General features: G+C 49.8%; 1 protein-coding gene across 2 annotated transcripts; it reads right to left on the bottom strand.

Annotated features, from left to right (window-relative positions):
• Positions 1–8,203: 8,203 nt before the first annotated feature.
• On the bottom strand, positions 8,204–39,462 carry Prkcd (protein kinase C delta). 2 transcript variants are annotated; one of them, XM_042679907.1, is made up of 19 exons: positions 39,244–39,332; positions 35,873–35,989; positions 22,935–23,068; positions 21,790–21,989; positions 20,188–20,248; positions 19,860–20,022; positions 19,737–19,768; positions 18,593–18,678; positions 18,197–18,326; positions 16,969–17,069; positions 16,004–16,100; positions 15,687–15,787; positions 15,351–15,524; positions 15,043–15,134; positions 14,068–14,130; positions 12,763–12,901; positions 12,412–12,600; positions 11,729–11,857; positions 8,204–8,828 (listed from the first exon to the last, which is right to left on the bottom strand). In XM_042679907.1, exons 3-19 carry the CDS (start codon positions 23,047–23,049, stop codon positions 8,670–8,672), a joined length of 2,031 nt encoding a protein of 676 aa, XP_042535841.1. In that variant the 5' UTR covers positions 23,050–23,068; positions 35,873–35,989; positions 39,244–39,332; the 3' UTR covers positions 8,204–8,669. The 2 variants fall into 2 exon arrangements, with proteins under 2 accessions (XP_042535841.1, XP_042535842.1); XM_042679908.1 differs by lacking the exon at positions 35,873–35,989 and having other exon boundaries at positions 39,244–39,462.
• Positions 39,463–54,875: the final 15,413 nt, after the last annotated feature.

Below are 54,875 nucleotides of genomic sequence, written 5' to 3' on the forward strand. Positions count from 1 at the left end.
AGGCATTACTTGCTCTTTCTGCAAATGCTACTGCCATTTTCAGCAAAGTTCTGTGACAGTGGTAATTAGCACCCTTCATATCATGTTATTTTAACTTGTGCCAAGAACTGGGGCATTTGACATTCAAATTTTCTTTTTCATAATTTAAAGCCACATGAAACCCTCTTGCTATTTGTATCAACCTCAGGCACTTAGTTTCCTCCTGTTGAGCTGGCTGGTGGCAGAGAGGGAGTGAAGAATTCCACTTCAGGGCCTGGAACCCACTCCTGAGGTACAAGCCAGGACTCTTAACTCCATTCCCATGCTGGGAAAATTGTGCCTGCTTTTGGTAGGACTCCTGGGCTAAGCCTAGGAGCAGCCATGCATCCCATTTAAGCATTGTTACTGGGCCAAAAGAGCACAAGGAGCTATAAAATGCTCTTGGAGTTAAGAATTCTTCCATCTCTGCAGTAAGGATGAGTTCCAGGTCGCCATAAGAGCTTTCCACTCCTGGGCCACATAACTACCACCTACAGTAAAAGTACTTCTATGTGCACCCTGCAGATGAGGAAACTGAGGCTCAGGAGGTCCTTTTCCTACTGTGACAAAATGCCTGAGACAATCCACTTAAAAGGAAGAAAGAATTATTTGGGCTCAATGCTTTCAAGGCAGAGGTTATTAGTCAACTTGGGCCCTGTTACTTTAAGCCAGTGGTAACAGAATACCAGTATAAGGACACCTGTCCACTTTGCAGTGAAGAAGCCAAAAGACAGGGAGGACCCTAGTTCCAATGTCTCCTTCAAGGGTGTACCCCCAGTCCCCTCACTTTCTTCCATTAAACCCGCTTCATAAAGATTCCATCCCCTCCCTATAGGAGCATAGGCTGATGAGCAAATCTTTAACACAAGTATCTGGGTGAGGTGGTGCATACCTAGTCCCAACATTCAGGAGGATCTTAAGCTTGAGGCCAGCCTGGGCTACATAGTGAGATCATTGCTACTCTTCACTTCTTGGTAATTTGGGGCTGTGTCAACTCCAAGGACATGGGTGTTTGAAGAAGATTCAGGATCCAAACTATAACACCTAGGAACTAGCTCAAGGCCACTCAGTTGGGGCAGAAGGGTATAGATTCTACTCCAGATCCTACTCCAAGTCTGTGTCCTATCAACATTCTTGTCCATTAGCCCTGTTGGCACATGCCAGGTGGAGGTACATTGTGGGTCATCATGAACAGGAGTATTTGAGAGCGAGCTCCTGATGTACCTGAGACAGCTTTAGAAAAGTGTTTAGGCCAAGCACTGGTGGCTCCCAACTGTAATCCTAGCTGGTCAGAAGGCTGCAATCTGAGGATCAAGGTTGGAAACCAGCCTGGGCAGGAAAGACTTATTTCCAATTAACCACCTCAAAACTAGAAGTGGAGCTGTGGCTCAAAGTGGTAGAGCAAAAAAAAATCTCAGGGACAACACCCAGGCCCTGAGTTCAAGCCCCATGACTGACCAAAAAAAAAAAAATTATATATATATATATATATATATTACAATTATATATATATTTAGCTGGATGCCGGTGGCTCATGAGATCAGAGGATTGAAGTTCAAACCAGCCTGGGCAGGAAAAGTCCGTGAGACTCTTATCTCCAAAAAATCCACCAGAAAACCGGAAGTGGCACTGTGGCTCAAATGGTAGAGCACTAGCCTTGAGCTGAAGAGCTGAGGGACAGTGCCCAGGCCCAGAGTTCAGGCCCCACAACCAACAATAACAAAAAAAAAAAAAAAGGAAAGAAAGAAAACAAAAAGGAAAGAAAAGAAAAAGAAGGTGTGCTTAATTTTTTTTTTTTGGTTGGGGGGGGGGCTTGAACTCTGGATCTGCCCACTGTCCCTCAGGTCTTCAGCTCAAAGCTAGCACTCTACTACTTGAGCCATAGCGCCATTTCTGGCTTTGCTGCCTATGTGGTGCTGAGGAACCGAACTCAGGGCCTCACGCATGCAAGGCAAGCATTCTACCACTGAGCCAGCTCAAGCATATCTTATTTTCAAAAAGAGTATTCAAGAACAATTAAGCTAACAAGTTAGTTCAATGCAAGCATATTTTGTGAAGTGTTATTTTTAACTTATTACTGATGCAAAGGTCTCTAACAGGCTGAAATGATTCTGAATCCATGATTTAAAGCCCAGGAAGTAGCTTGGAAAGGCCTTGCAGTACTGTTGCCTGTGAGTTCCTAATGGACTGGGGCTTGTTTCAGATACCTTGCTCCTGAAATAGGGCCCAAGGCTTGGCTAGGGCAGTGGGTCTCTGCCACTCACCATCTGGAGGGCATCAACTGTGAGGGCACTGAGCTGTGGTCATCAACTGTTGTGAATGCCACAGGCAGGACTGATCATCAGCCCTGTTTTCTAAGTTCTTTATCTGGGCTTCCTCCCTGTATCAGATCAGGGGGAGAGAAGATAATGAGGGGCAAGATAGTAGAGGAAGAACTCAACACTTCTAGTTTACTCCATGACCTGTGGTCATTCAGCTGCATTTACTGACCACAGCTGGCTGCGAGCTGGCCTCACTGTGAGCCTGCAGAGGGCAGAAAGGAGTGGAGCCCCACTTCTGCCCTGTGGGAAGACCTCTGTGGGAGACCTATCTGCTGCTTGTTCCCTTTGAAAGTCTGCCTCCCTGTATTTCTGCAACTGCTTTACAGTGCAACCCTATTCCCCTCCCTGCCCCCCCCTTCACATCTGGCCTTAGTTACTCCCCACTGTGAATCCAGAGAGCTGCCCACTAGAGATTCATAATCTCCAAGGAACCTTCCAGCTCTAAGTCATCATGCCTGTGCTCCTTCTAGCTACCCTCTGCTCCCCTTACTGCTAGCCTGCTCACCTTTACTCTTCCTGAGGCCTTTGAGAACCAGGAGGGAGGGCATCACATTCTCGCTGACAGTTGCTGAACAAGCCCAAGAGATTATGAGACAGGGCACATTTCTTTAGAAAACATGACAAGGGAGCTGGGCTTAATGATGTGTTCCTGGACCGCAGCACTTAGGAGGCTTGAGATAGGAAAATTGAACGTTTAAGGACAGTTTGGGCTATATAGCAAAACCTTACCAAAGGAAAGAAGGAAGAGAAAGAGAAAGCAAGAGGAGGAGGGAAGAAAGAGGAAGGGAAAGTGGAAGAGGGAGAGGGGAGGAGAGAACAGGAAAAGAAAGAAGGGGAAGAAAAAAGAAATGACAGCCATGTAAGCCCAGTGCCAATGGCTCACACCTGTAATCCTAGCTACTCAGGAGACTGAGATCTGAGGATTATGGTTTGAAGCCAGCCAGGACAGGAAAGTCCATGAGACTCTTCAATTAACCACCAGAAAACCAGAAGTGGAGCTCAAAGTGGTAAAGCTCTAGCCTTGAGCAAAAAAGCTCAAGGACAGTGTCCAGACCCTGAGTTCAAGCCCCATAACTGCCAAAATAAAAGACAGACATGGGCACAGATCCACCTCACAGATGCTGAGGAAGGCCTCCAGACCTCAGCCATATGGCAAATTCCTTAACCTCCCAGAGCTTTCTCAGCATTGATAAAATAGGAAGTTTCCACACTGGGCTGTTGTGAGGGTTAATTACAGGCCACCATGCCGGGAAAGCATTAAGCACAATGCCATGCATAGAATACCACGCATCGAATACATGCATAGAATACGAGTGACAGCACTAAGACCAGTCAAAAACTCCTGGCACACAGCAGACACCTGTCCCACCAGGCAATATAAGCCTTCAGGAAGAGAGTTCAGCAAGCCTCCCCACAGCACACGTGCGCCTACCACCAGGTGACATCAGTAGACAGCTTAACTCCAACTCCACTCAGAGAAGGAAAATGGAAAGTACCTTCTCAAGGGACCTTGACCTTTGTACAGCATTTCCTGCAGGCAGAGCAGTAAATGTCAGGACCTTCAGAGAACGTATTTCCCAGCAGGCAGAGAAATAGGAGAAACGGGGCCTTCTAGGGCTACTTGTAAAACTTGAATTGAGCATTGATTGAGCTGAAGGTCTAGCTGTGGGGTGGTAAATTCACATGACAAGATCCAGCAAATTCCCCACCTGATTCAGGCCTGACTCCTCACTTGGGAAACCTTTGTCCTCATCCTCCTTTGCTTCTCTTTAGCCCTCTAAGGAAATAAAGGATCAGGGTGGGTGGTCAGAACTCAAGAAATCAACACCGGTTCTCTAGCCTCTGTGCCCTCATAGGACAGCCATCTGAGGTCACCTTGCTGCACACATGGTACAGGAGGGGGCAGAAGTTCCACCCAGGTTGGAGGGGCAGATGCATAGGGAAATGCAGGCCACAGCAACTAGCCTGGTAGAATTGCGTCCTAGAATCCTCCTACCCCTCCCACTCTGGTAAATGTGATATGTCCCTATTTTCTATGATTAGAACCCTTTGAAAACAGAAAAACCCCAACTCATGCCAGTTATTCACACGTTAATAAGGAATACATGGGAGAAAATGTGGCTGCCACATTGGAGTGGAGGCAGCCCAGAGAATTTGTGACCAGGAAAAGTGTTCTGTGTCTCTGAAAAATGGTTACCTATCATCTTCTCGTTGGTATATTTCCCCAGGGTCTAAGGAAGACCCCACATGGTCTCCATCTCAAAGCCAGTGCCCCTTTGGACAGGGTCATCTCCTTCAGTCTGCATCCTCCACAATGTTTATAAGCCAAGTGCCACCAGAGGGCGCTGTAGCCAAACTGGGTTGCAGCCTATGCACAAATGTTTCCCAGTTTAATCAGGAAGACAGGACAAAATGCAGTTCCCTGACTTCATCATCCAACTGTCTCTCCATCCTTGGGCCTCAAGAGAGCTTTCAAAATGATGATTCCTGAGCCTCCTCCAGAGAACACCAAGTAATTAGACCAAAGAACCTGGGTGTTGGGTTCCAGTGTGCAATCAGGGTTGAGTCTGCTGGTCAGAAATTGGCATGACAGACATGTGCCTTTATGTATCAAACACTGAATTTGAAAGCCACTTGGAGTATGGACAGCCTGGACATCCATCCATCCATCCATCCATCCATCCATCCATCCATCCACCCATCCATTCATCCATGTACTCACTCATTCATCTCTACAGTACTATCCTGTGATTCCATACCTTGAATGCCCTCAGAGGCTGATACATGGAATCACAGGGTGAATTCACACACTACCGTATTCTCTTGCTTGCTCTTCTTGCTGATCTTTCTCCATGCCAGGAAAGTATTTATCTCCAACTTCTGGGCCCTCTCCTTGCCTTTTGTGTTTTGTTAGTCATGGGGCTTTGAACTCTGGGCCTGGGCACTGTCCCTCAGCTCTTCAGCTCAAGGCAAGCACCTACCACTTGAACCACAGCGCCACTTCCGGTTCTGGTGGTTTATTGGAGATAAGAGTCTCAAGGACTTTCTTGCCCAGGCTGGCTTTGAACCGCTATCCTCAAGTCTCAGCCTCCTGAGTAGCTAGGATTACAGGCATGAGCCACCAGTGCTCGGCTTTTTGTTTGTTTTCCCAAGTAGTGGTGGCATCCTGGTGCCCCCCCCCCCCAGGGTGGCTCTGCCCAAAGGAGGATTGCTAGGTTTCAGAGTTGTGTGTTAGCTGCCCACCTGCAGACTAGCCCAGTGGGCTCCAGGAGTCCATTGTGGAGCAGACAGGCCCACTGTCTTGAACATCTTCATTTCAATGGGAGGATGGGGTCACAATGGCTTCTGTTGACTAAGCACCTACTGTGCTTGGCCCAGGCTATGTGGCATCATGATCACCCCCATTTTACAGCAGAGGATATGAGGTTCTGGAGGGTCATAAGAGACATGTGTGATTTGAACCCAGGAGTATCTGATGCCAGAGCTGTGTTCCTGTCTACATGCCCTGCTGTACCTGTTACTCTGCCCTGCATTGAGCGGGGACATTTGCTCCATCTGGCCCTTCATGGGGTCCACATGTGCTGCTTGTATACCCTCTTGGCAGGTTGGGGGAGACAGTCTGCTGGCTTCAAGGCCCCTAGATCTCAGTGAAAGTGTGGCTCAGGGCCCAGCCATGAGAAGCATTTCCTGGGGCTGCTGGGCCAGCGCTGGCACCCACCCAATGGCTGGGAAGGAGTCTGGAGTTGTGCAGCCTGCTAGCAGCTTAACTGTGTCCCAGTGAGCTGCTTCCCATGGGGAATCAAGCATGCTCTGTGAACCCCATAGGCCTTGTCCTGTGTTGTGCTGGCATCAGCATTGGCTCTAGTTCTGGATCCCCCAGAACTAGTGGTCCCATTTAGACACGAGGGGACTGAGGCCTGGTATGACATGGTGTGTGGGTAACAGAGTGGAACTTAAAACCCCAGGCTACAATTCCAGGCACCACATTTTTCTTAGGCACCACTTTCTGCCTCAGGCTGATAAGCCACTCATTCCCCCATTCTACCCAGGAGGAAATAGGGATCAGAATGCAGGACTCTGCCTGGGAGCCGCAGGATGGTAGGAGGCACCAAATGCAAACCCAGCTCAGTTTTCTGTTCTAAAGCCACTTTGAATGGACTGAAGGGGGTCCTTTCAGCCTGCACATGTTGTGGAAGAGGAAGGGGACAAAGAACCCTAGGCGCCTCCTTTGGTTGCCATAATCCTGGTATTTCCCAGTAGGAGCCATGCCCTGCTGCCTGTGAGCCCAAGCGGATAAGGTCCTCCGTGCTGCCCAGGATGGTCCAACACAGGCAGAGTCAGAGTCAGGAATGTTTCCTGGGTAGATACAGGGAAAACAGGGAGGGAAGTTTGACTTCTATCCCTGCAGCCCCCTCCCCTGGCCAATCCCAGTCCACCCTGCCCTCCCCAGCTGTGGAAATTTGTATCTCAACCCAGAAGAATGAACTGCAGGCAGTCAGCTGCTTGGCTGCCAGGATCAGCCAATAATCACCGCCCACTTCCGGAGCTGGGCCCCTGAGGAGGGACCAGAAGGGCTGAGGGAGGGCCCTGCTTAGTAGACCTATGCCCCAGATAAAAGGCAGGACCAGTAAGGGGGTGTGGGGGGGAGACAAAAGGCAAGAAATGGAAAGTGGATAGAGTGGGGGAATGGGTGTGGGGGGTCGGCGTGCAGAGCAGAAGGGCCCAGCACTGCCTGGGGGGAGGGGCGGGGGGGGGGGCTGGTTCACCCAATGGCCACTAACAGCGGTGTGCTTTGTTTCTTGATCCTCAGGTTCTTTAGTATAAAGGTGATATACAGAAGGGCTACAGTTGGATAAATCAGGTAGTGAGTACATTTCTCTTTGGACAATCTCACCCCTTCCTTTGTTCTCTCCCAGTTTCCTGAGCTCCTTTCACCCTACATTGTCTGCACATTAGCACCTGTCTCCCACCTCCCAGGTGCCCAGCATTTTCTCACCATAGTCTTCCTTGATGCCTACCTCCCCTTCCCTAGGTGGGGGCCAGGGCTCCTGAGAAATGATTGTAGAACTTAGACATAGACTCCTTTTGGCAAGAACAAATGTAAACAGTAATGAGAGGTGGAATTTCATCTGTCAGCTCCTCGCCTTGTTCCCATTCTGTGGTTAAGGACATAGAAGCTTAAGACAACTCACTGACATGTCTATGTCCAATGGCTACTCTGGAATTTTGAGTACAGATATGCTTGACAACTGAGTAACGTTTCCTTCCTCTCCACTGTCTTCCTATCTGGTCTGGGTTGCCTCTAAACTTTTTCAATTTATTTTATTTTTGTGCCAGTACTGGGACTTGAACTCAGGGGCTGGGTGCTGTCACTTAGCTTTTTTGCTTCAGTCTGGGGCTCTACCACTTGCCAGTGATGCCTAGCTTTATTGAATTTTTGAGGCAGAGTGACCCTCCTGCACCACTACACCCAACTAAAATGATTGAACTTGTGTGTGTGTAAGGTACTGTGGATGGAACTGAGGATCTCAGTGTGTCAGGCAAGTGCTCTACCACTGAGCCATACCCTTAACCCTAAGCCTTTGCTTATGCTGTCTAGCCTGGCCTTGCATCTCTCTGCACTTCCAAACTGGCCCTCCCATAACGAGAAATGCAGGACTCCTCCAGCCACTCAGAAAAGCCTCTCCTTTAGGCCTGGTAGCCCTGAGACGAGAGGAAATTCCTAAATACAAATACATTTGCGTGAAGACCCAGCAGTCTGGGTCTATAGATAACAGCGCTGTTAGCTCCCAGAACAGGGCTGCCAGAAGTGAGAAGAGTTGCCACCAGCATCCTGGGACAGAAATATCCTGTAGCCAGGTTGGTACCATTCAGTGTTTATTTGGACACACAAATCAAGGAGCCTGGTGGTTCAAACAGCATGCTTTTTCCTTTTGATCATGTAGGTACATATACATTTTTAAAAAGAACACATCACCAGCTTCTACATGTTTTGTCTCTACTGAGCAATATATACAGCCTATTATATATGTGCATATATAATATACATACATATATATATATATTTTCAATAGATAACTACATTCAAGTAATGACACACAGGATTTACAGTTTCCCACTGAGGGAAAGAGGGAACATAAATTCTCACACACAGTTCACAGAGGAAGTACCATGAGCCCAGGCAGCAGGAGCTGAGCTCTCTGGGGACCAGAGGACAGCAGCAGAAGTCACAACAATCACCCTGCTGCTTCTTGTGGGCAGTGCTGGGTGCAAATGTGGGTGGGCAGCTTGCTCTACCCCGAGGCTTGGAAGCCATGTCTGGGAGGAGGCTCACTTGTCCAGGACCTGCTCAAATACGGGATTCATGAAGGAGAAGCCAGCAAAGGCTGTCTGGTCCATGGAGTCAATGAGGTTCTTGTCGCTATAGGAGAGGCGTGGCTTCTCATTCAGGAACTCCTGGTCAAAGTTGCTATAGTCTCCCAGAGACTTCTGCGAGCAGAAGGCAGGGGTGAGTAAGCAGGACCCAAGGGGTAGCCCACCAAAGGGCTTCTGTGTTTCCCAGGACTGCCTTGAAATTTGTAGGACTGGGCCAGAGCAGCCTTTTTTCCTTTCTTTTAACTCAGGGCCTTATCCTTTCTAGGTAGTGCTCTACCACCTACTAAGCCATGCCCCTAGCCCTATGCTGTACATTTTTAGGGGATCTAGAATATTTGCCTAGAGCTGGCCTTGGATGAGGACTTTCTTATTTATGCCTCCCATCGCCCTCATAGCTGGGATTATAGGAAGATAATATCACACCCAGCGTGGTCTTTAGACCGGGTCTTGCTAACTATTTTTTCAGGAATGAGCCCGGAACTTGGGTCCTCTCTCTGCCTTCCAAGGAGCTGGAAAAACAGGCCACCATATCCAGCTGATAAATGCAGTCTTTCCTGAAAAGACTTTCCTTTCCAGTAAAGGAGCCTCTCCACAATCTTGAGAGCAGTCCTTTCAACAGGCAGCTAGCATTTGCCTCAGGGGATGAGGAAAGCTGAGCTTTCAACGTGAGCAAGGCTGGCAAAATACAACTCATGGGCTACATCTCACCTGCCACCTGTTTGTGTGGGGCCTTTAAGCTAAGACTGGCGTTTATATTTTCAAATGGCTAGGAAATATATTTTTAAAAATACTATTTGATGGCATATGAAAATGAAGTGATATTCAAATTGTGGTGCCCATAAATCAAGTTTTATGAGTGCACAATGGTGCCCATTAGCTGACACACTATAAATGCTCTGGGACACACTAGCCTGCAAAGCCCCAGATACTGACTTTTGGGCTATATATAGGAAAAGTTACCAATTTCTAGTTCCTGAAGACATTATATGATGATCTCTCCAGGCCAAACTGAGCAGGTACAATCCTTTGGGATTGTATAGTTTGTTTTTTTTTTCCGGTCGTGGGGCCTGAACTCTGGGCCTGGGCGCTGTCCCTCAGCTCTTCAGCTCAAGGCTAGCACTCTACCACTTGAGCCACAGCGCCACTTCCGGCTTTTTTCTTTTTGCTTATGTGGTGCTGGGGAATTGAACCTAGGGCCTCAGGCATGCAAGGCAAGTGCTCTACCACTGAGCCACCTTCCCAGCCCTGTATAGTTGGTTTTTTTCCAATTATTATTATACTTTTAATGGTGCTGGGGATGGAACCCAGGACTTCATGCATGCCAGACAAGCACCCTACCACTGAGTTACATCCCAGACCATAGTACTGTTTTGATGAATTTTGAGCCAACATTTTAAAACTGGACAATGCAACATAAAAATCTAGATTTCTGACTTCTTTTGAAAACAAGATGGAAGATTGGACTCACTTCCTTCTAATGTCTGATTTTGCTCCATGGTCCTGAGGTTTACATGACTACAAACCTAGCACTCCAAAGCTGAGGCAGGAGGCTTTCAAATTTGAGGCCAGCTTGGGTAGAGAGGGAGAGAGAGGGGGACGGGGGGAGAGAGAGAGAGAGAGAGAGAGAGAGAGAGAGAGAGAGGAGAGACTTTGTAGTTGGAAATAATAAGTTCTCCATTCAGGGCTGACCAGGGCAAAAGAGGAGGACAAACTAAAAGCTAAAGGACTAAAGGCAGCTTAAGTAGAATGCTTGCCTAGCAAGCACAAGACTCTTGAGTTCAATCCCAGTGTCAAATTGAAAGAAAGAAAGAAAGAAAGAAAGAAAGAAAGAAAGAAAGAAAGAAAGAAAGAAAGAAGAACGATAAAGATAAAGCAGCTGGGTCTCTGTGATCCCAGTTCCTCCTCTGACCTGACTCCCTTTTTCGTACTTCCCTTCCTGCACCAGGCCACACTGTTCCTACCGGGCGGCCCTGTACTGTACCCCATGTTTGTGCTCTGAGGCTGCAGAGCACTCTCCCCATCAGGGATCTTAAACCTGGAGGATTCTGAGCTGGTCCAGCGTCAGGGTAGCACACAGCCTGCGTTCAGACCCTTGCTCCTGAGAGACTGGTTTCTTTCTCCACACTAAGAAGCACAAGGCAGGTGTTATGTCAGTAGCACTGCCAGTATTGGTGGAAGGCCTGTATCAGAGCAGTTTAAAAGGGCTCTCAGCATCAAGAGTGGACCTGCTAGGAAGTGGGCCCAGGCTGGCTGTAGCTCAGTGGTAGAGAGCATTTACCTAGCATGCTGGAATCATCAGGTTTGATCTCTAGTAGTAGAGAAAAAAAATCTACAAATAAAGCCCTGGTTCTAGTCCTCCCCCACTGTACTCTCTGGCCAAGGTAGAGGGGATCTAATTTCTCTAAACCTCTGTTTCTTTATCTGCAAGGCAGTATCCTAATAGGGACCTAGCAATTCCAGTATTTACTTGAAAATGGACAGGATGGATGGATATAGGGAGGAAGAGAGAGAGAGAGGGAGAGACAGACAGACAAACAGACAGACAGACAGACAGACAGAAAGTGAGGCCTCAACTCTGGTGTCCCAGGCATAGTCCCCTGACACAGCCAATGCTAGGAAATATATGTTAGCTGACAGCTAAGCTAGGTATGGTGGTGCAGGCCTATAGTTCCAGCTACTCAGAAGACTGAGGGAGGTTTACTTGAGGCCAAGGGCAACACAGTGAGGCCTCTTCTCACATACATACATATGCGCACACACACACACACACACACACACACACACGCATAAATATATACATATATAAAAATGGCTAGATGTAGTTTCCAGTGTTGGTTGAATAAATGGATGAGGAATGAGAGGACAAGAATACAAGGACAGAGGCTGCCACATGAGACCAGGGAAGCTGGTTTGCTGAAAGGGAGATTAGGAGAGTATTTGAATGACTCAGGAGAGAGACAGGGCAAAGGAGGCAGGCCCATTACAGAAGGCAGTTCTGGGGTGGAATCACATACCACTTTGGGCCTGAAGGGTGGCTCCACTTTCCGTTTCTCCAGTAGAGTCCAATTGATGGTCTTGAAGAAGGAGTGCATTTTGATATTTCCTGTCATCCCCAGCCTCTTGACTGGGTCCCTTTCAAACAGCTGCAAACCAGCAGGGCTTTGGTTAATCCTCAAGGTCATAGGAAATTGGAGCTTCAACTAATTGCCAGCAGGCCCAGGGGCCTAGAGAATTCTGAGACTGGGATCTCTGGCCTCTAAGGTACTCCAGAAACCACAGCCCTGGCCTGGGACATCCGGGACTCCAGGGAGTAAAAGCAACACTACTGAGATTCACTCTGCCTGGCACAGGACCCCTAGCATCTTAGGTTTATGTGTACTTGTACCTACTCTGAGGCAGGTTCTCTCCACCCCAGTTTGCAGACAGAAAGGTAGACTCAGAATAGGAGGATAAGTGACTTACCCACAGCTACCGGCTGTGCAGGCAGAACCAGGACTTAGGCTCACATCTGTCTTCTGAGCCCTTAAGTCACCATTCAAGGCTAATTCCATGTCCCAGACCCAAACAGGAGTGCCCAGGGACACTGAGACAGGGCAAGACCCCTATTATGTGGGGACTGGGGCCTCAGTGAAGCTGCTGCTCCACAGTAAAGTAGCTGCTGCCCTCCTATGGTCCAACACCAGCCAGGGACCCCCACCTTCTCCATGATGTCCTTGGACTCCTTGGTGATCCATCGGGGATAATAGGGCGTGTCCACACGGATAGACTCGAAGAGTTCGTCCTCATCATCCCCATGGAAGGGGGACTGACCAATGAGCATCTCGTAGAGGAGAACCCCAAAGGACCACCAGTCCACAGAGAATGTATATTTCAGGCCCTGCAAGATCTGAGGGGTGGGGTGGGTAAGCAGTTGTTGCTGCTGATGGGACTATTCTGAGCATGAGCCACATCTGGGCCTCTTTACCTTGGTGGTGCTGTTTCTGTTTCTAGTTTCACACTATTGAGGCAAGGTGTCTGGTTAGGCTGGGGCTGGAGGGTTCTTGCTCACCTCAGGTGCAATGTAGTCAGGGGTGCCACAGAAGGTGCTGGCCTGGTTCTCCCCAAATATATTCTCCTTGCACATCCCAAAGTCAGCAATCTTGATGTGGCCATCTCGGTCCAGCATCACATTATCCAGCTTGAGGTCTCTGAGAAGAGAGTGAAGGACAAGAGCCGTCAGGGGCCAATTTTTCATCTCCCCAACCTGCCCTGAGTCCATTTTCAGCCCTAAATGCAGGACTTTCCCCAAGAGCACAAAGAAATGAAGTGTGTGTGTGTGTGTGTGTGTGTGTGTGTGTGTGTGTGTGTGTGAGGGAGTGTGTGTGTGAGGGGGTAAGCAAGAGGAAGAGAAAGAGATGTTACAAACTTGCTTCTTGCTACCTACTGATCCAAATGCCACCTACTGATCCAAATGCTGGACACACAACATCTTACTGCCCAAAACTCAAAATGAGGCTCACCAGAGATGATGTTATTTGCTCTGGACCACCTAGCTGATCAGCAGACAGAAGGGACTACTGGTTCAGGTGTATCTGACTTCACAAGGGAAGGACTATGTTATGTCCTGTGTCATAAGTTGTTTCAGTAGGTAATTCATACATATGGAAATAAGTAATGAGCAAACAGGGCAGCTTATCCACCACTAAGCTCTAACGCCAGACATTCCCCAGAGAGAACCAGCTGTGGGCAAACATATAGCAACATGCACTTTACCCCCACCTCTCAAAACCTGAATGCCAAGATTGATTCTCTACCTTCCTTTTTCCTTTTGAGACAGGGTCTCACTACACATAGCCCAGGTTGGCTTTGAAACTGAGATCCTGCCTCAGACTCTAGATGCTGCAATTATAGATGTGTGACACCACACCTGGCCCGTGAGTTGGTTTTTTACTTGTCAGCATGACATCATCTAACATCATTACAGAGTGTACCCTTTACCTTTCTGATAGATGTGTAGTTGGGCTGTGAGGTTGGGACCATAATTTACTGGATGAACATCCATGGAACCAGTCCCTATTGGTGGAAGCTTAATTGAAAACCTGGGGCTTCAGGGAAGGATCCTGTACCTGTTAGTGATACTCTTCCCCCTTGCCAATGGCACTTAGTGTGGGCAATAAGTTCCCAGGCCCTAGAGCTGCACAAACCTCAGGTGAGAGGCCACAAGAACTCACTCGAGTGAGGTGTAGGCAAATACCTAGCTACAGACTCCAAGGAGTGAAGGAGCCTGGCTGGCCAGGCCTCCTCAGACCCTGTCAGATGATAAGAAGGGGCTGGTGCTGGCCCTCCCGAGAGTCCTCTCCCCCAGCACTTGTACCTGTAAATGATCCCTTTGCTGTGTAGAAACTGCAACCCACAGATGATCTCAGCTGCATAAAACCTGGGCAAAAAAAAAAAAGACGGTGCTTTAGGATTTTTGCCCACCAATCCTTCCCTCCACCCCCAGGGGTAAGAAATACTGTAAATAATGCCACGGACAGCCTGGGCTCGACCAAGCACGTCTTGTATGAGGCAAGTGAGGGATGGCAGGGCAGGCAAAAAGTTTTAAGGCAAAGTATCAGATAAGCAAATTCTGTATCAGAAGAGTGTGTGACTCATATAGATGTAGGTATGATACATACACATATAGTCAGCCTGAAGGGCATGCAAATGGAGAAAATGGTAATCAAGGTAAACAAGGACCATTATTTTTGTTTTGTTTTGTTTTGGGTCCAGTCGTGGGGCCTGAACTCTGGGCCTGGGTGCCGTCCCTCAGCTCTTCAGCTCAAGGCTAGCACTCTACCACTTGAGCCACAGCGCCACTTCCGGCTTTTTTCTTTTTGCTTATGTGGTGCTGAGGAATCGAACCCAGGGCCTCAGGCACTCAAGGCAAGCGCTCTACCACTGAGCCACCTTCCCAGCCCAGGACCACTATTTTTTTGTGCTTAAAATTTTTTTTATTGTCTTTAAATGGCTGTACAAAGAAGTTCCCATTCTATAAAACTGTATATGAATACAAAGTGTCTGATAACATTGTCACCCATCATAGGCAGGACCACTATTTATGAGGCTGCTTTATGAGGCCCTAGGAGGGGACAGGAGCCAGCATGTCCGCTCTGTCCCCTCTATGAAAGCTCATTCATGACCCATAGCTTTTCACATAGCATGGACAGCCCAGGCCCCCCAAGTCTCCCCAGTTCCAGCTCTAGCCTAGCTTGGCTTTTCCAGAAAAGGGAAGAAGGAATATAGAGTAGACTGGCATTGTATCACCGCTCTGAGCCAATGCCCCTCCCCACACAGAGCCCTCACGTACGTGGCACGGTAGAGGTCGAAGCGGCCTTTGTCCTGGATGTGGTACATCAGGTCCCCCCCATTGAGGAACTCCATCACAAAGAACAGGTGATCCTGGATGGGGCAGAGTGGTGAGCAAAGGCAGAGAGTTAAGGCAGGAGGCTCCCTTGCTGGGAGCTATCAAGGCCCAACAGGAAGCAGAGGGGAAAGGCTTTGGGCTAAGGAGGACAGCTCTGCACTGGGAGATGTGGGTGGGGAAGACATGGCTCTGCTCAGGTAGGAAGACAGGGTTGTGGCATGTATTGGCTATAGCTGTGGGAGGCCAGAGACCTTAGTCTGGAAGGTGCAGATGAGATGCGTGAGAAAGGGATTCTCCCAGGCGAGTGCCAGCACCCGCTTCTCCACCATGGTGCACTCCACATCGTCATCGATCAGTACCACGTCCTTCTTGAGATACTTGATAGCATAGTACTGTCCTTTGCCCTTCAGCTCTGCAAGAAGCACCTGAGGAGGAGTAATGGGGTTGCTGGACAAAGGTCCCCGCCCCATCCACAGATGCCCAGCCTCTACCATCCAACCAGGAAAAAGCCAGAGTATGGTGGGAAGCAGGTGACCCCAGGATCTGAGCCCTGGTCCCTCCAGCTCAGGGCACACAGAGCCTCTCACCTTGCCAAAGCTGCCTTTGCCCAGGACCTTGTGGAAGGTGAAGTTCTCGATGCTACACTTGGTGCTGCCCTCCCAGATCTTGCCATAGGTCCCATTGTTGTCTGCCAGAGAGATGGTATCACGACTAAGGCCTCAGTTGGCATGGATCCCTCCCCATAAGGTCCAAGGCTGGGTTGGGATAAGGGATCTTGGGAGAGGAAAAAGGCTCACTGCCCACCTTTTTCCAAACTCACGCGATAGTGAGAAGGAGGCCAGGCCCTTTCCTGTGGCCTGGTAGGAACTGGGAGCTTTAATGGGCATATTATACCCAATTTCACCTGGGGTATCGTCCTCAGAGAGTCCTGGCTTCTTCTGGAAACCCTGATATATTCCAACATGCTCTGGCAACCCTGAATCCAGCTTTCGGGAGGATCTCTAGGGAAGGAGTAATGTAAGGAGCAGACAGATGGTCAGACCATTGAAGAACTCCCAGACCTGAGAAAGGACCTCTCAATTCTAACTCTCCCTTCAATACCAATGGGGACACCAGGAGCAGAGCTCAGGCCCCCCAGGTATGTATGCATCCCCAGCCATCTCCAATGCACAGGGACACTTCTGTAGTCTCAAGGGCATGAACTACAAACAAGCCTTGTAAACTGATCCCCATCTTCCTAAAAATTTACTCATTCAATTTTTGTGTCCTTCATTTCTGAGTGAATATAGATTTTTATTTTATTTTATTTTTTTGTCGGTCATGGGGCTGAACTCTGGGCCTGGGCACTGTTCCCTTTTTATTTTTGGTGGAGTAGGGATTGAACTCAGTGTCTCTAGTATGTGAAGCAAACAGTTCTACTATTTGAGCCAAACCCTCAGCCCTTTTGTTTGTATGGATCTTGACATAGGGTCTCACTGTTAGTTCCCTGAGTTGACTTTAAACTCATGATCTTCTTGCCTCTGCCTCCCAAGTAACTGAAATTATGGGTGTATGCCACTGCTGCTGACTTGACTCTCAAATTTTACCCTAAAGTTCTGCAACATTCCTAGAACTATGCATGTGGGCACATGCACATACACAGAAAACCTTACTTTGAAGTATCCTTCATGCTTGAATGATTCATATGAGAACAAACTCCCCTCCCTCTGTTGCCTAAAGGATTGTCCAATCAGATCTTCCAAAAGCAGGGTCTGTGTATATGTTCTTCCCAATAGGGCTCCCCAGTAGGAACCAGTAGGAAGTACTGTGTGCTCTGTATACCCTTTTGACCCCCTACCCTGTGTCCAGGATTCCATAGCACCTGCTCACCTGGGAGACTTGATTCAAGGCCTCAGCCAAGAGCTTCTGGTTGATGCCACAGAGGTTGGCCACCTTCTCTCGGCATTTGTGGTGTACATTCATGCCACAGTCTGGTATAAAGGAGAAGCAGGGTTCAACTCAGGGCAGGGGGGGGGGAATGGAAGAAAGGAGGACTTTGGTGGGGGCTTCTGGGTTTCCTGTCATTAGGGGAAAAAAACCTGAAGCCACCATTAGCATTTCACACCATTTATGATTAAAGACAACAAAAGTCAGGCACCAATGGCTCATGCCTATAATCCTAGCTACTCAGGAGAGACTGAGAGCTTAAGATTAAGGTTTGGAACAAGCCTGGCAGGAAAGTCGGTGCAACTCTTACACATCTAATAAGACAGCAAAATCTGGAAGTGGAGCTGTGGCTGAAGCAGTAGAGTGCCAGCCTTAAAGCAAAAAAGTTCAGAGACAGTGCCCAGGCGTTGAGTTCAAGCCCCAGTACTGACACAAAAACAACAAAAAATAATATATAAAGGAAACAAAGAAAAAAGATTTAAAAAGCAGTAGAGCTGGGCGCCAGGGCTCACAGCTACAATCCTAGCTACTCAGGAGACTGAGATCTGAGGATTGCGGTTCAAAGCCAGCTGGGGCAAGAAAGTCTGTGAGACTCTTATTCCAATAAATACTCAGAAAAAGCCAGAAGTGGTACTATGGCTCAAGTGGTAGAGCACTAGCCTTGAGCACAAAGAAGCTCAGAAACCCAGGGACAGAGTCCAGGCCCAGAGTTCAAGCCCCAGGACTGGCAAAAAAGTAGTCAGAAGATATGGAACAAATTATAAACACTAAAGATTGGGACACACGAGACAAGTGGCTTTTGTTCAGGGTTTCTAGTTTCTTTGTAAGTGAAACATGGGATAAAGGCAAGACAGAAGCAGCATATGCTGAGTGCCAGCTAGTACATGACAAGCCCTAGTTAAGTGGTTCTGCCCACTATGTACTTCACTTGACACTGAAGTACATAGTACAGAGAAGGGACACACAGCAGACAAATGAGAGTCAGTCAGGACAATGTGGAGCAGTCATTGAGGCCCCATCCACATGACATCCAGGAATGAGGTATAGTCAGATGAGATTCAGGCTAGAGTAAGCTAAGGGTGGGGATGGGGGGATGGGCGCTGAAGACAACAAGAGAGTTCTGGGGCTTATGGAGCTCAGGTGGACAGTCCAGGAGCTAGATGATACACACCTTCACACTTTAGCCCCTGCTTCACCAGCCCCCACAGCAAGCTGCCGCAGTGGTCACAGAAGGTAGGGCTCATGTAGTTGTAAACCTTGAACCGGTGCGGCATGTCAATGTTGAAGCGTTCTTTCTGGAACTGGAAGGAAGAGGTATCAAGTCAAAGGTCACATGCAAGCTCCAGCCCTTTCCTCAACCGCAACTCTCCCCGCATCCCACAAATTGCAACATGCCCAAGAGGACTCCACCAAGACTTAAAAAATATGGAGGCCTAAGGTGCCTAGGATGAAAGCAAAGAAAGATGAAGGAAAAGAGAAGTAAAAGTAAAGAGGGAATGAGGGACCAGATTCCTCCCACCCAGCCAAGCCCCCGGACCCCCCAGGCCCTGCCCTGGGCCTAGCTCACAATGGTGTCCCGGCTGTTGGCCGCCGTGCCGGTGCACCGGCCGATGATCTTGTCAATGCATTTCTTGTGGATGGCAGCGTTGCATTCTTGAAGAGGCAAAGACCCAGGAGCAGGAGGGGGTGGCATTGGGAAGGGCAGAGCCTGTGAGCTGGCACCACTGGTCCAGTCCAGCCCTCTACACAAAGCCAGTCTTCTCCTTCACCACCCACACCCTCACTCCACATCAGCCTTGCCCAGGACTTGATTCTTCCCTCTCCCCCTCCCCCACCACCCCAGCTCTCACAGGAGGGGCCAAGAGAGCAGGGGGTGGGGCAATTAGGGAAGGCTACTGGAGTCCTAGTGAGTAGGAGGTGGGCAGAAATGAGGGAGGCATTCCAACTGGGGGCAAGATGGCCCTTATTTCCCTCTTCTATGTCCCAGGACAGCTCCTAAGTTTTCTCACACATGTAGTACACATCAATACCCCAACACAAACACCTGTACATATATAATATACTTACATACAAAGCATGTGTAATCATATACAAAGCATGTGTGATCATAACAGACTTCTAACATTGAGTGCTTACCACATGCATTTATAGCTTTAAATATTTTACACCACTGAATCTTCACAATGAATCTATTATCCCTAGTTTATAGATAAGGAGGAAATTAAAGCACAGAAAGACTAAGGAACTTGCCTAAGGCCCCATAGCTAGGAAGTGGTAGAGCAGCTATGCTCAGAACATCAGCCTGCAGAGCCTGCTGCGTGTGCCACCAAGGGAAAGGGCAGGCTCACCCAGTGCATAAACACCCATCTCCTCCCCATGCAGCTAGGGGAGTGATGGTAAAGGTTTCACATCATCTCTGGGGCTGGTTTCTGTGCAGATACTCTACCACAGCTATTTTAGGCTACTAACCTGACAACCTGCATGCAGAGCTGGGAAGAGAAGCACAAAAATGAACTGGCTTTGGTGAACTGCAGCAAGCCTGTCCTGGCACTCACTGACAGGGGCTACCATACCCCCTCCACCCCCACGGAAGCAGCTGCATGCACACAGACACACAGAGCTTCTATCTAGATATACCATCCCGACCAGCAGACACAAGCACTGGCCGTGGAAGCACACCCATGCAAAAACGCAGCTTTGGAGATACTTACGCCTGCACTTGTAGCCTTGTTTGTTGAGGCCCCTAAAAGGCAAATTCCCAGAAGCATGAGTGAGAGGTGCCAGATTGGCCTTCTCTTCCCTGTATCACCCCCAGCAAACATAGCTGGTCTTACCAGACAAACTCTTTGCACACAGAACAGAAGGTGGGCTGCCCAAAGAAGGTAGCGATAAACTCATGGTTCTTAATATAGTGGATTTTGGCCTGCTTGATGGCTCCACGGCGGTTCATGGTAGGAAACTTGGCCTCTTCCTCACTACGCATAGACTGTTTGCAATCTAGGAACCATGGTATGGGAAAGTCAGTTCCAGTGTTCAGAAGGGGAAGCCCCCAGCAATTCATCCTAGAATGGCCCTGAGAGGGGCTACTATCCTAGACCTCAGTGCAGGCTCAGTTCTCTGATCCATCAGATAGGCCTGTCCCCATCCAGGTGGGCACCTTACCCCCGTCCTCCAGGAAGTACTGCACAGACATCAGCACCTTGGCTTGGGGCTGCAGGTCCAGCTGTAGGGGTGGAAAGTGGAGGGATGATGACAAGTCAGCGAACATGAAGAGGACTCAGAACCTGCCCCCATGACTGACTCCTGAGGTCAAGGGGGCCTCTAAAGCTTGGCTAGACACCTGACTGCCCAGTGTGGGCAAGGCCCCGCCCAAGCCCCGCCCCACCTGTACCTTAGGTATTATTACATTTGGGGAAGTGAAAGGCTCTAGCCCACACCCGGCCAGGCCACATGGCCTAAGAACAGTCAGAGAGGGAAACTCCCTACTTTACCCTCTGCTACCTCATAGTAAGGAGCTCAGAATAGTGCCACTACCCCCACGTGCACGTGCATACATAGAGACACTGGGCCTAACACACTCATGGCGGTATTCTCTGGTAGTTTCCTTGAGGGCTTACATAGACTACACAGTTGAGAGGGCTGGACCATATCCTCTATTCCCTCACCAACCCCAGGACCCATACTTAAGGATAGTTATCTTCTCCTGTGGGAGTAGAAACTGAGCCCAAAACCAGACCTGTACTCTGGTCTGGCCAAGACTCAGAGCAACTCCATGTCAACCTCTCTCCCATCTTAACCCCTTCACCCCTCACACTGGAGGCTGGCCAGCGCTTCTGATGATTGCAAGGCCTTTTCCAGTGTAGACATCTTAGTTGTAAGAGCTCATATGTAAACCAGGGGGGATTCTAATATTGCTGGCTTCCTGTGGTCACCACAGCTGCATGTGGGCACTGGCGTGTGCAGTCCCAGATTCAGCATGTTCCATCTTCTTGCCCCTAAAGTATGTGATGTTGGCTGGGCGCAGGTGGCTCATGCCAATAATCCTAGCTATTCGGGATCTGAGATCTGAGGTTTAAGATTTGAAGTCAGCCAAGTTAGGAAAGTCTGTGAGAATCTTATCTCCAATTAACCAACAAAAAACCAGAAATGGACTTGTGGCTCAAGTGGGAGAGCACCAGACTCAGGTGAAAAAAATCCAAGGGAGAGTGTCATAACTTCAAACCCAGTACCAGCAGAAAAAATAAAATAAAATAAAAAAATAAAAATAAAATAATAAAGTAAAATGAACATGGTATTGTTCTCTCCACCTGCCTAGGCCTGGAATAGCCTCCAAGATTCCAAATAGAAGGGAAACAATGGGCACTTCTGAAAAGGGGGGCCGGTTGCCTGGTGTTGAGATAAACAGTTAAAAAACCTTTTTTTTTTTTTTTGGCTATATACATGTACTGCCTTTTCAAAATTAACAGGGAAAAAATAGTCCGCCAAATAAGGAAGGCTTGCTTTAGAACGTAGTATGCGTCAACTTTTCCAATGAGCCCTGATCTCGGGTGCTTATTTCATGTGAGGTGAGGATTTGCAGTATTTTCTCCTTGTACAGAAGTAATGACAGAGGCTCAGAGGAGCTGGTAAATCACGAAGCCAGGACTGCGGCCCAGAATGCATCGGTCACAGAGTTACAGTGGGGCCCTTGCATCTGTTCTCTCTTGAAAAGCCCATACATACAACCCCTCGCACATGCACGACCCTGGCTCATGAGCCTCTCACCCAGAACTCGGCCTTGCCGTTGTTCTTCTTGCAGCGCTCAGCCAGCACCGACACACCCACGGTCACCTCAGATACCGGGTCCTCAGCTGCCCGCATCAGCACAATCTGGATGACACGGCCTTCATAGATGTGGGCATCAAACGTCGACTTCCACTCAGGATACATGGTTGGCTTCTTCTGTACCAGTGTCTTCCCTCGCTCTGCAATGGGGCCAGGCAGGCCAGGTCAGGCTTGCCTTTCTAGCCTTCAGTCTAGTATCATCTGCCTGCTTCTCCTGACCCATGGGTCTGAATGTTCCTGAGGGTCTCTCAGAATACTGAACTGCCTGTGCTGGTAGGGTATCCTGGCAGTTCTCACTATAGGCCTTTGTTCCTGCTGTTCCCTCTCCCGTGACCCTTTTGCTCCAGTTCCACTTAAATGTCTCTTTCCCTTATGCATTCACTTAGTGGATACATGGTAAAGGCTGCCCTTTACTAGCCACAGCCACAGTAGTAAAGGCAAAGAACACAGCGAGTCCTCCTGGAACCCAGAAAGACAAACCAGTTTATCTCTCAAATAACTTCTAAGTCTCAGTTGTAATGAGACTAAAGAGGGAACGGTCAGTGGTTCTAAACCCATCTTCTATCCTATGTCCTATCCAGTGGCCTGAATCAGCCTAAGAGTCAAAAAAGGCTTTCTGGAGGGACAACTCACCTGCTACCTAAGGAGTGAGCAGGGACTGGCCAGGAGTGAACAGAAGGGAGTGAGGGCAGGTGCACTCCCTCCAGGAAGTTTTCCTGACCCTAGTCTGGCCTAGTGACCTCCCTGGGCTTCCTGACAAGACTCATTACTAGTAACCTGTCCAGTTCCCCTGCCTGACCATGAACCCCATGAGGACAGGACTAAACTAGTCCTGTAGCACAGCAATGACTTCAGTGCCCAGGTGTGGAACAACCAATAAAACCAGAAACTCGGGAGGGGCTCAATTTAGCCAACATCTGAGGCTCTGTAGGGTGGGCATAGAGGTGGACAGGCAGGGAGTGAAGGACAAGGAAGAAAAAGGATCTCTAAAAGGATCCTAGAGAAGTAGGGAAGGCACCCCCCCCCCCCCCAGGCCCTCCTGCCAAACCCCACACCTCTCTCCAGGGCCCAGCCTCCAGCCCTACCTGTGCTGAGTGCCTCTTTCATCTTCACAGCACAGAAGGGCTGGCTTGCCTCGTCCTCAATCTGCAGGGAGCCCAGCTCATAGGAGTTGAAGGAGATACGCAGGAATGGTGCCATGGTGAGGCCTGCAGCAGGGCTGTGTACAAGTGAAGTCAGATAGCAGAACAGGAGAAGTCCAACCACCGTGGGAGGCACAGAGGTACTACCCTATCCCTGGGGGCTCTCTCTCATCATTGGATTTGTCCCATATAATGTGTAAAAATATGCTAGACTTATAGCAGGGTGTTGGTGGCTCATGCCTGTGATCCTAGCTACTACTCAGGAAGCCAGTCCAGGCAGGAAAATCCATGAGACTCTTATCTACAATTAGCCAGCAAGAAGCCAGAGGTAGAGGAGTGGGTTACATGGTAGAGTGCCAGCCTTTAACACAAAAGCCAAGATAGAGTGAAAGGTCCTGAGTTCAAGCCCTTGTACACACACATACACAAAAAAACATGCACTAGGGGCTGGGAAGGTGGCTCAGTGGTAGAGCGCTTGCCTTGCATGCATGAGGTCCTGGGTTCGATTCCTCAGCACCACATAAACAAAAAGAAAAAAGCCAGAAGTGGTGCTGTGGCTCAAGTGGTAGAGTGCTAGCCTTGAGCTGAAGAGCTGAGGGACAGCGCCCAGGCCTAGAGTTCAGGCTCCATGACCGGACCCCCCCCCCCCAAAAAAAAACAAAAAACAAAAAACATGCACTAGAGATTTAGGTACTCATGTTAAAAACTGGTGAGCTTCATGTTTTTAAGTCTGGATCTATGGCATCCCTGGTAAAACAGGAGGACGTAACATCAGCAGACACTGGGCTGTCTTATCTACCTCAGCCAGGATATTCTCTCCACTCCTCTCCAAAACCTGGGCCCTAGAACATCTGAGTCTTGACCCCAAAACATTCCTTTGAGAAGCCACTCATTGACTTTTTTAGCAGCAAATTGCTAAAAGAGTGTTGGGCTTCCATGCGCAGTACCAGCAATTATCCATCAAGAGGGGCAGGAAGGTCTTTTCCTCCCTTGGTCCATGCCACCCTGTTATAACAACCCTGTCATAACCTGCTTATAACAAACACGCAGACAAAATAGGCTCAACATACACCCCCACTTCATCAATCCAAGAGACCCATTCTTCAGGGGAAACTGAAACTCTGGTTGAGCCAGAACCAAAAGCCAGGATTCCACTAACTTAGACTCTGTCTATATCAATGTGCCTAACCTTTCTAAATTCAAGCCTCTTGGGGTCATGTGACTTCTGCTTGCTTGGAAGGGGGTCTTTCTTTTCAAACTCATTTTCCCCCAAATGTTTCGATGCTGAAGGTAATCAAGTCAGCTTCCACACTACCTCTTCTTTACTGTTCTCTAAGGTGAAGATTGCTACTGGTGACCTCAAAGGTCAGTTGTGGAGGACAGGTATGTGTAAGCCCATACATGCACACCTATACTCTGACAGACACTGGCTCTAGGCCCAAGCCCTCACACCAGGGTGCCCTATAACTGATGACAAATGAATGTTCCTTGCTGTTCATGCATACACACAATACTCTGACCATAGCCTGCAGGGCAGACACAGGCACACATCCTCTTCCCACACACCTGTGCACACACACTATAGCTTTCCAGCCCTGAAATGGTTCTCTCCAGCTCCTCTACATGCAGCTAGAGCAGCAGCCAGGCCTGCTGGGAGCTTCCAGCCCAGATGAGCTCACAGGAAACATTGATCTCAGCATGCGGCCCAGCCCTGGCCAGCCCAGCTAGTCCTCTGAGGCTTATAGATACATCAGTGAGGAGGCATCAGGCAGGACAGATCCCCCACTGCTCTCATCCAGGCTTGGCTCCTACTTAGTGAAAGGAAGAGTTGGTTTGCAAACTTACACCTGAGCCTGGTCCACAAAAGTTCTAGCCTCCGACCAGAAGTGGGTAAGTGCTAGGTGTCAGACCAGTCACCCACAGCCGCTCATTGAGCAAGGAGGCAGGGCTAGTGATAGTCTGTCATGGGCTCTAGCCTGTTGGGCTTGAGGAAGTGTAGGAGAGTGATGGGTCTATATGAGTGTGACAATGCAGAAGTGTGTGTGCCTGTGGTGCCATAAGAGTGGGTGGCATGAGGTACAAGAGCTGTTAATAGTAGAGGATAAAACAAATGGCCTGGGTCTGGCCTTCAGCATTTGTAGGAATCTTGGTCAGTGTCCCAACCCCGCTGCTAAAAAGGACATTTTACTCCTCCTTCTGTCTTTCTTGGCCTCAAGGCCCAAAGCTCTGTACCTCATGAATGCTCACTGCAGTGAGAAATATTAAGCAAGGTCCCCACAGGGCACACTTGCCACAGCCTGGGCCAGACCTCAGCATCCACGGCGTGGCCTCATGCCTCTCAACGGGACAACCTGGAGACACAGCTGGGACAATGAGCAGGACAAGGGGCAGAGAAGAAGAATGAGGTGCAGGACATGTACTTCTGAGGAAAAAGAACTAGAGCTGTCCAGGCAGCAAGAAAACGGCCAAGCTATCTGGGTACAGCATTCAGAATACCTTGGCTGTGAGACCTGAGGTCTCTTGGTCTCCCTGTGCCTCAGTAATCCCATCTTCCAGTTCAGGCCCTTGGTTCAGGGTTGTCATGTTGATTAGAACCAATGTCAACCTAAAAGCCTCAGGAGGGTCCGCTTGTCCTCATCCCCTTAACTGACAGTGCCCATCTTTCACCTATGCACCCCCTTATAGTCTACAAAGTATACTCGTACTCCCCACTGCATTCCTTCTACCTGACCACCAGCCTGCGGTCAGTTCTGGTTTTCCCACTTCTCAGACAAGGAAACCAAGTCTATAGGAACACACAGCAGCTTATCCTGGAACACCAGATACTTCATGCTCCTCCTCCTCTTACGGCCTAGGCAAGGCCCTAAGGTCCCTTAGCTTCCCTTGACCCAAGGTTGGCTAGCAGGAGCTATACGGTCACTTCCCAGGGCAACATAAAGGATGGTCAGAGATGCCCTAGGAGGGTGAAGCAGGGCCCCGCCTGCCCCACAGGCAGCCCTTCAGGCCTGCCTTCTGTCTTACACTCAGAATAGCAGCTGCTTGTAGTTAGAAGCCACTGGAGGGAAAACCACAACCACAACAGGGCCAGGCTTCAGCCCTAAACCTGCAGCCAGGCCACAGTGCCATGAGCACAGGGGATCCGTGGTCTTCATGGGCTGTTAGGGGCTACCCAGCAGTAACCCTAGGGTCAGATCACCTAGCCCAAACTGCCTAGGACTAAAGGTGAGACAAAGACTCTAGCCTGTTGCAGCTAACCTCTGGCCCTTAATCATACTATTTAGACCTCAGGATGGAGACAGACAACATGAGCTGGCATCTGCCTCCCACTGTATGACTCTGAGCGAGAGCGAGGTCCTCTGGGGCCTACTACACACTGGACAAAGCTTAACCTGAGCAGTGGAGGAAAGGCAAGGGGTGAGGGGTGAGGCAGCAGCACAAAAGCAAGGTATGCCCCTATTTATAGCCCCCATACAAATAGGCCCAGACTTACAAGTCCCCAAGGAAGGCTTAGCCCCAGTCTCGTTGCTACTTGCAGGTCCAGGGTGATGGCAGGATAAACCCCTCACAGCCCTCCACGGGGACCAGCCAGGCCTTTCTCACTGTCTGGGGTTCCTAGATACTATGATCTTGCTACTCTACCTAGCAGCAGAAGCAACCCTGTGAGGCAGAGAATACTAAACTCAGTCAAACAGCCTATGTGTGAATCTCAGCTCTCACACTTCTGAAAAGGGCTGGCCTTTCCTGAGCCATCAATGTACCAGATTAGCCTTGTATTATGTTAGCTCATATTTTGCCTTATAACGTCTGGAGGTGGGAAATTGAGGCTTACTTGCCCAAGGGCACACTGCCAATAACCAGTAGAAAGATTTGAACCCAGGCCTGTCTAATGTTGCAGCTCATGTTCTTTTACACCGTATCAGGAAGAAGAGATGAAAGGGGAGAAGGAAATAGAGAAGGAGACGGGGAAATGTGCTAGGAACAGCATGTAAAAATCCATACACGAAAACAGAGAAACAGGTAAGCGTGCCAGGTCTCTTGTACCTGACTAGTCTATTCACCCACCTGCATCTCCCTCCACTCTGAGGGGGGTCTCAGGACTGTCCTTAGGATCCTCCTCTCCTTCTGCACATTAAAAGCAGTACTGACTCCTGAGTTGCTGTCTTCTCTCCTGCCTAGTACTATCTTGAACTAACCTCCAGTTCCCAAAACCTGGGTAACTGTTGCTGGAGACCGGCAAGTGGAATGGCACTAGGTAGGCCAGAGCAGGCAGGTGACCTCCTCTGGGGCAAACAGAAACCTGTTCCTAGCTAGCCGTGGGCAGTGGACAAGGCCAGTCTCGAGATGACAAATGTGACTGTACTATTAGACCTCCCAGAGTGGCCCCTAGAGCAGATCTTCACGTATGCTGTTAGGCAGATGGGAAGTTGCAGATTCCTGCACATAACGGTGTGAACCAGCAAGGAAGGCTGGCCACCATCAGGAGCAGAAATGTACTTGCTGATTTTTTTTTTTCCTAAATCCTGTGTAACGTCTTTGACACAATTATTTCAAAAGCTAAAAATGAAACCCATCAGGTAAAAATGTCTCCAAGAAATGGACCTTCAGGGACTGACATTATACAGTGAGAAAAACTAAAGCCAAAGATCTGCTTCCAGGTCCCTCATCACTCAGCTCTAGCCTTATTACCTCTATTTAGTTCCTCCTTAGTACTCAGTTCTTCCTAGCAGGCTACAAGGTGATACCTAAGGCGCAGAAGAGTAAACAAGGGCTGGGTATGGACAAGATAAGTCTTGGTCAGGCTTCTGGGGGAGAGCCTGTGAGCAGGTTCAGTTAGAGATCAGCCACAGTTCCTAGTGGAATGTAGTCAGTTTCCTTTGAATAGTATGCTAGGAAGCAGGAGGATGCCCTCATGCCATCTCATGCAGCTCTTTCCCATACATACCAATCTAACTCTGAACAAACCCTTGCTACCTATGGAAGACACCACCTGATGCCAAACAAAACTGGATAGAGAGAGAAGCAGAGTGAAGCTCTCTTAGGGGGGCAGCCCAGCCTGGTACACAGGCCTTAAGGGAAGAATAAAGGAGGGAAGAATAGATCCATAAGTCTAGTCAGGAGACAAAATGGAGTGAGAGGTGGTATGACCAGCAAGAGGGAGCAGAGCGAGCCCTGACAGTTATGAAAGGACAGGGAGCAGACATGGAGAACTGCCAGGCTGGGCAGGCAAGTGGGAATAGCTTGGCTAGGAGGCTGGCCTCCCAGATGGCTTTCTCAAGAAGGCTACAGAGGTTGCACAACCCAAGAAATGAGAGTAGCAGGAGGAAAAGATGTAGAGGAGCAGCAAGCCCCTTCTGAGGCCCTCCCCAGGTCCCAGAATGGGCATGCTTCCCATATTGGTTTTTCCCTAGGAAAACCCTGTGCTGGCCTGGGACTCCTCAATGCTCTGCTACCTCAAACAGACCAACCACTGCCCATATAGTCTGCTTGGACTTTCCAGAGCTCTATTACTCCTCCCCTTCCCTGGCATTCAGTCTCAACCATTACCACCTTTGGAGATGATATTCTACCCACAGAGTGGAACTCTTCAGCTCCCATTGCCCTTGGAGAAAGCCCAGACCTCAACCTAGGCATCCCATACCCTGGCCCTTACCTGTTTTTACCTCAAGCCCCACTCTAGCTACTCTATGCCTTACTTTCCAGCCTTCCATGGCACTAGTTCCTTCGGCCAGAATATCCTTGAGTCCTCATAGGTATTTCCAGTCAGTTTGAAAGGTCAGGCCTGAATTTTTCTCCTCCCCAGGAAGCCAGGGGCTTCACTACCGATCTGTGTTGGTATCTGGCTACATAGCTGACTCTCAAAAATTCCACTACCAAGGGTTAGGGGCATGGTTAAAGTAGTAAAGCACTTTTCTTGGAATGCATGAGGCCCTGGATTTGATCCTCAGCACCTCAAAACAACAACAAAAAACCCCCCAGATTTTACCTCATGTGGTGATGTACATCAGAAACCAGCACTCAGAAGGCTAAGGCAGGCAGATGGTAAGTGAAAGCAGTCTGGGCAAAATAAGAGAAATTGAGGAAGAAAGAGGAGACAGAGACAGAGACAGACAGAGGCAGAGATGAGGAGGGACAGGGAGAGAGTGGGGAGGAGGGAGGGAAGGAAGAAAGGAAGGAAGGGAGGGAGTGAGGGAGGGAGGGAAGGAAAAGACAGAGTAAAAAGAGGGAGTAAAAAAAGAGAGAGGTTCGAGCCGGGCGCTGGTGGCTCACGCCTGTAATCCTAGCTACTCAGGAGGCTGAGATCTGAGGATCGTGGTTCAAAGCCAGCACGGGCAGGAGAGACTGTGAGACTCCTATCTCCAATAAACCACCAGAAAACCGGAAGTGGCGCTGTAGCTCAAGTGGTAGAGCGCTCGCCTTGAGCTGAAGAGCTGAGGGACAGCGCCCAGGCCCAGAGTTCAAGCCCCGCGACCCACCAAAAAAAAAAAAAAAAAGAGAGGTTCTATTGGAACCTGGAACCCAGTAGAAATCAGAGATGGGTCATCAGGGTGGTACACTCATACCCTAAAAAAATTGGAATGTGTTATCCTAAGACTAGAATGAAAGCTGGGGTCCTCTTCCCAAGAAAATATACACCTGGTGACACAATTATGCACACAGTGGGGTGCCTTAAGCCCAGCTAGTGAATATCACAGTGACAAGACTGATGGAATGCACAGACTGATGGGGAATAGCCATAGAAATACGTGATTAAATGTGTGATTACAGAGCATGTAAGACCAGCTCTTGCTCAGGCAATGAGAACAGGGGGTGAGAGGGCCAGGCTAGGATGAGGGTGGAGAAATCCACTTTCTGGGGAAGTTGGGTACCTGAGGGATCCTCAGGGAAGTCATAGCCTACCCTGCCAGAGAGTCTGCGAAGATCACGGGGGCAGGACTAGGCACCAGAGAGCTGCTAACAATTGTTTCACACCACCCCTACCTGCACATGTGGGGCAGGACTTCCTGAGGTCATAGCTTATACAAGGCATAGGCTTCAAGTCACCCAACTGGCCCTCGGGTTGGGGATCCCTCGGGGCTCAGCCAGAGGAAAGGCTCCAGATACCCCTGAGAGAGGAACAAAGGCCTCTTCATGGCAGGAGCCTGAGAGAGCTGGTGCTGCTGAAGACAAGGGGACCTCTGTTAAGAGTCAGGGTGGGGGTTATCTGAACCTTTTCAAGAATAATCATAGACATGGTGCGCACACACAGGCCTACAACCAATCCAAACACCGTGGAATATGGGGAACCACTCGAAGTTGGACATACAGGCATACACACATTATGACAACTCAGTGGCACAACACACACACACAGAAACATCTTTTCCCTTGTTAGCTCTCTCATGTCAACAAACATGCAGGCCCACAAAGACCACACCCAACCACATATACACATATGGCCACAGCCATAATGCTCACACAGGTAAAGGCACATTCAAGGCAGACAGAGATGATTACAGGAGCCTGGAAGACCTCATATACCTGACTAAAATCTGGCACCCAAATGTAGTTTTTTTCTACAGCAATGCCCTGGAGCACAATGGCTAGGGAGGGGAAAAGATGGGAAAGGCAGCTAGAAATCACACAAGAATAGGCCTAGCCTCTGAAGGAGGTCCAGAGTCCAAAGTGTGTAAAGGAAGGAGTGGGCAGGTCTGGCATATCTCTGGGCAAGCCTCTGCCTGGCTATCTTGTGAACCCCGAGGGAAAGTTAATAACAGCTAAGGCCAAGGTCACAGGTAGCGGTCACAGGTTAGGCATATAGAAGGAAAGGAGTACTACAACTTCTGCTGGTGGGGACACCCCATATATGTCTCCATGAGCTCCAGGTTCACTAGGCAGAAAATGACAGAGCCAGGGAGAGAGAGGAAATAAGTCACCAGCTGCCTTCCCCTTCCCTGCCCAAGTGGCATGCAGAGAGCTGAAGGGTAGTTACATGTGGAAAGTGCTTCTCTATCAGTTTCTAATAGCACTTCTCTCTCCCACAGAGGGTGCCTAGGAGTTTCCTAACTGTTCACAATAGTAAACAACTGTTTTGTGTTTGAAAAAAGGCAAGGGCTGGGAAGGTGGCTCAGTGGTAGAGCGCTTGCCTTGCATGCCTGAGGCCCTGGGTTTGATTCCTCAGCACCACATAAGCAAAAAGAAAAAAACTGGAAGTGGGGCTGTGGCTCAAGTGGTAGAGCGCTAGCCTTGAGCTGAAGAGCTGAGGGACAGCGCCCAGGCCCAGAGTTCAGGCCCCGTGACCGGACCTCCCCCCCCCCAAAAAAACAAAAAAAAAACGAAAAAAGGCAAAAAGCCCCTAAGTGTTTCGCAGTTCAACCATCTCTCAGAGATGGACAGGGCCAAGATGATGCCTTCTCACTTTCTTTCAAGATCTTGAGAAAGCTAGGAGAGGCAGGACATTCCCAAATGGTATGCTATCCTCCCAGGAGGCAGGGTGGGGGGTGGGAGGGGGAGAGCTAGTGAGCTTGGGCCTGAGTGGGTTGAATAGGTCTAGTTCCAATCTGTTGCCCTGAGAACTTGGCCAAGCCTTTACTGTGTCATCTGTAATATGGGGCCAATGTTGCCCACGCACCATACACAGGTCCTGGCACATAAGTCAGGACACCAACAGAAGCCATCATCATCATCTTTATCACTACTGCCATTCCCAAACCTGGCCCTCTCCCCACTCACCCACTACCCATCTGGTAATCTTTAGAGCTTCCTTAGGTAGTGGGAAGAGACACTCGTCAGCCACTCTGTGTGGGGTACTCTGTTCTGCCTGTTGCTGCAGGAAGGATCCCAGCTGGATCAGCCAAGTCAGCCTAACTCTATCAGCAAAGCCCAGGTTCACAGCTGTCCCTCTCAGTTTTTCCCTGTCTTAAAAATGGAGAGTCCTAAGCTTTCTCAACTTCTGATACTCAAAGACACCCCCACCCCCACCAAGAACACCCCCCCCCCACACACACACACAGCTTCCTTCCCCAGAGTCCAGCAGCCCACATCATGCAGACATCTGATCCAACCTTGGACATTCACTGCTCTACAGGCCTGTTTACCCAACATGGCCAAAGACATGATCCAAAGCTTCCGGGGCTGTTGTGAAAACAGCAGCTCAGCCACCACAAGCCTCTCTCCTGGCACACACACAGAGACCTTCGAGGGACAGCCCTCCCATCCTATACCTGGGGTCTCCCAAGCTTCCCCACTGAAGATCTGCTAAGCTCTCTCCTGCCCTAATACTTTTGACTCTCAGGTGTTTCTTCCATCCCAGACCCTCCTGAACTCCAGGCTTCTGGCTCTACCTGTCTTCCTACCTCACCACATGAATGATTCTAGAAGTTTTCAAATCTGCCCACAGCAGCCTACTGATGTTCCCCTTCCAAATGTCTTCATCTGCTAGGAGCGCCCACGCTTAGGCAGTCGTCAGGCCAGACACCTGGGGCCAGTTTTCCGCCTCCCTGCCTTCCCCACACAGCACACTATTGAGTCTGCTTCTGTAGTGAGCCTCCAGACCTCTCCTCCTCCACGCTCAGCGCTGTTCTGTCCACCCCCGCCCCCAGGCACCTGCCTACTGCTCTCCAGCCTCCATTCTGCTGCCCCCTCCCTCTTAAGACAGTAAAACAGACCTTACTGCCCCTGCCTAAGCCCCCAGTATTTCCCATTAGTCATGGAAAAAGCCCTACAACTTGCCCTCAGCATCTGTCCTCCCCTCACTCCTGTGTCCTAGCCACAAGGAGCCCTTTTCAGTTTCCTGAACCGCCAAGTTCCTTCCCACCAAGGAGCCTTTGTGCTTGCTTCTGTCTTTCTGTCCCCCAACCCTTGCAGTGGCCCCTTTCCATTATTCACAACAGAGGCTCAGAGCAGCCCAGTCTATTGCTCAAGGGTACACAGCCAGGAAAAATTAAACCAGGGTCTGTCTGATACCTGCAGAGATCCTTCCCCTACGCCCTCACTCATATTCATAGCCAGGCCCCTGAATATCTCAAGCCCTCCAGCCCTGCCTGCTATAAGAACACCTTTAACACTCTTTAACCACTCTTAAACACCAGAGACCTCCCATATCAAAGGTCAGAGCTCAGCCCCATCCTCACTGGGCTAGGAAGGCTTCTATTAACAGCTATCAAGGATATACCATAGATGTGGAGACTCCCACACTTTTCCAGTCCCCATCAGTCCCAGATGCCTGACCATTTCCCCAGCTCAAAGGCAGACTTCAGGGGTACGATTGGTAGAAGGACTCACCAATCACCCCTCATTTCCCAACCAATTCTCAAAGCCCAACATCCTATGGGGCAGGAGGAGGGAGAGGGGGTAGAGCAAGGAGAAGCTGAGAGAGCACAGAGCAGGTAGCAGGCAGCTGCACACTGCGTTTCCCTTTCCTGCATCCATTTGTCACGAGATCTATTTTCCTCCCTTTGAAAGAGAATGAGGGGGAGATAAACAGGAGGTAATGGGCACAGCTGCTCCCTCTAGAGCTCTTTCCTCAGAGAACACGGAATCTATGAGCCAACGGTGCCCTTTCCATCCCCGGCATTGTTACTGAAGGCAGAATTAGGAGGCGCAAGCAGAGAAGCCAGAGACCTGACTTTCCAGCTCAACTCCACAGCCACCTGCTCTTGTGACACTAGGTCCGTCTCTAGTCCATTACACAACAATGATGCATTATCATCACCATTTGCTGGTTCTTGATCAGTTAGTACGAACCAGACACTAAGTGTTTTACATGATTGTAGTTTCTATTTTCTGAACCTTGATGGTATGCCAAGTATGGTGCTAGCTACTTTGCGTACATTGCTGTTTCCCCAATAACCTTATAAAGATGGGTATTATCATGATCTAATTTGTCAGATGGCAAAACTGAGGCCCTGAGTGTCAAAGCCATTTGTCCTGGTTCATTCATGCAGCAGCTTAGCACCACTTAATCGCTGAGATTCAACCCAGTCATTGCCACTCTCCAGAGGCTATGCCTATTAGAGTTCATGCTCTGGAATTTCAGCTTACAAGTTCAGCCCCAGGGAGAAGCAAGCATTAAGGGGGGGGCTGCTGAGGACTTCATGGCCTTGGCTCCGTCGTTCTCCTGGAGCCCCTGACAAGTCTGGACAGCTCTGGCATGGAAAGCCTGGTCAGTTGGCCTAACCCACAGGCCAGACACTGCTCCCCTTGGGAGGCAGGGTTGGGGTGGGGTAAGCCACAGGCAGAGACTGGTCAGTCCCACTCCGAAACCACTTCCTGGGCAGCCTAGAGGAAGTGAGCCTCCAGAAATGCCTTGGACAAATGAGACTCTCCCCTGGGCCCAGGCCTTGGAAAGTAAATCCTAAGAGAAAAATATCCTTTCTGCCTCTCAGACTTCAGAGTACTGCAACCCCACTCTTTACAGAGAGAGAGAGAGAGAGAGACAGACAGACAGACAGACTCCCCTCCCCCCACATACACACAGATGTACTGGGGGAAAAGGAGCTATAAGACCCCCTATTGCCTGTGAGCACCCTGGCCCCATGACCAAACAGCCCACTTACTTCCTCCTCTGTGGCAGCAGCCACAAACGGCCTGGAGCAGCTGACAGCCCCTCCCCCACACCCATGCCCCAGATCTCCCAAAGCCAAACCCCTCCTTAGCCTGGTAGACTGAGCTAGGTAGGAAGAGTAGCTGTTAGATGCCTGGCAGAACTCACCTTCCAGTGTGGTCCACCCCCTTTTGAATCCCTGGGATCACAGCTGTATCTGGAACCTCAGTGTCAAATGCCAGACTGTGATCCTAACCAGGGCCCCCCATCCAGGCCTGGCATGGGACCCTGTGATGTGTGTGAGTAGTCATGTGAGTGTCTGGTGACCAAGGTAATTGTTTGTGTATGTGTCTGGGTGTACCCACTGAGGTAGATGAGAATACCTGTATCCACATGCAGGCATTGTGTGTATAGGGTACAGTACAGCCTGGCTTTCTGCACTCCTGAGTGAGCACATGTACATCTCTGCCAGCCAGCCAGCCAGCCAGCCAGCCAAGTGATGTTTGAGAGTTTAAAGTAGGTAGGTTCCAAAGCTAACTGAACTCTTTAGGGAATGAGGTTGAGTGATGGGAGGGAATGGCTAGTCTACCTCAAGCAGAAGAGATACCCAAGCTAAGGACACTTCCTTCCCACCCTACCAGGTTTTGGCTAAGATGAGTAAGCAGAAGACCCAATGAAAACCCTGTCCTTGTTCTTCTCCCAGAGGAACAGAAGTAGGAGAGCCTGGACTTTCTTCCTTACTCAGAGTCAGTCCCAAGGGAGCCTATCCTGCTTGGGTGTGCTCGGAGACACAGAACGCCTACTGTGCTAGATAACTGACCAGCACTGGCTTGTGGAAGGAGACCACCTTCACCATTCCCACGCCCATCACTCACTAGGTTCCAGTGCACGTGTGCCCTTCCCTCCCCTCACACATACTAGAGCTCTAAATCCTTAACGTATTATGCACGGGGCTGTTTTCTTTCCCTCTTATTTTGTGTTTTGTTTTGTTTTTGGTGGTGAAGTCCAGATGAACGTCAGTTTCCTTGTGTGATTAAGGACAGTTTGAGGCAGATGCAAGGGGCCATGGAAAACCCATGCCACTTTCTAACTAACCAAAAAAGTATCACCATTCCTATCCTCACCACCGGTGGGCCCTAGTCCCTAGTCTTCTGGCCAAAGCTTTCCCTGGACCATAACCAGGTTCCAGGCAGCAAGCCTCTGAAAGACAATCTAAATGGCCATCTTGGCTCCCAGTGCCACACTCAAATCAAGAATTCTGCATGCCACCCCCCCCCCCCTCCAATTCCCATCCAGTCCCACAGAAGAAGTAGAGGAGCTCAAAGAAGAGGACTACCTGCTTAAGAGGACCCAGTCCTACCTGGGGTTCCCAGCTCCTTCCAGTCCTTGGTCCTGGTGATTCCTGCTGTCACTGGTGTCACTGAACAATCACCAGTAGAAGCTCCCTGAACCTCACTTCGGCCAATTCCCAGCAGAACTGTAGGGACAGGAGAAAACAGCTAAACCAGGAGGCACAACCAAATAGCCCCTTAATCCATCAACATGGCTGACAGGCCTGGCTTAGCCTTGCCTGACTCTTGTAACTGGAGTCCTTCTTGCCTTTCTCTTCTGTGAACAGGGTACTAAGACCAGATTTTTAGGGGTACTGTTTATGTGTGTATACCATGTTAGGGACTGAAACACTGTGTCCCTGTCCTTGGAACATTTCCAGCCTAGAGAGGAGGCCAGCAGACACAGAAAAAAAGCTATTCTTGACCCTCTTTGTTTTTGAGAGGCTGCCTTTAGGGTCGGTCCTAGGGTACAATCAGGCACCACTGTGGGTAATTCTTCAGAGACTCTATTTTTGATGGGCAAAATATTCGTTCTGGCTCACCCAATGTAGTGTCCTGACAGCTCCTGTGCTAGACCTATACTGAAGGAAACAAATGAATAGTGATGCTTTTTCATAGCTTACTTTGTATTTTACAGTTCATAGGATCTTTACTATTGTGCCCATTATACAACTGAAAAAAAAAAAATAGAGTCCTAAAGATAGCCTGGAAGGGAGGAACGGCAGAAGCAAGAAGGTACGTAGGTCTCATGGCTAAAAGGCCTGGGAAGTTCTTCTGCAGTCCAGGCCAGGTCTTGGCAAAAGACCTCCTTCTTCAAGTAGGAGCTCCTCTTCCATCTGGAGAACCCCATCACCACTCCCTGGGGCCAGAGGCATCCTCAAACTTTTATCTTTTTGTCAGTGCTTTAAATTATTTCTAATTTTAATTTAAACTCCAATTAGCTGTGCCAGCTAAATGATGTCAGTGCCCTTAGTCCCAGCTCTCTATCACCCCCACACTGCTACATAGACTTGGGGCTGCTGGGGGAGGGGGCTGTCAGGTTGTCATTAGGGCTGAACAGGGCTGAGTCCTGGAGCTCTTTGAACATAATCCTCTCCCACAAGCTGCTTGCTGATCATGGGGGTGGACAGAGCAACAGACACATTGTGGGCAGGAAATGGGACTAGGGACTATCTAGGCCTTCATCAATCCAAGCTTCCAAGAGAATGGGGACACACAGCTGGGATTGGTCAGCAAATAAAGAGTTTGAATATGCTGCACTGTTGTGGATCAAGGATTCACAAAGTACCTTTAACATCGGACCTCTAGAACCTCACAATTCTTTCCATTCCACAGACAAGGAAACTCAGTCACAGAGAGGCTTGCCTTGGGTCTCATGCTCTTAAAAGGTATGGCAAGTATTTGAGCCTATGTCTTTCTTGGTCCAGAGCCTGAGATCTTGGTCACAATACTACAAACCCCAGGACTTGCCTGAGCTTTCTCCCATCTCCTCAGGACCCACAGCTGGCCTTGTGAATCCAGAATGCATATCCACAACCTCACATTCCCCCACCAGCTCACACACACACTGGGACTCTCACCTTCCCTCTTGGCACTGCCACACAGACCTTCCTGCCACTGACACCCAGTCACTCTCAGTTCCCCACAATCACAGTCACTCCCAAAGCATACACTTGCAGTTTCATATAGTCCCCTACCAGTCATGTGTTCCCACCATAGCTACCATACATTCTCATTGCCAGTGTTACCTCCAGCATAGTCCTGTCACATACCAGAGCCTTCATCGCATTCTACAGCCAGATACTGCCACTCCACGTCTCTATCTCTCTGTCTTTCACTCTCATTCAGTCTCTCTCATTCTGTCTCTTTCTCTTTCTCTGTCTCTCTCTCTCTCTCTCTCTCTGTCACACACACACACACACACACACACACACAGCTGCCCTCTGCTGGCCTGGCCACCACACCCCAGACTAGACCACAGCAGGAAGGAACAAGGAAACCTAAAGGACCGGTTCCCTCATTCTGGACCAGGTCAGTCTGGTCATAGCAGCTCAAAGGGAGGATGAGGGACAGGTAGAAAAAGGGGAAGAATCAAACATGAATGTGCACACAGGAGCCTAGTAGACAGGCAACCAAACACTCAGGGGCTCCCACAATTAATGGACTTAATGTCTTCATGGCCAGGTGATCATCATGATACACTCAGTATGCAACCCAGGACCTTTCAGATACAAGGGGATATACACCCATGGGCAGGCAAAGACACACAGAGAGAAGTCTAGTGACAAAACACCAAGACACATGGGATATAGTTGCAAAAGACACATACCAGACATATGCACACAGGTAAGTCACATTCACACAGGATGCACATTCACAGGGAAAGTCCCCAGTGACAAAGAACACACAACACACTCACCTACATGCCTAGATACAGGCAACACAGCAGAAGGAAACAGGGTAGGTGTATACAGGGTAGATGCCAGAGAAGGGAATCTTCACTCTTTCTAAACCCTCCCGACCAGGTTTAAGTGGGGTCCTCAATGGGGAGCACAGGGGTCCCCTCAGCACAGGAGGGGAGTTCGAAGTGAGAGCAGTTGTGCTCCCTCTCCACCACGGACCGCCCAGGGTGCCCCCATCGCTATCTCCTCCCTTCCCCTTGCTGGGCCCCTAAAAGGACGGATCTGGAGAGGACAGGGCAGAGGCAACACTCGGCTACCGGGGAAGGGGCTCAAAGGGGCAGGACGGAGAGTGTGTGTGTTGGGGGGGTGGGGGGGGGGATGGTGGCGTCTGGAGCCACGCCCAGCTCAAAGACAGATGGAGAAGACTCTGAGACTGAAAGATGAGAAAGAGCAAGGAGGAGGCGCCGAGCGAGTCTGCCCTGGGACCCGGGGACCGGAGGCAAGAGCGGCGGGCGGCCTAGCCTTGGCCCCACGGCAGAGAGGAGCGGTGGCTGGGCTGGCAGGGGGAGGCAGGCGTGAGCTGGGGACGCGGCTCCGGGGGCGCAGGATCGAGGGGGCGGCGGGGCGAGTGGGGGTGGGGCGGCAGAGCACCGGAGGGCGAGGGGCACACAGACCCGGAGAGGCGGACCTGGGGACCCAGACGGGGAAGACAGGCAGATGGACGGACAGACGGACCATCCGAGGGGCAGGGGGCACGTAGGAGGGTGGCGGGCCGGGAGCGGACGAAGGGGAGGGTCTTGGCCCCCACCGTCGAATAGGAGGACAGACGGACCCGGGTCCCGAGGAACTGGCGGGTCTGGGCGCGCGGCGGGACTCTAGCTGGCCGCAGCTCAGTCTCTCAGTTTCGGAAACGGGAACCGGAGCGGGAAGGGGGAAGGAAGGGACGCAGCGCGCTCGAAGCAGCCCCGAGCCCGCTCCCGGGCCCGGTTCTCACTCACCTCCCGAGGCCAGGCCAGGCGCCCGTGGTCCCGGGGCTGGCTCCCGAGCTGCCCCCACCCCCGCCGGCGCGCACGCGGACGAAGAACGGTGCGGGCCTCCCTGGGACGAGCTCGGCGCCGCTGGGTCCGGCCCGGGTCTCACCACCGAGGGCAGATGGCGGGGGTCGCTCGGGCAGCCCCAGCGGCCGCCGACTCTCACTCCGGCGCCACTGTACGCGGAAGTGCGAGGGGGCGGGGCGGCGCGACCTCACCCAGGTGCCGGCCTCGGCCCCGCCCCCGCCCCCGAGCGGGACCCGCCCCACAGGCTCCCGCCCCTGAGGCCACGCCCCCGGGAGCCACGCCCCCGACATCTGGAAGCCTGGGGTCGGGCGAGTGTCTCTGCCCGTCTGTGCGGATCCCACGGTCCGCTGACCTCTCAGCCCTCTCTGGAACTTTAGTCCTCCCTCCCCACCGTCCAACAACGATGCGCAAACCAGCGCTTAAAGAAGACCCCATTTTACAGAGGAGGACGCTGAGGCTGGAAGGACACTTCCACACTGGAATCTACGAGACTCCTTGTGGGGTTCCCCGGCACCCCACGCCCAGGCCTGGGACTCCCCACTGGCAAGTTGGCCCAACTGGCCTGACCGCACTCCTTCTCTTCCTGTTGGTTGAAGCGTGGACGCGCCGGGCTCCTATGCCCGCAGCCAGGCCTGCAGGTCCCAGCCCTGCCCCAAAGACGGAGCTGGGAAGACTCCAGGGCTGAGGTTCTAATTGGTTTGCCGCTGCGTGGCCAGTCAGGCAGTTCTGGAAAGCTGTCTCTACCGCATTTCCCAGTCTTCTTCTTTCCTGCCCCACTCCTGTCCTCTTCAAGAGTTCCCAACCCCCCGATAAGCTCCTAAACTTCCTTTCTAAAGGTTTGGAACCATAATTCATTCATTCATTCGTTCATCAAATATCCCCTGGACTCAAAGCCTGAACCACAGATTGCATTCCCTGCCACCAGAACTTAGAAAGCCAAGCTGTTGCCTCATAATTACTCAAAATGGCACTGCCCAAGATACAATCAATCAATCAATGAAAAAAAGAAGGTCCTAGTTCTCTGACCTTGTGGGGGACCACCTAAATAGCACGAAGGTCAAGAGAACAGACAAGACACTTGGTGGCCAGAAACAGACATAGAATTTTGGTTTTCTCAAGTAGCAGTGAGAATGTAGGGAGGCAGTTACAGTTGGGCAGGTGACAGACTAAAAGAGGCTTCTGTACCGGTGGGGCAGAGGGAGGGGCAGCAGAGAAGAGCAGAAGTTAGGACAGACAGGATGGAGAGCAGGAGGGCTGCCATGTGGCTAGGGTTGGGAAAGATGGGTGGGTAGAAATGGTCAGACCAGGTGAATTTCAAAGCTGTGGAGGTCCTAGGTGGAGGGTTCTTCCAGGGTGGAGGGTCCTGGCATAGATGTGCATCCCAAAATCCTATTGTAAGTATATATTGTGGATCCAGTGGGTCAAAGAAAAGCACAGTGATTTTCTGTAGGAAGAGGGAAAACTCCAAAAGGAAGCTCACTGGACTCCAAAGGGCTAAGACTGCTCAGGCCATGCTCTGGAAAATGCAGACGAGACATGCCCATGGGCTTCTCTCAAATGGCCCCAGAGAGGACAGGCCTGTGTGAGGTCTAGGGAATCCAGGTCAAATTTGGCTGGAGCCATTGTATCCCAGAGGTGCTTCTGGGTATTCCACTAAGTGTGTCAGGGTAGGGTCCAGATGAGCTGGCCTTTGGGTCGCCAAAACCAACCTAATAAGAGCATGCTAAGGTCTGGAAACAAACTGGCTGTGTCACAAGCTAACCATATGACCCTTGGCAGATCACTGACCACACCTCTCTTAGCCTGAGACTTCACCCCTAAAAAGGACTAAGTGAGGCGATATTTACAGAGCTTCATCAAAGGTGGACACCTGGTAAGGGCTTGGTCCACATTGGCCTGGGTTACTCATGGTCATAATGCCAGGTCACAAGGCTATCAGCCTTAAAAGAGTATTTGAAATTCTCTCATGACATGTATATCCCCAAGCTCATATCAGTAACACATGTGTATAGACAATGAAACAACTGTGACTACAACTGGACAGATCTAACCAGGGCTGTTCCTGTGTGGACTTTCTGGATGGTTTGTCCAAGGAGAGGAAGTTGACCCCTGCCATCCTACCACATCCAAAGGACACAAACATGATGAGTCCCAAGACCTCTAAATAGGAAGTGTAAGACTCAGCCAAGCAACCTGGGAAAGGCCTAGTCCACCTTTTGTCCCTGAGGCTGACCCAGCTGAAGGCAGGACAGGGTCCTCCATCTGATTTCTGTCAAGTTTTGGTCTTTGTCCTGGACACTGTTTCTTGTTCTATTTCTCTTGGTCCTTGAAGCTTTTCTTCTAGAGCTATCTTTATAAAACCCAGATAACTGGCTTGACCAAGGGAGAACAGGCTCATGTTTCTGGGGCAGAAGGCACAGGAATGCAGGGATGAGGCACTTGGGCAACTGCTGGGAACAGCAGAGCCTAGAAGGGTGCTATTGGAGGTAGCTGTGGTGGGAAGGGTACTTGGGCATGCAGGTTACCAGTACTGTCACAATCAGGGATTTCAGCCTCAGTCACCAAGTAATGACAGACTTAGAAGGCCATGACCTTTTGGGCAGTGTCACAGACAGGGAAGGGTCATGCTAGGGTGTTGAAGGACTATGCCCTGGACTTGTGATTACTATGTCCCAGGAGCTCATATCTGTGACATGAATATGCTAATAATAATGACCTCAGGAGTTGATAAAACTTGTGTTGATGCCCATGCCAAACACAAAGTTAGCAAGGCTAAGCTAATCTCTAGGTTCTCTCCCTAACTTTATGTTTTGGGTGTAACTTGAGAGAAGTCCTTGGGGAGACAGAGCAAATTATTGGAGGGAATGGAGCATAGGGCTCTCCTACAGCTGTCATGGGTGCAGCCCTGGCCTGCCCCAGAGCCCTGCACCTCTGACAGGACGGCTCCTGCCAACTTGTGTCTCCTTTGGGGGGCTCCTCAGTCTCCATCCACAAAGGAGTGGCGAGGAAGAGAAGTGTTGGTGCTGGAGATGATCACCATGACAGCTAAAGAGAGACCGAAGGAGGCCCTCCTCACCTTTCCTTACTCTCCTGTTCTTAGGTCAGCTCTGCTTTGTCAGATCTCACAACACCAGCCGAAGTGGGAAGAGCAGAAACATCTGGGAGGACCCGGAGCCTCACTGGCCAACGGGTCAAGCTCCACCACGGGTGCCTCAGTCTCTCAAGGAATCCAGTTTCGCCCATTGAAACTGGGATGAGGGCGCGCCTCTTCGACTTGGGGGGAGAATCGAAAGACACGTAGGCACCCCCACGGTCCCCGCGCCGCACACGCCCTCTTTTCGTACCTCACAGCCGGGCTCTCACCCGGGTTCAGCCCGGTGCACCGCCTCCAAGCCCGCGGGCACGGTTCCCCAGTACCCGTACCAACCCCGCCCGAGACTCGGAGCGGGCCCCGCCCCAGGGAAGTCCCGCGGAGCCGGGGCGGAGCCGGGGCGGAGCCGCCCGCAGGCCACGTGACACCGGCTGGACTATAAAGGACGCGGCTCTATTCCCGGGTCCGCAGCCACCTGGCGGCTGTGGAGGCGCAGCTACCTCTCCGCATGGCTGCCCTTCCCCTGCCCTCCTGGGCGCGGAGATGGGAGCACATTCGTTTCACGGACGGCGCCGAGGGTGAGGGTCACCCTCTAGCTGGGAAACGGGACTGTGAGGGCCACGCGCTGGACGGGATGAGAGGTGGAGAATGAGTCACAGAAACTTAGAAAAAGGGACGGGGCTGGGTGGCTCAAGGCCCCTAATCTCAGTTACTTGAGAGGCCCAGAGGGGATGGATCACATTGGAGGCCAGGCCTGGAAAGAAGTTAGAGACTCTATCTCAACCAGTGGCTGGGCATTTGTCCTCCCAGCTAGTCATGAAGCATAGCTAGCATGTTCATGTCACAGGCTGATCCAGAAGAAAATGTGAGAGTCTGTCCCAAAAATAAAAAAAGCAGGGCTGGGAAGGTGGCTCAGTGGTAGAGCGCTTGCCTTGCATGCATGAGGCCCTGGGTTCGATTCCTCAGCACCACATAAGCATAAAAGAAAAAAAAAAAAGCCGGAAGTGGCGCTGTGGCTCAAGTGGTAGAGCGCTAGCCTTGAGCTGAAGAGCTGAGGGACAGCGCCCAGGCCCTGAGTTCAGGCCCCACGACTGGACAAAAAAATAATAATAATAATAACAAAAGCAAATAGGGAAGATAACAATTTCACAGATCATTTAATCTCTCCAGACAGACCTGCCTTCCACACTACTACTGCATGTTAGAAATTGTTTGTTTGGGGCTGGGAAGGTGGCTCAGTGGTAGAGCGCTTGCCTTGCAATGCATGAGGCCCTGGGTTCGATTCCTTAGCACCACATAAGAAAAAAGAAAAAAAAAGCCAGAAGTGGTGCTGTGGCTCAGGTGGTAGAGTGCTAGCCTTGAGCTGAAGAGCTGAGGGACAGCGCCCAGGCCCAGAGTTCAGGCCCCACAACCGGACCCAAAAAAAAGAAATTGTTTGTTTGTTTGTTTATTTTTGGTGCCATTATTGGGGCTTGTACTCAGGGCCTTGTGCTCTTGCTTCAGTTTTTCACTCAAGTTTGGCACTCTTGATCCTTGAGCCATAGCGCCACTTTTAGCTTTTTTTTTTTTGTCAGTCATGGGGCTTGAACTCAGGGCCTAGATGCTGTCCCTGAGCTCTTTTGCTCAAGGTTAGTACTGTACCATTTTTGAACTACAGCTCCACTTTTTCTGTGGTTAATTGGACATAAGCGTCTCACAGGATTGTCTTGCTTGGACTGGCTTTGAACTGCAATCTGCACATCTCAGTCTCTTGAATAGCTAGGCTTACAAGCATGAGCCACCATCTCCTGGCTTCCAGCTTATTTAGGGGGTGGGGGGCTCAGTATTTGGAGATAAGATTTATCTGTTCAGGATGGCTTCAAACCTGGATCCTCAAATCTCAGCTTCCTGAGTAGCTAGTATTACAGGTATGAGCCTCCAGCTCCCAGCAAATATTGTTGTTTTTCTTTCTTGCCAGTCCTGAGGCTTGAACTCAAGGCCTGGTCACTGTCCCGAGCTTCTTTTGCACTCTACCACTTGAGCCACAGCACTACTTCCAGCTTTTTCTATGTGGTACTGAGGAATCGAACCAAGGGTTTCATACATGCTAGGCAAGCACTCTACCACTGAGCCACATTCCCAACCCCACAAAAGTTGTTCTTGATGGCATAGTCAAGATTAGCTTTATGAAGTTGGCTGTGTATCCCTCAGACACAGAGCAGAGCATCCTAAGGTCCATTCATCTTTGCCTTGAAACTAGGAAGGAGAACTGTGGCCCCTAACAGACTCCACCCAGGTTTCACCAATATCTCTTGGCAAGGCTGTGAGCAGCAGGTAGCACCCAGAAGAAGTGGTTTAACCAGTTGGACCAGCAGAGCCTGAGCAAGGCTCAGGCATAGCCAGCAGCCTCCACCCAAGTCCTCTGGAGGTAGGAGAAGCCCTGAGGGCACCAGGACACTTATGCTCAACCCCCATTTCACCTTCACAACTACCCAGCAAGACTTGACCTTGCTCAGGCTGTGATTTGCCCCTGGAATGCCTTTTCATCAAGCTTTTAGCCTCTAACAAGGTCCCATGCAATGGCCTTTCTGCAGGGAGTCTCTACCTCCTATAAGCCCAGCCACTCCAGGCTGCTCAGGGCCTGTCCTGAAGAAGGGTACAGAGGCAGAGACTCCAAGCCAGAAAGAGCTAACCTGCAGCTTCCATATTGACTGGTTATGTGCAGCAAGTGCCAGACCTCTCAGCCTCCGTTTTCTTATCAGTAAATTCCCCATGCCTTTGGGGATGCCCGAAAGCTAGATTAAAATGTAGGATGCAGAGGAACCAGCCCCGTGACCAATACTAGAAACAGTCAGCTGGACTGATCATGTTCATCTTCCTGACCATGAACTTCCCTGGCAGAGACATGTGCCCTCCAACAATGCCAGTAGCTGGTAGTGAACAGAGATTAACAGGGAGGAACCTCCTCAGGAGGATGAGTCTCAACCTCAGGAAGCTGCCCACCCCACTGCTTTCACATGCCTGGGGCCTGCCTTTGCCCACAGGCTTCTGTGGGTATAGGCTGTGGCCATGTTGGCTGTGATGGCTAGGCAGGTCAGGCCACTGGCCAGGAAGAATGGTGAGCCCTTGGGGCCACAAACAGCCAGTTCCCAAGTCAGTCCCTTGGGTTTGTGAGTACAAAGCAATCATCCAAAGGAAGTAGAGGATGGTGTAGGGATAAAAATGTAATATCTGGGATAGAATTTGGGGTCTGGGGGACAGAACCTAAACTCTCATGTAGGTTCTGTATGGGGAGAGAACTGAGCCAACATTTGACATTTGGCCACACCAGACATCCCAAGATGGGCTCTGAAACTGAGGTCTTTACCAGTACCAAGCCCAGGATCACAGGAATCTCCAAATGCAAAGGAGATCTGGAATTGCATCTGAGGGAATTGTGAAAGCAATGAAAGGCTTTCAACCTACTTTCAGGTTTCATAGCCTGGATACCTGGGAAATTCCTGCAGATGTCTTCTGTAGGTCCTTCATGTTGTCAGAGTAATCCTGCTGGTCTTGCTGGCTAAAGTGAAAGAATGGCTTCCCTGTGTAGGGGCTGCTCCTAAGCTTGGGGTACCTCTTTTGAGACTGGAAGGTTAAGGAGGGATTTTTTTTTCCATTCAAGGATGGTGGTTTACCACTTGAGCAAGAGCTCCATTTCTGGCTTTTTGGTTAATTTCCTGCCTGGGCTGTAAATTTCAAAGCCTTCTGACTAGCTAGGATACAAGTATGAGCCACCAGTGCCCTGCCATGTGCTAGGTGTTTGTTTGTTGTTGTTGTTTTTTGTGTGTGGGGCTTGAACTCTGGGCTTGTGTGCTGTCCCTCAGCTCTTCAGCTCAAGGCGAGCACTTTACCACTTGAGCCACAGTGCCACTTCCAGTTTTCTGGTGGTCACAGACTTTCCTGCCTGGGCTGGCTTTGAACCGCTGTCCTCAGATCTCAACCATCTGAGTAGCTAGGATTACAGTTGTGAGCCACAGGCACCCAGTTTTAAGAGGCCATAGTGAGATTATTCTGTGGAACCTGACTTTGGGTTCAAGTGTGTGTGCTGAGGTACCAACTGGTGTATATGCACAGGGAAACCAGCAGGGAAAGGAGTAACAGAGGTATACTGTAGTCCTTCCTGTTCTTCAGGTTCTCTTTCCACATCAGCCATTGGAATCCTCCCACAGGCTCCAAAAACACATCTATCTCTCATACTTTTCTTTTTTTGGTGCCAGTTCTAGGGTTTGAACTCAGGGCCTGGGTACTATTCCTGAACGTCTTTTGCTCCAGACTAGTGATCTACCATTTGAGCCACAGCTCTACTTATGACTTTTTTTTTTTTTTTGGTGGTGGTTAATTGGAGATAAGAGTCTCACAGACTTTCCTTCCTTGGACTTGTTTTGAACTGTGATCCTCAGATCTCAGTTTCCGGAGTAGCTAGAATTCTAGGCATGAACCACCAGCACCCAGCTTGTCTTAAAAAAGGCAGGTGGGAGCTGCTGTGGGGGTGCTGCATGGCTATGCATGACTTATCATAGTTGAGAGGAAGGCAACATGAACTTTTATCCCCTCAGGCACAAGCTTTGCTCCAAGATAGAGGGTGTGTGGGAAAAGATCATGCTTGCATTGGGCAGTCTTCTGCTTCTGTCCCCATGATGGTCCCCAGCAATTCCCCAGCTTCCTTCCTCAGCCTCCTTATTTGACTTTGCCACCCATTTATTTATTTATTTATTGTCCCACTGCTACCTGGTTTATTTACCAGGGTCTGTCTCTTGTCTGGCCATCTGCAGTCCCATCTACCCAGGATTCCTCTTCTCTATCCCAGAAGCCCTCCCTCTCCACAGCAGCCACACAAAACTCCTAAAGTATCAAGGACTCCTCACTACTCAGCCCTGAGGCTGACCCTGGATCTTTCACAAGTGGGGCCAAGTCCTGTCCTGCCTATGTGACTCATCCCCTGCTTCCTCCCCAACCAGCCTTCAAACCCTAGAAAAAGTAGCTCCATCAGTAACTCCAAGACACAATATCTCACCTCTGGGCTTTTGCTGTTCCCTCTGCTTGGCACACCACACCTAGATAGCACCTCTGTCTCCATGAGTCCTAGCTTAGATATACATCCTCAAGGGAGCCTACTCTACACTAACTCAGAGTAAAATACATCCTCCATCCGAAGGGCAGTTGAAGAGCTCATCTCAATCTACCACTTGATCCATCCCTACCCAACTGCCAACCCCTAGCCTGAGCCCTAGATGTCTGAGGAAGAGAGAGGAGAGCTAGCTAATTGCTGTCTAATTGCTTATTCCCATGGTAAAACAGCTATTCTCAACCACCCCACAGACGAGGAACTGAGGCTTGGATAAAGGTCATACAGGTTGTGGCAGGAGACTGAGGCACTTGTATTTGTCCACAGGTGATACCAAGTGACCCTGCCTCTTCCATGCACAAAGGATGGATACCATAACGGAGTTTGGCTCTACTGCTTAATGGTTCAGACAGAGGCAAGGCTAGGACAACTTCTCAGGAAACTGGAACAAGGACTGACATTCTGTAAAAGCTTCTGGGGGAACAGATGGCCACCTGAATTTTAGCCCCTGGTCCTGCTAGAAGATAAGATGGATTCCAATAAGATTTAGGAAGTCAGGTACCTGTTTTTCTCTTCCTATATGGGTCCTGGGCTGGAACTTCCCTCTTGCCACACGCCTAAATGGTTGCCCTTCAGGGTCCTGGCTTCTCCTCCCTATGCCTGAGGGGTCCTCAGCCCACAGGGCAGTTCAGGCCCCAGAACCAGAGATTCTCAAGAGTTAGGATATGTTAGTGAAAGGGCTTAGTCTTACGGGTTGTGTTAAAGGGGAGTGGCCAAGATCAGGAACCTCTTAGGGCCCTGGGGGAGAGTTGTGTGATCTTGGACAAGTTACCTTCCTTTCCCAGCTATAAATTCTTTTTTTTTTTTTTTTTTTGGGTCCAGTCATGGGGCCTGAACTCTGGGCCTGGGCGCTCTCCCTCAGCTCTTCAGCTCAAGGCTAGCGCTCTACCACTTGGGCCACAGTGCCACTTCCGGCTTTTTTCTTTTTGCTTATGTGGTGCTGAGGAATCGAACCCAGGGCCTCAGGCATGCAAGGCAAGCACTCTACCACTGAGCCACCTTCCCAGCCCCCCCAGCTATAAATTCTTTATCTGTAAAATCATTATTAGTAGCTCATCTTAAGACTTGGAGATCAGATAACAGGAGGTATAAACTGGTACCTGAATCAGAATGAGCACTCCATAAATAAGTGGTATCTCTAGCTCCTCCGAAAACTGAGATCTGACCATCACTGTTTGAAGCCAGCCTGGGCAGGGAAATTGTTAATCTATCTCCAACTTGCCACCAAAAAGTTAGGAGGAGAGTTGTGGTTCAAGTGGTAAAGCGCCAGCCTTGAGCAGAAAAAGCTAAGGGCCAGGGCCCAGTCCCCGAGTTCAAGCCTCAGTACTGGCACAAAAATAAAAAAGCAGGACAGGGAAGCTCATATGGGCTGAAGGAGCCTGTATTGTCTAAGGCTCTTGAAACTTAATGCAAACCATGTATTCTAAGGTTCCATCAGGGCCTACTGAATGGGGAGACTAGGATCATAAGAGGCAAAGCAACTGACCAGCAACAAATTCCAATAGAGCCAAGAATGTAACTTAAAGTCATTGTTCTTTCCATCCTGCAATCACTTAACAAGCACCCACTGTGTGCCAGGACTTGTGCTAAGACTGACCAAGCTGGGCAGGCTCTGTGGAAAAATGATGCCCTTGGAGCCAGTCCAGGAAGAACCAGAAGGAATTATTTAGGAAGTCACTACAGGCAGAAGAAACAGGGCGGGAAGAAGAGGGAGGCCTGCAGAGGTATAAGGGTAACAAACTTGCTGCATTCATAGCTGATTCTAGGGAACAGGAAAGTTGCCTAAGAGGCTTGTGTAGGCTTCACAGGGGACTGGTTATTGTTGGCAGGCACCCAGGGACCATATGGGGAGAAGCATACTCAGTGGCCTAAGCTACTCTGCAGGAGCCTGGCCCTGTACTGAGGATAATGAGAAACAAGGCTATGGAAAAGGGTTTTCCAAGCAGAAACTAGAAGGAACGAGACCTGGAAGGAAGACAACTTAAGCAAAAGAAACATGTCTGATGGCATGTGTAAGTGTACTAGGCACTTTGAACAAGTGCATTATGATGACGTGTCATGCTTCCTGTGTCTTACGGGGCCAACAGGATTGGGGACCAAGTACCCTGCCCCACAGGCAATGTCCATGCCCAAAACTCAGGACCCAGTATCTCTACCTGCCCACATATCCTTCCTAGTCACAAGAAGTGCCCGAGGCTGACTACAACCTGCTCCAGGAGCATAACAGGTACCCACACAAATGGCAACATGTGTATGAGACCAGAGAGCCTTTTCCACAGTCTTTGCCCTTCTGACCTATGCTCAGAGAGCTTGGCTGGCTCATCCCTTAATGATAGTCTACTGGGACTCTGGAAGTAGACTGTGTGTGACTCATGGAGGAAGATGTGAGTATGTATATGTGATGGGAGAGTTCTTAGACCACCTTGAAGACCTTCACTGTCAATCTTTCTTTCCTTCACTATCAATCCACCCTTCTTCCCTCCCTTTCTCCTTCCTTTCCTTCCTCATTCCATCACTTTTTCCTTCATTTTCAATCCTTTCTTTCTTTCCTCCCTCCCTCCCTCTCTCCTTCTCTTCCTTCCTTCCTTCTTTTTTTTCCATCTCTCTTTCCTGTAGTTCTGGGGATCAAACCAGGGCCCCATGTATGCATACTAGGCAAGCATCTAGGTTTCAGGGAAACCAACAACACACAGTCAACCTATATTGAATGCTGTCTTGGCACAGGGATGCCACCACAGGAAAGCTGATTTGCACTGAATACCTAACTGCATATCCTACCCACACAGAGTGGGCTACCATGGAGCTACAGCCTTAGTCTACTGTCAATTCTAGAATGGTGCTCATGGGTCTCTGAATTCCCAGGTGCCATTGTTCTGGCAGTTGGGATTAGATCTTGTATGCCTGTCACCTCCTTCAGTGTCATGTCCTCTCCTCCCTTGTCATTCTCCATTGCTACCACACACACACACACACACACACACACACACACACACACACACACACACACACAGCTCTGTGTGGATTTGATATACAGTTACGTATTTAGTGCAGACCAGCTTTCCTATGGTAGCGTCCCTGTACAACACAATATATGTTGACCTTCTGTTTGTTGTTTTCCCCTGAACTTTGGATAAGGCTGGGGAGAACTGGCTCTGGAAGCCCTCTGGAATCTGCAGATACCTGAGCTCTGCCAGGAGTCAGATGCTGCAGGCAAGTACATGCAAGAGAGCAGAGAGCAATAATATGTGATTAAGTAGCTCAGGGCAGGCTCACCTGTACCAATGCCCATATGGGTCCATTAGCACTGGTTCTGCAAGGAATTCTTGCCTCTATCCAGAGCCTCATTCCTGGGGTCTCCACCTCTTTTGCTGCTTTAGGATGAGGGAGTTTTAAATGGAAAGTCACTATCTTCCTCCCCCCCCCCCCCATTGGCACTCTGGCCATGGTTGATAGGTGAATGTACAAGGATGAATATGGGTATGGATTCTTACCTTAGTATGCCAGGTACAAGTTAGCAAGGATTTGTGACCTCAGACATGGCTAAGACTCAGGAGCTGCCTTTGAGGTGTCCTTATCCCATGACACTTCAGTGCAACTTAAACCAACATCTGTATGGCTCAGGGGAGAAAGGAAAGGGACAGAGTGGAAGAAGACTAGAGTGGAGACCCCACTAGTGGAAATCCCATGCTAGAGAAGCATGCTCCACACTGTTCTCCATAGCAGCCTCCCCCAGGCATGGGCAAAAGCAGTCTGTGCAGACTTGGACCTTGCACTTAAAGATCAGCTTCCTGAGCTGGGTACTGGTGGCTCATTCCTGTAATCCTCGCTACTCAGGAGACTGAGATCTGAGGATCGAGGTTCAAAGCCAGCTCGGGCAGGAATGTCCATGAGACTCTTATCTCCAACTAACCACCAGAAAACCAGAAGTAGCACTGTGGCTCAAGTAGCAGAGTGCTCACCTTGAGCTGAAGAGCTTAGAGACAGCACTCAGGCCCAGATTTCAAGACCCACAACCAACAACAACAACAACAAAAAGATCAGCTTGCTTAGAAATGTGCCTTCCTAAAGAAATCAGACTTTGGGGCTGGGAAGGTAGCTCAGTGGTAGAGCGCTTACCTTGCATGCATGAGGCCCTGGGTTCGATTCCTCAGCACCACATAAGCAAAAAGAAAAAAGCCGGAAGTGGTGCTGTGGCTCAAGTGGTAGAGCGCTAGCCTTGAGCTGAAGAGCTGAGGGACAGCGCCCAGGCCCAGAGTATAGGCCCCACGACTGGACCCCTTCTCCCCCCCCCAAAAAAAGAAATCAGACTTTGTCCCTATCTGACAGCAGTCAGCTGGCATGAGGCTGCCCCAGGACACTGTCTGGACATCAAAATAAAACCCAAAAATTACTGTCCCCACCCAGTATTGCAGAGCTCTGCTGAAAGGTAATTATAGGTGACCTAGAATGGTCAGCTCTGCCCACAGCTCAGAGCTCAGGGAACTCAGGGCTACAGGAGTGCAGGGAGCCTTGCCTTCTCTCTCTGATTCTTTCCTAGCCCTTCAGGGTCAGACCATCCCAAACCCCCAAGCCTAGAGCCTCCACCAGTCCACATGCCTGCTAATCCTGGCAGGGGTTCCCTAGTATTTGTACAGAATCTAGGCTCTATAGAGGATATGGAGAACATGAGCTAGGTCTCAAATTAGAATCTTAGTAAGAACTAGTTCCAGCCCCCGTATATCAATGGTTCACTACCTACAATGCCCATCGAATGGGCAATGTTGTAGGCACTATTTATCCCATTTTTGTCAGAGAGGAAACCAAGGCCCAAGAAGGCTAAATAAAGTTTGCATATTAACAGAGCAGGGAAATGCCCAAAGTGGGTCTTAGACCCCCAACTTGCTCTGAATTTCAGGACAGAGTTCTAGGCCAGTGACAGGAGTATGCATGAAATTGGCCTGGATGAGACAAGTAAGTGACTGCAGCTGGCAGGGAGAGACTGTGTTTTTTCCCTTGTGTTTTCTCTTGGTTGTAAAGACTTGTGAAGGCCTGTCTGTGTGGCAGTATGGGCTGCTGTCTGGGGGAGAAAATAAACTGGAGGAAATAAGGGCATGCTATGCCCTTTCCCTGGAACCCACCTCCTACCTGTCTTTCCTCTGAATAAGAACCCTACTCCCTCACTTGGGATCACCATTCAGGATCTCTTTGTGCTCCTTGCATTGTCCTGGATCCAGCAGAGGTGCCTGAGTCTACTAGGAATAGAAAACTTGAGCCCTGCTTCCTGAAATACAGGAATGCACTGGCTGGGCCCCTGCCAAGATTTATCTCTGGAATTTGCCTTGGAAAACTCCTAGTCCCCACTGACTTGTGAGGTCCAAGGGTCTTAGTCCACATTGCCAAGAACTTCTCATGGGCATCTAATTAACTTCTAGATTGCTATCTGTCATTCTGTCCCACTTTCTTCTCTTGTTCTCTTTTTGGATCTTGTAGATGCTATAGTACTGAAAAGACTATGTGTTCATGTTTTTCTTCTCTACAGTTAATGGTATCTCCAGATGAGCTCTGCCCAGACCTCATTTCTAATCAACAAGGATTCCATAAATCTTTACTGAGTCACTGCTCTGTGCTGAAGCCTGAGATGTGGAAGAGGGGTTAGCACAATAGCTCACTTCTGTGCTTGAAGCAGACATTGCTAACTGATCACCAGATTTCTCAGAATCTTTCTCAATACAGTTCCAGGGGCTGTTGGCAACCAGCTGGAACTTTCACATCAGTAGACATCCATTTATTCTCCCTTCTGCACTCCACCTGCTGCTGAGGATTGAGGCCAGGATCAGGCCAGGGCTTCTTGTGCAATGCTGTCCTTGTCCTGGCCCACCTCACACTGCCTGTGCCCTGATTTCTTTGTCCTCATTCTCAATACCTAACACAGGACGGGGGGAGGGGGGGGGCCCGCGGAGAGACAAATAGGATCATGTATCTTCTTGTCTCAGGTTCCTATTGCAAGGCTGCAATAGCCTGGTTAGGTTCTCAGCTCTAAAATAGTGCAATGCCACCAGGCAGCTTCCACAACCATCTCCATGTCTTTATCTGGAGCTCTCCTAGATGTAAGTCTGTGCAGAGTTGCTCTGGATTCCAGAATTCAAAAGACCCCTGGTCCAGACTTCTGTTCCTGAGCTGCTCACTGTTCAAGGTGCTCACTACTCATGAGGTAGAGAACGAGACCCAACTTTCTTTGTCTTTTCCAACCACTCAGACAAGTATATTAACACTCGCTGGGTACCAGAGTCCATGAGCTGTGATAAGGATCACCTCCCTGAACAAAAACAGAGGGTCCCTGACTCAAGATGCTTGAGGTCTGCAGGGGAAAGAGACAAATTCTCCCTCCTTCTCTCTTTCTCTCTTACTCTCCCTTTCCTTCTCCCTCTCCTTCTTCTTCCCCCCTCTTTGGTGTCAGTACTAGGGCTTGAACTCAAGGCTTAGAGCTTCCACTCAGGGCCTAGGTGCTATCCCTTAGCTTTTTTTCCCTTAAGGCTAGGGCTCTTGAACCACAGTTTACTTCTAGCTTTTTGGTGGTTAACTGGAGCTAAGAGTCTCACAGACTTTCTTGCTTGGGCTAGCTTTGAACTATGATTCTCAGATCTCAGTCTTTTGATTAGCTAGGACAATAGGCATGAGCCACTGGTGTCTGGCTCCCAGATAGAGATTCATGAGAAAGTATTAAGAGTTGGGTGAGGTGGGTTGAGCTCAATCCCAATCTTGCCCCTGCCACTTTAGCTTTAATTTTCTTTCCTATGAAATAAAAACAAACAAAATAATACTTGGTCTCCCATATTTACTTAAAAGTTAAACAAGGCTGGGGATATAGCTCAGTGGTAGAGCCTTGTACAAGATCCTGGGCATAATCTCTACTGCCAGAAAAAAAAGACTAATCCTTCCCTATTATTTATTGAGCACCTAGTATACACTAACCTCTTTACTTGGCTTCCAGGAGATGATTGCTGTCTTGGAGAACTGACAAGACTATCATCATAACAGTAAAAAATGACCACATGGAGTGAAAGTCTAGATGGAAACATCCACAGACCATGAAAGCCAAAGACCCTGAACCCACTGAGATTTCAAAAAAGGCTTTCTGCACAAGTAACTCCTGAAAGAGTGGGAAAAGGGCAGCAAAGAGAGTAAATGTACAACACTGAGTTACAGCATTTATTTAAATACAAGGCAGCAGAAATGTACAGGCTATCTTAGGTACTAGATGTGGGACAGGTGAACTGGATCATGGCATGTCCAAAGAGCTTCATTATTTACTGTCTTAGTTATAAATTATTTACACTAGCTTCCTGATGATTTATAATG

The sequence above is a fragment of the Dipodomys spectabilis genome, unplaced genomic scaffold (genome assembly GCF_019054845.1).
Source record: "Dipodomys spectabilis isolate Male_0828 unplaced genomic scaffold, ASM1905484v1 ptg000054l, whole genome shotgun sequence".
In the NCBI taxonomy this organism is placed as follows: Eukaryota; Metazoa; Chordata; class Mammalia; order Rodentia; family Heteromyidae; genus Dipodomys; species Dipodomys spectabilis.

Bases quoted from the DNA above. Each gene is read 5' to 3' on its own strand.
- Prkcd (XM_042679908.1), bottom strand. From the start codon at position 23,049: ATGGCACCATTCCTGCGTATCTCCTTCAACTCCTATGAGCTGGGCTCC. The intron at 16,101-16,968 runs GTGAGCAGGTGC...CTCCTTCCCTAG, and splicing joins CCTTGAATCAAGTCTCCCAG to AGATCCTCCCGAAAGCTGGA. The intron at 15,788-16,003 runs GTGAAATTGGGT...TCTCTCTGGCAG, and splicing joins CTCTGAGGACGATACCCCAG to ACAACAATGGGACCTATGGC.